This window comes from Emydura macquarii, unplaced genomic scaffold (genome assembly GCF_026122565.2).
Source record: "Emydura macquarii macquarii isolate MOO-44397 ecotype Brisbane River unplaced genomic scaffold, CSIRO-AGI_Emac_v2 contig_320, whole genome shotgun sequence".
Lineage (NCBI taxonomy): Eukaryota > Metazoa > Chordata > Testudines > Chelidae > Emydura > Emydura macquarii.
In genome coordinates, this window is record NW_027130457.1 from 6,204,531 (window position 1) to 6,276,619 (window position 72,089).

Sequence of the window (72,089 nt, forward strand, 5' to 3'; positions counted from 1 at the left end):
GCCAGCTCCAATGTCAAGTGCTGGAAGGTGTCAGTCCTTTAAAATCCATAACTGGGCTTTTCCGCGTGGTTACAAGTTCCTAACTATCTCAGATTCAGAAAGCCCATGAAAAATTCAGTGTTTCCTTTATGTAGTTTAGGCCTTTAATCTTGGCCTCATGTAGCAAGTGAACAGCAGACAATGGCCCATCCCTTAGGGAGTAGTTTTTGCATAACTGGAGGGAGAAACCTCTAGATATTCCCCAGGAAATCCATTTAACACTTTGTTTCAAAAGCCCATTCTTGTCTGGCACAGAGCCATAGACTTTAAGGTCAGTAGGGACCATTGTGCTCATCAATCTGACTTCTGCTCACTGTAGGCCACAGAACCTCACTCCCCGCCCTCACACCCCCCTGTAACAGACCCCCCTAACCGCTGGCCCAGTTACTGAAATCCTCAAATCATGGTTCAAAGATTTCAAGTTACAGAGAATTCACCATTTACACTAGTTAAAACCTGCAAGTGATCCATTCTCCATGTTGCAGAGGAAGGGTCTTTGCCAGTCTGACCCAGGTAAAAATTCCTTCCTGACCCCAGATATGGCCATCAGTTAGACCCCCAGCATGTGGGCAAGACCCACCAGGCAGATACCTGGAAAACAATTATCTGTAGTAACTCAGAGTCCTCTCCATGTAGTGTCCCATCTCCAGCCATTGGGGATTTTTGCTACTGGCACTCGCCGATGGGCCACATTATTAAGTATCTAGTCCTTTGAACACCTAAGTCTCACATCTGTCACATCTCCCCTGGTGAGAAGTTATATACAATCCTGACCCACAATAATGCATAAACCATTCATTTGATACAATGGACCCCAAAGATACTTATACTTAATTCAATACGGTCTCCCAAGGATATGGCAGGAAATTCCTGTATCTGTCACACCCTCAACTCCTCATTTGCATGCTCATTGCCTTTTACAAGACAGAGCTGTGTAGTGCTATTTAGCTAGAGCTGCTAAAAAACAAATTTGAAAATGTTTGACACCTTTTCTATACATTTTTTTTTGTGTGTGCAAAAAACGTATCCAGTCTGCGGAAGAACCCAAACTCTGGGGTCCTTACTTACAAGTCCGTTGCCCAGCAGATAGTCCAGAATAAGCCAAACAACAGATTAGTGAAGTCAAAGTTTATTCTTTACGTAAAGAAGGTGGTCCCTTCAATGTTAGGGGTGACAACTTAACATAAAATTCTAACAGCTTTTATAGCCTCACACAAACAAGTCTTTATACGTCACAGTTTCCATGGTCACACATACTAAAAAAACTACTTATCTAGGAATTTTCTTAGCTCAGTATTTTCAACTTTCCTTATCCAAGCTACAAGGTCTTTCTCTGCATTCCATCCCTGCTGGTGTCTAGGTTCCATAACTATCTTGTTAACCCTTAACATTCTAAGATTTAAACTTCTGCTAGAAAGGCACTTTCAATCTCAGGCTTTTGCAGCCATTTCTATTGATCAGTTCTGATAAGAAACAGAGACCCCACCTTCTTTTCTCTTCCCAAGTCCCTCCTGCTCTATATTTACCAAACAAATATATTCTCTGTCATGACATTTCTCACCCCTTGTAGTAGATGTAGTAAACGGGACTTGCAAATGCTTTTTAAAAACTCGGGTTGTGCCCTTTGGGCTTTTTTGAGCAATGTGAGGACCCGAAACGAGCGCTGTTTTGGGCTGTGTGAGAGTTCCTCCCGCACCCCCTACACGTTTTCTCTTTTTTTATACCATGTCTGCAACAGGAGGGGCTACACTGGGGGTGAGGGGCTAAAACTCTGAATATCATCACAGCTGGACCCGATGCTAGGCGTTTCTGAGCCATGGGCTCAGCCATTGTCTTCCAGGGCAAAAAGAAAGGGTTGTAAGCAAGCTGCTGCTGCAGATGGGAATTAAGTGCAATAGTCCTGCTAGCCAGGCCCGCGCCCCCAGGCCACATCCTTCCTCCCAGCGACAGGAGCGGGTGGTCCCTGTACAAGACTGCAGGGCGTGGGCGGCTCTTGCCCACCAGCCGCCCCCTGGGGTGCATCAGGCCATGCCACGGCCCAGGGCCGCCCAGCAGCTCTCTTGGGGGAGGAGGGGCGCTGTGCTGCGCTGCGCGGCAGCCCGGGCTCCTCCGAGTGCCGGGTTCCCGCCCCGCCCCCGCCTGGCGCTAGCTAAGCCGGCCTCCCGCTCCCGCCCCAGCTTTTGCTGAGCAGCCCCGCCCGCAGCTGGCGCCGCTCCCGGCCCTGGAGACCGAGAGACCCTCCGGGCCGGCAGGGGGCGGCAGCGGCGGCCTCCTCCGTGAGAGTAGCTAGAGGCGCCTCCCTGAGTCCCCGCTGCCCGCCCCCCTTTCCCCGGCGCGTGTCACAGCGTCGCGGCGGCTAGGGGGAGGGGCGGGCCACAGCGTGGGGGCGGGGCGGTCTCTGCGGCTGCCGTAAATTGTCGCTGTCGCAGTTTGGCATCTTCGCGGCGCCACCCCCAGCCCGCAGCCGCGCGCCCCGCAGCAGGTGAGGTCGGTGCCCGCGGCGCTTTCCCTGCTTAGCCGCCGGGGCCGGGGCCGGGGCCGGAAGCCCCTGCCTAGGCTGCGTAGCTCCAGCTGCCCTCAGCCGGGCCCAGCCCTTCGGGTCCGCGGCCCGGGGAGCTACGCAGCCAGGCCGACTTGCCGGGGGCTTTCCACAGGGTGCGTCGTGGGGCTCTTCTCCCTTCCCCCCCCCCCGGCAGACCCCGCCCCGCCCCGCGCACGTGTCCCGGCAGGCGCGCGGAGACACCTGGGGACAGCCCGGGCCGTGGGTCACTGCGGAGGGTAAATGATCGCGGATGGGTTAATTGGCCAGCCGGCCACGAAATTAACCCTGTCAGCCCTGCCTTTCATGCGCTCTGTGCTGCGGTGATCTACTACTGTAGGGCTTACGTTTAAGGAAACGTCCAGACCTCATTCCTGGCTTACTAGGCTTAATCCACTTCATACCTGCATTGTATGTTTCTCCACAGATGAGTAACTTTTTATATTAAATTCAACTCGTATCGTTCGAGGCTGCAGATTTAAAACCTGTTTTATGAGCATCCTTTCGTCTGTGAGAGGCGATGGAAATTGCAGCCTGTGATGTAGGTGGTTTGCAATGTCTCATGGGACTAAATAGTCCAATCTGAGATTTGCATTATCTGGTAGTTATTACACATGTGTGTGTCTTGGTTGGGAGCTGCTTGCTTCCTCCAAGCTCTTTTCTTTTCAAGCTGTAGGAGCCAGTTCCTTTCATGGTTTTTGATGCCCGGATGGAGATGATGGTGCCACTTGTTATGATCACTTGCAAAGGTTTCCCATCGGTCAAAATCCATTCCAAATTCCTTCATCTCTCACTTGCAGAAGTCTTTATAGAGAAGCTTGGGACATCCTGTTTTTGTTCCCTCTGACAGCTCCTCAGATAGTATGAGCTTAGGTATGCATCCATCTTCCAACCTGCCCAGTCATTGCATTCATCTTTACTTAAACAGGGCTGTCACACTTGGTACATTTGCCCTTTGAAGAACTTCTGCATTGGTAACTTTATCTTGTCATTTGATGTTGAGTATATGGCGTAAGCAGTGTAAATGGAAACTGTTTAACCTTTTCTCCTGATGAGCATAAATTGTCCATGTTTCCCCACTGAAGATGCAAGCTTGATACATTAGCATTTTGGTCTTGATGGTAAGCTTTGATGGTAAGTCTCATGCTCTTTTAGTTAGTCTACTAAATGTGGTGCAGTCTTTCCAATACGAACACTTTTCATCCGGTGAGAGGCTGATAGTCACTGTAGAACCTAAATAGCCAAACTTTTAAACTACTTCTAGCTAGTTTGCATTAAGGTGATTAAAGGATCTTGTGGAACTCCCTGTCTTACTACAACTGTTTTCTTAATTCTGATGGTGAAAGCAAATGTCTGACAAGGACTTGAAAGGCGGTCCATGATTTCTTGTAGATGCTCTTCATCGTGGGCTATAAGGGCAGCAGCAGCAGTGAATAGAAGTTCCCTGATGAGCACTTTTTTTACTTTAGTCTTTGCCTTAAGTCGTGAGAGATTGAAGAGTTGCCCATCCGATCTTGTGTGGGGATACATTTCATCTTTTATGGCCTTAAACGCACAGTTCAGGAGTACTGAGAAGGAGATTCCAAAGAGCGTAGGGGCAAGAACACATCCTTCCATTGCTCTACTTTTCATCACAAAGCTGTCCGAAATAGACCCGTCAAACTGGACATTTGCTGTCATGTTGTGAAAGGAACGTTGTATAAGACTTAACAAGGTTGATGGACATCCTATTTTTTATAGTATTGCAAATAGACCTGCTCTGCTGATTGTGTCAAATGCCTTGGTTAGGTCCACAAAGGCAGTATATAATGATACGTTTTGCTCCCTGCACTTTTTCTTGAAATTGACATAGAGAAAATATCACGCATGTCTTGTGTCACCTCATCCTCATTCCAGCATTTAAGTAGTAACGGATAAAGATATGGTAGTAGGCATCCCAACGGAACTTCTTAAGTGCAGGAAAGCCATCTTTTCCAGGAGCCTTGCCACTTGATAGCAAATGAATGGCCTTCCTTAGCTCTTCTACAGTGGGCTCCACATCTAGCTCAGGCATGACTTGTAGACTTGGTATTTGATCCAGTGATTCACTGGTGTTTTTCCTTTTTTGTGCAGATAGCTCTGAATAATGTTCAACCGAACGAGACACTGCTTACTTCTATCTGTAATAATTTTGCCACTTTGTGATTTAAGAGGGGCAACCTTATTGACTGTGGGGCCTAGAACTTTTTTCAGGCCATCATACGTGACTTTGGGATTTCCCGTATCTGCTGCTGTTTGTATTTCTTCACAGAGCTTGGCCTAGTAATGACTTGCACAGTGTCTACTTGCTCACTGTACCTTGGTTTTTGCATGTTGAAGTCTCACTTTGGTACTCTCCATTGGCTTATAGGATTCCATATAGGCTGTGTTCTTAATGTTAATAAAAGATAATAGTTCCATTTAATTTTCTTCAAACCAATCCTTGTTTGATGATCTCTTCCCCCAAAGTGTAGCTAAAGCTTGTTTCATGGATTATAACTCAGTTATACCGTCTTCTGATTTAAAGCCACCAACAAGATAATGTAAAGTGAAGGCAGAAATTGATTTCTCAAACCATTTTTGTCTGGGTATTATAGTTCCTAAGTTATGTAACAAAAGTTCTTATATTATACTAACTTCTGTTTAGTAGCTGGTAGTCTAACGCTAGTCTGTTGATTTGGCCTCATGTTTAAGTAGCAGAAATCGGGTGTAGTAGAGGACCAACAGCAAACAAGTTAATTCTTCCTAAAATTAGATGGAAAAAATCTGTTCCTGGACTCCTAAAGTTCAGCTACATTTAAATTTTTCCCCCTCAACATGCAGACATGAGAGAGAGGGAGACCATAACTTAATTTTTTTAAGGTTAAAATTATGGATGAACGTAAACATCTATAATAGAAGTGCTGCCATAGCAGCATGTGGAAATTAGTCTCTTTTATTTTATACCTTTGAACAGCCTGAGTGATTCCTTTGGTGAGTTAGCAGATGTACATTTTTTTTTTTTTTTTTTTTTTGGTGTTTCTGGATTCTCTTATGTGTAATTTTATTTTTGGAATTGGTCAAAGAGAAGAATCTAGCAACATTCTGGTTTTGCCATATGACTAATAACCAGCTAACAAATACCTAAATAATATATATATATATATATATATATATATATATATATATATATATATATATATATATATATATATAATATGTCATAAACCTCTGTCTAAATTAAAATGCAGTAGGTGCTGCTTAGATGGTTTGTAGTGCTGACATTTTTTCCTTTCAGGTAACACATGCTGCTGAATAGAAACAGGTTCTCATGTCAATTTACAACAGTTAAATGCACACTTGAATTAGAAAGCAGGAAGTGCCGTCAGTCCTGACAAACAAAACATAACTATTTAAGTGAACATAGACATTTCACAGTGAAGAATAATTTATTTTTTCTTTTCAATTATTATGTTATGTATAATAATTTGCTGGTTTATTTTTGTACTGCTTATAAATGACCATTTTTCATGTTTTCTCTTGTGTGTACATGTTTTTTGCCCATTTACAGATAAGAGATACAGCAAAAGCAAATGTTGGCTTCCAAGAGGAAATGTCAATTCTAAAATGTATTTGTCCTCTGGCTAAAATCTGCACCTTTAAGCTCATCCTAGTATTTGCGGGGGGGAGGGTTTAATGTTAATTTCTGCCTGTGGATACACTGGGAGGGATTGCAGTTTTTGTATGTTGTTTGGAACTTGTTTTTGGTTTTTTTTTTTTTTTTTTTTTTCTTCGTACTGTAGGCTTCTTCCCATGGCTTGAATCCATGCTTTCCTTAGATTAGACATATCTATAAACAGGCAGGGTGGGTTTGATATAAATTTGTGACCACCTTCTTCTTTTTAATTGTTACCACCATAGCGTTTAGCAGCCCAACTCATAGACCAGGACAATGTGCTGGGTGCTGTACAAATACAGCACAAAGACAGGCCATACCCCAGAGAGCTTTAATCCCTTATGGTTTGAAAGTGACTCCATCAACATTGCAATAACTCAAATTAAAGAACAGTTAAAGATGATTTTAGGCATTGTTGCTATGTATCTGTGTTACGATACCCAGCAATTTTGGGTCAAGAGGAGGGCCTCGTTATGCTAGGTTCTCGACAAACATACAATAAAATAGAGTCCCTCATTCTCTCTGCGAATGTTGGTTGCTTTATAGTCACATTTTCCTATTTAGCTCTCACCTGTTGCTATTTGGGAGACTCTCACATACAAATTGGGGAAACTGACTGGTCCTAGAGGGTAAAAAGTGTCATTGATTGTATACAAGGCTGAAAACCTACTGAAAACTTTCTCAATCTCTTTCCCATTGTTGTAATCTTAGTAATTTCTTGTGACAATAGAGGGTTTAAAAAAATCAAACCAGAAGTATTTTTTCTTTAAATTGATCGTGTCCCTTTTTTTTAAGACTGAAGGATTGTATCCTACTGACTAGAAACTTCAGGAGTTTGCTTTTGGTGAAAAGGGGAGAGAGCTATAAATGCCTCTCTTTGGAGCAGGGGCCATCCTTTTGCTTTCTGTGTGTGTACTTGGCCTAGCACAACTGGTGTCCCTATCCATGATGAAGGCTTCTAGGTGCTACAATAATACAGATAATAAATAGCTGACTAACTTTATAACTTCATTTCATCCCTTCCAGTGTCTAACACAATATTCTTTATCCACATTTCATAAACTTTACTAACACACCTGCACCAACAGAAATGTGCAATAGATCAGACAGGGAGGGACTTGACACTAGCTTGTTTTTCATGTCTCCCCTCACATTTTGATCCTTTTTTTTGACATTTCTTTTCTTCCTAGTAATGGCTTCTTATACGTGCATGTCTTGCCGTGTGGCTTTTAAGGATGCTGACATTCAGCGTGCCCACTACAAAACTGACTGGCATAGATACAATCTAAAACGGAAAGTTGCCGACATGCCACCTGTCACCGCCGAGAATTTCCAAGAGAGAGTCCTAGCACAGAGAGCAGTGACAGAAGAGCAGAACAAAGTCACTGCCACCTATTGCACAGCTTGCAGCAAGAGGTTCTCAACCTTCAATGCCTATGAGAATCATTTGAAATCCAGGAAGCACCTAGAACTTGAAAAAAAAGCTGTCCAGGCTGTCAGCAAGAAGGTAGAAACCTTAAATGAGAAGAACTTAGAAAAGGGGCTGGCCCAGGAGAGTCTAAACAAAGATGCAATGAATACAGCTATTCAGCAAGCCATCAAGGCCCAGCCATCCTTGTCTCCAAAGAAGATACCATTGCTTCTAAGTGATACAAGCAGCTCTCCACCTTCTCTGCTCTGTGACAAATTACCTCCGGCAGAACGATTAGAAAAACCTCCAAGGCTACAGTGGTTTGAACAGCAGGCAAGGAAGTTGGCGAAACAGGATGCAGAGGATGAGGAGGAAGATGAGGATATGGAAGAAGGTAAGAGAACCAGCAAGTGGTAAAATGGTGGCTCTGGCTAAACAAAGTTGGTGGTTGGTTTTGGGTAGAAGCCCCATGTTGTAATTTCTTTTTTTAAATAACATTTCTCCAGGCAGGAAAACATTCTTTTTGTCAGTTTGTGAGACTTTTTATTTTTAAACACTGTGTAATTTTGTGATGTATATTTTGATATATAATATCTAGTATTTTAAAGCTGCACATTTCTGTATCATGGAAGAACAAAAAAGACATTTTTGTTCCTTGTGATTGCGGACTCCAGTCTGTGGTGGGTAAGAGAGAATCACTAAACGTTGCAGACAGCCAGTCACGCAAAATAGTCTTAACAATTCCATGGGGGGAGGTTTTTTAATAATGAAAGTTCACGTAGAAGAGGATCCCATCCAAAAATATTTGGCATGGAAAGGGAAGAAAGATTAAAATCTAGCAAGGTTTGTGGCTAGCCTCTCATTCATCACTTTTTTCTTTTTAAAGATGAACTGAAGTTTTCTAGTTACGATCATGTCCATCAAAAGCAATGCAGGGAGCGGCACTTCTTAGCCTAATGCTCCATTCTGATACAGCAGATGTATGCTGAAGTAATTCCATTGATGTCAGTGGGGAATCAGGCCCCTTATATGTTAGATGTTACATGTTGTCAGCTGTTGTAGTGTCAACCCGTGTTTCTGTACTCTATTTTAAGCCTTGTCTACACTGCAAAGAGAAGTTGACCTATGTTGCATCAACTTACAGCCAGAGCATTAATTACTGCAGTGGCTGATGTACACAATACCCTCCTTGGGTTGGTGGTGTGCATCCTCGCCAGGAGCACTGACTACATTGATATAAGCCCTACACCTCTCGTTGAGGTGGTTTTATTATGCTGGCATAGCACGGAAGTTACATTGGCAGGAGGAGCATTTCAGTATGAACATCTCCACTGTTTTGTCAACAAACACTGACTTTTTTGTTGACAAAACTCTGTGGTGTAGATCAGGCCTTAGAAGATATGTAAAGAAGAAACCAACATTAAACTACTTTGCATTAATATATATTGTAGCACTACGTCTCAGAGGGTTTCTGAGAGTTCATTTTACCTTTTTAAAGATTTGATCAGGAATGTTTTCTACTGGTGCTGTTTACTCTGTGTATGGTGAAAGGATTAGAGAGTAAGAAAGGATTACGGTCTCTGATATCCTGGGACCAATGCAGCTATAACAGCACTGCAAACAAAGGTGAAAGGATTGTCCGGTCAGGCTTTTGACACTAGAAACAAATATCTGATAGTAAATTTATTAGGTCACTGGTTCAAATCCCATCCAGGTTGATAATTAACAATAGTTACCATCTGAGAACTGCTTAATGACCCATGTAAAAGGAAAAACGAGAGTCCTGTAGCACTTTAAAGACTAACAAATTTCTGCAGGCATAAGCTTTCGTGGGCTGCAACCCACTTTGTCAATGCATGAAATAGAAATCACAGGTGTGTCTGTCTGTCTGTCTAAAAAATAGACACACATCCAAGGGTAAAAAACAACATGGGAAGGGCAAGTGCTAACAAAGTCCATTCAGTTAGAGTAGATGAGGCCTATTCGCAACCATTGATTAAAAGGTGAGAATGTGTGAACAGTGACAATTACTTCTTGTAATGAGATAACCATTCCAAGTCCCTATTCAGTTCGGTTTGGTCAATGTACATGGCAGAGGGACATTGCTGGCACATGATGGCATATATTACATTAGTAGACGTGCAGGTGTATGAGTCTTTATGGTGTGGCTGATGTGCTTCGGACCTGTGATGGTGTCACTAGAGTTGATATGCGGGCAGAGTTGGCAGCGGGGTTTGTTGCAGGGATCGGTTCCTGGTTTATTGTTCTTGTTGTGTGGTGTACGAATTACGCTTGTTTGCATGGGGGAAAAAAAGATGATGTAAATAAACTTAGTGTTTTAATTTGCACCAAAAGGTTGGGAGGATGTAGATTCTGATGAAGTTGGAGAGTCTGAAGATGAGCAGATGGAAAGTGCAATGGATGAAGACAAGAAACCGATAGCTGCTGCTGGTGCAGTACCTCTCACAGACTGCTTGTTTTGTCCTCACCATTCAAGCTCTCTCATGAAAAATGTGGCCCACATGACAAAAGCCCATAGTTTCTTTATTCCAGATATAGAATACCTCGTGGATCTCAGGGGACTGATTACTTACTTGGGTAAGTATGACTCTTCTCCCCCTTCCCCCCCCCCCCCAAAAAACAAACAAACAAACAAACAAACAAAAAACTTTTGTTGCAGTAAAGTCTCTAGGATTTGAGTTATGACCTCAGAGTCACATGGTATTAATGACTTTCATTGAGTCGCGTCTATGACTTAATTTTAGTAGATATAGGAATAATCTAGTGTATCATGCCTCATCTATCTAGTTCAGTATACTATCTCTGACAGTAGCCAGTTTCAGATGCTTCAAGGAAAGGTATAAGAACCCTGCACTGGACAGCTTTTGGATAATCTGCCCCCATATTAGGCCTTAACCTGATCTCTAATAGTTAAAGATTGGTTTAAACTATGCAGCATGAGGTTTATGCACAAAATCTTAAGTTCTAAAATATTTACACTAGTGCCTATATTTTGGACCCATCTCTCCAAGTGAATGATGATGAAAATATTTGCCAGTCTATAACAGTTATGACAAAGCAATTCCTCTGCAAATGGAATGTTTGCTATAATCACGTTAATAATAATTTAATATTAATCTATCCTCCCTAACGCGCTCGATACAGGAAGTGACTTTGGAATGAGCAAGGAAATGCATAAAGAAAACCTTATTTTATAGCATTTGATAGTGAGTTTTTACCCAACGTGCGTGTAATACCTCTGTTCTGTCATTTGAATTATTCTTTAAACACATAGTAAGTTGCTTATCTTGTGACTTGGATCTCCCATCTGCAAGTGGAGATTGATCATTGAATTGCATGTAAACCGAAAATATACTCACCTCTTCCCCCCCCCCCCCTTTCTCCTTTCCCACCCCCCACAGGAGAGAAAATTGGTGTTGGGAAAATCTGCCTGTGGTGCAATGAGAAAGGGAAATCCTTCTACTCAACAGAAGCAGTGCAGGCTCATATGAATGACAAAAGCCACTGCAAGCTCTTCACAGATGGGGATGCTGCCTTGGAATTTGCAGACTTCTATGATTTTAGGTAGGGAAAATTTTCTTCTATGCCACATAGTTGAAAGAATAGAGGAGAAGTGTTCAAACAAAAAAGTGGGTTTTATGTTGTGGACCTTCTATGAACTAGACCTGTTTCCAACATTTACACTTAAGATCCTAGCAGTTCTGGAGAAATCAACTCACCAGTCAGAACCTGTCTTGAGGGCAAAGGTACTATGCACTTCTTAAGGGGGGAAAAAAAAACAGACACACAGACCCCCACCTTAAGCTTTTGCTTTAATAATAATATATCAAGCAACCCTTCCAAGTAAACAAGTGCATAATGGTGTGTTGTTTGTTAGGCTTTTGGTTTTTGGGTTTTTTTTTTTTTTTTTTAAATGAAATGTTAAACCTGTTAGCATACTGTTCCATCCACATGCTGGTTTTCTTTCTGTACGTTCTCCAGTGCTTTATCCAGTTCAGTTCTCAGTGCATCAGCAAAGACCTCTAGGTTTTACAGGAATCTAATGAGCTTCTTATAGCTTTAATATCTATGCTCCATTTTTTTTCAGTGTAGCCGCTTAAAAGGCGGAGGGGAGAACTCTGAATTCTGCTGTCTGCATGGTGGGGTGGTTTTTTGTTTTTTTTTAAATGTTGCAGCAGCCAATAAGAGGATATGGTTTTGGTCTGCTCTTAATCTGCAAGCATGAATTAAAAGTTTTGTTAAACTGTATGCATTTTTATCACAACAATGTCAACTGTGGCGGGCTATACAGCAGAGTTTCCCACAGTGTAGTATTTGGAGCACTCACTAGAGCTAATTGGTCACATGGCTGTGGGCTTTTCAATATAAATTGCATTTGTCTGTTGCAACACTGATGCTGTGTAATTGAATTGGGAGCAGGAGGAGAGATGCTCCATGACAACTGTCTATATTAAAATGTGGTGAAAAAGTTTGGGAACCCTGATATAGGTGGAGCCTATCAATGTTCTGAGATTTAACAGATTTAAAGTATACCTGCTCTATATAGGACAGGTCTGAGATGGAACTGCTGCTTGTGTAATTTAGCTGCTGCTGCTGTTCCACAGGAGCAGTTACCCTGATCATAGGGAAGGGGAGGATGCAGTAATGTCTGGAGAGCTCCCAGCAGTGAAAAATTTAGAATATGATGACGAAAGTATGGAGTTGATCCTCCCTTCAGGTAAGTATAATACTTTTGATATACAGTATTTATCTTCTAATTTGCTGTAGTTTAAATTATTGCTTGCAAAGAGAGAGATTGTCATGTGAAATTCCCTTTCATGTCATGAACCAGTTTGCCATTCACTTGTCCTTCATCTGCTTTGATCTCAAATCCTGTTGTTCCAGTTTTCAAAGACTTATTCCCATTGTTTCCATTTAAAAAATATACTTATTCTATTAACTCAAATTAAAAGACCAACAAGTGTTATACATTTCATCATTCTCCTGCATTGGTGTGTGTGTTTAGGCATCACTTCCTCTTATTTACCGTTGATTAACTTTATGCATTTAAGAATATATGTATTTCATTACAATACATTATATGGAGAATAAGTTTTTCCATGTAGTTCCATGCAGTGTAACCTGGTCATAGGTAACTAATTCTGACAACCTCTAGCCATGATTTATTCATATAATTTCCTTAAACACCACACATTGTTCTTTGTGTATTAATTTCTACACTATAAGTATGATGCTTTGCAACAGTGTATGGTTCCATGCACACAGATCCCTTTGCATATTGGTTAATATCAGTGCATCCCCTGTATCGTGTTGTCATATGCACTGTGAAAACGGGAAAAGAGATCTCTTACTCCAGTCATAGTTATAATAGTCTAGTGTGTATTACCTGAAACAGTAGTAGGTTTAAAAAAAATGCAGTTAGAAGAGTGAATAAATTGATGTGTCCCTTTAAAGGTAATCTTGTGTTTGTACTTTTTTGTTTGTTTTTATGATTTATTACAACTTATGGTGGATAAAGATGGAATGAAAAGCAGCTGTGGTGCAACAAGGGAGGCTGTTTGTTTTTTAAAACCTCAAAAATATCAGGAAAATTGCTTTTTGTATTCTCTTATTTTTGCTGAAGGACTCCTTGAAGGACCAGAGAACCAAAATAGGAGCTTTCTCAGCCTTCCTATGGAAGGGTGGATGTTGAATCTTTAACAAAAAGAGAGCTTTCCCCTTAAGCTACTGAGCAAAAGGGACCCCATCTTAAAAATAACATTGGGAGCAACTAAGCCTAAAATGACTAGAACTGAAAGTTTAGTGGAGAAGCTGTCTCTTCTGTTTCTCTTTGTTTGACTGCATTTTGGGGGAGACTTTCAATGGGAGATCAGTGCCAAACTACCCTTTATTCCTCTTTCTCCTTTGAGTAACAGCCAGTCTCATAGTTTCTCTCATATGGTCAGTTTCGCTTTTTGTATGCTGCAGGTCTTCCACAGAAACATACAGGAGAAACATTTGATGCTTAAAAAAAGTGATTTGTAAAACCACACATTTCCAAAGAGACTGAAGTGCAGGTTTTGTACTTGGAACTACTTTCTAACTATTTACACTGACTGGATTTAACAGGTGTTACAACACATGACTATGGTGTCTAAGAATCTATAAATTTGTGTTTTCATTCTTCTATGAAGACTTTTATGAAAAAAATCCCATTCTCTCTAGGTAATGTCAAACATATACCATACCAAACCAGACCTGATCTTTATGATTTAAAAAAAAAAAACACTTGTTGAGCTGCCTTTCTTTATCACGAAGAAGCAAAAAAAAAAAGTACGAATGTTTTGGTTTATAGTTCTGGTCCCCTTTAACTTTTGTGGATGAAAAACTTTTTGGAAAATACTGGTGCATAAAGGGGAAAACTGATGATTTTCTCACTAGCTGCTCTAGTGACTGTCCAATGATTATACAGTATTACTGTTTCATTGCTAAATTTATCAATGATGGGAAACCATTGGGGCACTATAGTGCTTTTAAATCTTTTATTTTTTATTCTACAATGTGTAAATAGGCAGTCAGTCATTCCCTCTAAAGATTCAAGTGTTTATTAAATGTTACTGTGATAAAGTTGTTTTAATCAGTCACCATTTCAATGCATGGACAGGCTAATACAGCAGCACTCAAAAGTTCATTTTTTCCAGCCATCTATGTTCCTTTCAGTGATGTAGAACTTGTATTTCTAGAGTAGATTTGCTTGGTGTGAAATTAGGTCATCTAGCATATTTGCTAAACTGCCAGTTTAATATTAAAGGCAGGATACTTTTTAAATTATGATCTAATGATCAGACTTGTAGATATTTAGGCTTGTAATTTGAAAGATATGTGCATGGAACAATGGAGCATGTAAAAGCCACTTAGGGAGACTGGAATGATAAAAAATACACTTCCAGGAAAGGTGGATTGATTTAAATGATTGATTTTAGTCTTATGCATTTGCACTCTTCAGTTATTTTTTTCTAAAGAAAGGTTGCTTATTATTTATTGATAACCATTAAAATTATATTTGCAACTAAATATAGCATTTATGCCTAATTTTGTACATTTGTTCTAACCCAGAGGATGCACTGTAGCAATTCACTTATGTAGGCAAGTATATTACTTAATATACATTGATTTGGCTGCTTACGTTTTATGTTTGAAAATGGTGAATGATTGTCGTCTCTTTGGATTAATTTTTTCCTTGGGATTTGTGCTAGTTTGGATGGAAGTTTGAATTCAATTAAAAAGGCACCAAACCTGGAAACCCAGCATTTTAAAAATGAAACTGCCTTCAATGTGCTGGGGAAACGTGTTTTATCAAAATACGTTTTGCATTTAAAACTGATTTATTTGAAGAAAGGAAGTATTCTCAGTAGTTAGTGTATTGAACTGATTTGTTTCTGGCCGCCATGGCCTTCAAGATTTTAGGACTATTATCTCAGCCTATCGCATCTTTCCTGCTTTTTCAAATTTGAATGAACTGCTTATTGAACTGAACTAGTAGAATAAACTGAAATGAAGTGCAGAAAATATTCTCTGCACCTGCAGAAGAGGCTACTGCTTTCAGAAGCCATTTTAGTCTTTAACAAACACGCTAGTTCCAGCTGCTTAGCCAGCGACTGCCACCAGTTCAGTAGTTTGATTTTTCTTTAAAACTTCAGCAGCAAACATGTACTGATTGAGTATTTTAATAGGTTGTAATAATTTCACATTTAAATACATTTAAAAAAAATAAACCTATGTAGTTTAAACTGAAAAAACAATTCTTATTTTTTATCCATCCAGCTTTTACCTCTGTTTAGAAAATTACTAGATCTCGTAGTTGTGATGACAGAAAATAGTTAAATGAGTTGTAGAACCATATGGGCTAAGTCAGAGTACATCCTAACAGAGTACTGTTGAAATAGAAAATCTAAACCACATCACTCTCTAGTCTAGGGCTTTGCTTCCTTGTAGCTGTAATTAACATATGATGTATCTGATCAGTGCTAGTAACAACAAAGTAAAATCAGTATTCACTCATTTGGTGCCATTGGCTTGTCATGTCAGTAAGGATAAGTCTATTTCACCTGAAAATATAAAAGCTGTCATCAAAATTAGATAATTGTTAGCACCATTAGGGTTTGAAATTCGCTATTGACAAACAGGAAAATATTTGTTCCCTTGTCAAAAGTGCTCATTTTTGTGGAATTAAGCGTTTTGGCTGCAGAGTCCATTTTTTTTTCTTTATTATGCCTCTCATTGGGTAATGTTTGCAATTCCCATTTTTTGTTTATGTATCAGCTCCAAAGGGGTTCACAAAGCAGTAACTGAGGATCTCAAGGGAATTTAGAGTTTTGGCCTTCAGTGCTTCAAGCTATTGTGTGGTTAGAGCCCTGGGTCTCCATAGAGGCACATGCAGCAGCCTGCAGGATTGGGGCTATATTTTGCCATGAAATTACTTTTCCTGTTTTCACTACTTAGGATAATCTACCAAACTATCAATTTGTTTTTAAAAAAGGGAGAAAAAAAATGGGTGGGGAGGGAAATAAGACTTATTCCAGAGATGGACTACGGCTTTATCCCTCAAATGTCATGGATACTGTTCATAACTAACAAAAGTTACCCTACCAGTCTTCATGTTCTGGTTTGGCAGTAAAAATATAATTAGACAATCCCTTCTGTACTCCTCAACTGTAAAAAATACGATGTTAATCCACTGCCTGGCAATTTGACCAGTTCTAAGCACAGTTCCATGTAAACATAAATCCTCCATGCATATGATGCTCATCTTGATGTTGGGCCTTATTTTTCTGACTCTGCACAGCTCAGATTGATCATCTCCATTGTTTTGCAAGGAGTAGAGGACCCTACTGAACTTGTATCGTTTTGGCTTTCTAACTGAGATGCTCTAGTTCAGCCAGAAGTTATTGGGCTTGATGCAGGAATTACTAGGTGAAGTTCTTTGGCCTGTATTCTCATAGACTTTAAGGTCAGAAGGGACTATTATGATGATCTAGTCTGACCTCCTGTACAACACAGGCTACAGAACTTCACCCACTCACTCCTGTAATAGACCCCAACCTAAGACTGAGTTATTGAAGTCATTAAATAATGATTTAAAGTTTTCAAGCTTCAGAGAATCCACCAGCAAGGGACCCATGCCCCATGCTGCAGAAGAAGGCGAAAAACCCCCATGGCCTTTGCCAATCTGCCCTGGGGGAAAATTCCTTTCTGACCCCAAATATGGTAATCAGTTAAACCCTGAGCATTTGGGCAAGACTCACCAGCCAGACACCCAGAAAGAATTATCTGTAGTAACTCAGAACCCACCCCATCTAAAGTCCCATCACAGGCCATTGGGGATATTTACTTCTAGTAGTCAAAGATCAGTCAATTGCCAAAGTAGGCTATCCCATCATACCATCCCCTCCATAAACTTATCAAGCCCAGTCTTGAAGCCAGCTAGGTTTTTTTTGCCCCTACTGCTCCCCTTGAAATGCTGTTCCAGAACTTCACTCCCCTGATGGTTGGAAATATTTATCTAATGTAAAGTCTCAACTTCCTGATGGCCAGTTCATATCCATTTGTTCTTGTGTCCACATTGGTGCTGAACTTAAATAATTCCTCTCCTTCCCTGGTATTTATCCCTCTGATGTATTTATAGAGATCAATCATATCTCCCTCAGTCTTCTTTTGCTTAGGCTAAGCAAACCAAGCTCTCTGTCTCCTCTCATAAGGCAGGTTTTCCATTCCTCAGGTCATCCTAGTAGCCCTTCTCTGCACCTGGTCCAGTTTGAATTAATCTTTCTTAAAAATGGGAGACCAGAACTGCGTATGGTATTCCAGATGAGGTCTGACCAACACCTTGTATAACAATGTTAACATCTCCCTATCTCTACTGGAAATACTTCACCTCATTCATCCTAGGACTGCATTAGCTTTTTTCATGGCCACATCACATTGGCGGCTCGTAGTCATACTGTGGTCAACCAATATGATCAGGTCCTTCTCTTCCTCTGTCACTTCCAACTGATGCATCCCAGCTTATAGCAAAAGTTCTTGTTGTTTGTCCCTAAATGCATGACCTTGCACTTTCCACTATTAAATTTCATCCTATTTCTATTACTCCAGTTTACAAAGTTATCCAGATCTTCTTGTATGATATCCCGGTCTTTCTCTGTATTAGCAATACCTTCCAACTTTGCGTCATCCGCAAACTTTATTAGCACACTCCCACTTTTTGTGCCAAGGTCTTAATAAAAATGTTAAATAAGATTGGTCCCAAGACTGATCCCTGAGGAACTCCCCTAGTAACCTCCCTCCAGCCTGACAGGTCATCTTTCAGTATGACCCATTGTAGTCTCCCCTTTAACCAGTTCCTTATCCATCTTTCGATTTTCATATTAATTCCCATATTTTCCAATTTAACTAATTCTTCATGTGGATCCATATCAAATGTCTTACTGAAATCTAGGTAAATTAGATCCACTGCATTCCCTTTGTCTAAAAAATCTTATCTTCTCAAAGGAGGAGATCAGGTTGGTCTGGCATGACCTACCTTTTGTAAAACCATGTTGTATTTTGTCCCAATTACCGTTAACCTCAATGTCCTTAACTACTTTCTCTTTAAAATTTCTTCCAAACCTTGCATACTACTGAGATCAAACTAACAGGCCTGTAATTACCTAGATCACTTTTTTCCCTTTCTTAAAAATAGGAACTATGTTAGCAATTATTCAGTCATCCGGTATCAGCAAGATAAAGAAGTATGGGTTGGATGAATGGACTATAAAATGGATAGAGAACTGGCTAGAGCATAGGGCTCAACGAGTAGTGATCAATGGCTCCATGTCTAGCTGGCAACCGGTCACAAGCGGAGTTCCCCAGGGGTCGGTCCTGGGTCCGGTTTTGTTCAACATCTTTATTAATGATCTGGAGGATGGGGTAGATTGCACCCTCAGCAAGTTTGTGGACGACACTAAGCTGGGGGGGAGTGGTAGATACCCTGCAAGGTAGGGATAGGAGACAGAGTGACCTAAACAAACTGGAGGATTGGGCCAAAAGAAATCTAATGAGGTTCAACAAAGAAAAGTGCAGAGTCCTCCACTTAGGAAGGAAGAATCCCATGCACAGCTATAGACTGGGGACCGATGAGCTGGGCAGCAGCTCTGCAGAAAAGGACCTGGGGGTAACAGTGGATAAAAAGCTGGATATGAGTCAGCAGTGTGCCCTGGTTGTCAAGAAGGTTAATAGCATATTGGGCTGCATTAGGAGGGGCATTGCCAGCAGGTCACGGGAAGTGATTATTCCCCTCTATTCGGCGTTGGTGAGGCCGCATTTAGAATATTGTGTCCAGTTTTGGGCCCCCCACTACAAAAAGGATGTGGACAAGTTGGAGAGAGTCCAGCGGAGGGCAACCAAAATGATTAGGGGGCTGGAGCACAGGACTTATGAGGAGAGGCTGAGGGAACTGGGCTTGTTTAGTCTGCAAAAGAGAAGAGTGAGGGGGGATTTGATAGCGGCCTTTAACTACCTGAAAGGGGGTTCCACGGAGGATGGGGCTAGGCTGTTCTCAGTGGTGGCAGATGACAGGACAAGGAGCAACGGTCTCAAGTTGCAGGGCGGGAGGTCTAGGTTGGACATTAGGAAAAAGTTTTTTACTAGGAGGGTGGTGAAGCACTGGAATGGGTTACCTAGGGAGGTGGTTAGAATCTCCATCCTTAGAGGTTTTTAAGCTGTGGCTTGATAAAGCCCTGGTTGGGATGATATAGTTGAGGTTAGTCCTGCTTTGAGCAGGGGCTTGGACTAGATGACCTCCTGAGGTCCCTTCCAACTCTAATATTTTATGATTCTATAACCTGTGAGTTTACAAATTTATTAAAAACCCTTGCTAATGGGCTCACAATTTCATGTGCCAGTTCCTTTAATATCCTTGGATGGAGATGATCCATGCCCCCCGATTTTGTACTATTAAGCAGTTCGAGTTTGCCTTCTACCTTGAATGTGGTAATTTCTACCTCCATAGTCTCACTCCCATTAGCCCCCCCCCCCCCTCCAAAACCTCCCGCCACTATCTCTAAGATCTTCATTAGCCCCATTAAAAATTGAAGCAAAGTATTTGTTTCGATATTGGGCCATGCCTAGATTATCCTTAACCTCCCCCACATCCTCAGTTTTTAGCAGTCCTGCTTCCTCTTTCTTTGTTTTCTTCCTATTTATATGGCTTATAGAACCTTTTACTATTGGTTTTAATTCCCTTTGCAAGGTCCAACTCGACTTAGCTTTTGGCATTTCTCACTTTGTCTAGAGGTAGCTTTCCTTGCTGATCCTTCCCATCTTCTACTCCTTGTAGGTGTTCTGATTTCTCTTAATCACCTGTCTGAGATGCTTGCTCATCCAGCTGGGTCTACAACTCTTGCCTGTTAATTTTTTCCCTTTCCTTGGGATGTAGGATTCAGATAGTTGCTGCAACTTTGACTTAAAGTAATTCCAAGCCTCCTCTGCCTTTAGAGCCATGAGTTCTTCATTTCAGTCCACTTCCCTAACTAATTCCCTTAATTTATTGAAGTAAGCCCTTTTGAAATCAAAGACCCTAGTCACAGATCTATTTTTGTTTGTCCTTCTATTTAGTTTAAACTGAATTAGCTCATGGTCATTCAAACCAAGGTTGTCCCTCACAACCAGCTCTTCTATGAGGTCCTCGCTACTCACCAATACCAAATCTAAAATGACATCTCCTCTTGTTGGTTCAGCAACTATTTGGTGAAGAAATCTGTCAGCTATTACATCCAGGAAAATCTGAGCCATATTTTTATTACCAGCACTAATCTTCTGAGCTATATCTGAGAAATTTAAATCACCTATAATCACACAGCCCATGAAAGCTTATGCCTGCAGAAATTCAATTTATTTGTCTTTAAAGTGCTACAGAACTCTCGTTGTTTTTACCATAATCACACAGTTCCCAGTAGTATTTACTTTATTAAAAACATTAAGGAGGTCTTTTTCCATACCCAAATCAGTCTGTAACACACCCCAAGCACTATCCCAGGGGAAGCTCTAGTATCTTTCTTCCACAGTGTGTGTGGTTTTTTTGTTTGTTTGTTTGTTTTTTGCCCAGACAGATGCTGTCTTATCAATTCCATCACTTCTAATTTCTTTACAGTCTACTTCATCATTGATGCTACTCCACCACCTTTGCCTTTATTTCTGTCTTTCCTAAACAGCACACATCCATCAATACCTGTACTCCAGCTATGACTACTATTCCACCATGTTTGTTATCCCTATAATAATCTGGTTTTACTTTCTGCACCAGTAGCTCTAGTTCCTCATTTTGTTACCCAGGCTTCTCGCATTGATGTACAAACATCTTAAGTTTTTGCTGTTTGACTTCACTCCAGGGGGATTGATTTAAATCAAGGCAATTTAATCATCATTTAAATCACCAAGAGAAAATCATTTATTTAAATCCAGTTTCCCACTGATACTACTTCACCTATTTCTTAAACAATGGTGCAAATCTGATCACTAAAACATGTTAATTTACAACTCAGTACAGCATTTTACAGCATGTAGGAGGGTGTACTTTGTGTAATTTTTAAATAACTTGATTTTCATTAATTTTAGGAAATAGTACATAAGTCCGTTCCCAGTGTCAAGCTGCAGATGCAGCAGCAGTACATTAGGAATGATGATTAAATCACACACACAAACACAACAGCGCTTATATTTCATTAAACTAAATCTTAAATGTTACATGTTTCACATTTGCAATTACAGCAGTCTCCTGAGTTGCTGGCTGACGGCTGTCCTTTAAACTTTTTTTTTAATTTTCAAATTTTATTAACAGACAAGTCATCACAACACTAATCGTACGCTGTCCTTAAAACTTTTACAGCTAGCTCTCATCTTCCCCACTCCCACCATCATTTTTATTCATAGACTGAGACAGAAATGAGTTTTCCTGCTTTTTCAACTCCCAGTCGATTTCTTAGCTTTGCATGAATAATACAAAATGATAAAAATATTCTCTCCATGCCTGCAGAGTAAGCTACTGCTGTGAAAAGCTGGCTTAGCAACTGAAGGAACTCTGTTCCAAGGTGCCTGGCTAATGATTTCCACCAATTCAGGGGAGTGATTTTTTTTTTTCAAAACATCAGTAAATGTGTACTGTTTAAATGGTTCGGCTTCAGCCCTGAAATTTATTATGACTGGCATAACTGAGGAGTGATTTTGAGATGCCCATGCCATGGCAGCATTGTCTTCTTCAGAAGTTAGGCATCTAGGGATCAAGAATGTTCTCAAGAAAATGAGGTGGAATTAGTGCTTGATCCATTTGCTTCTTTATTGCCTGCAGTTTAACTTCCTGGTGAGGTGTTTCTTTCTTCAGTGTCTCTTGAAGTGCCTTCCAAATTTTGACAGCATCAGCAATTCAGCAACAGTTTCTCTGAAGTTTTGTTTAAGGCTATGGATAGAGGCTTCAGCATACAGAGCATATTCCTCTTTAATCCAATCTTAAATACTTTGGATGAGACACTTCCATTTATTACTGTTTTCTTCAGAGTTTTATGAGAATAGGCCAGTTCTTAATAAATTGTTCAAAACAATCAAGCTCAGAATTCCATCGAACATTTGAGGGAGAATTAGTTTGGATCTTTCTGTTCTCTTCAGTGAAGCTGAAGCAAAATGGTTGTTACAGAAGTATTCTGTGACTTCAACAACGTTTTCTTTTATTCCTGGAGAAGACGTACTTAAGTCTTTGGCTAAAAGATGCATTAAATAGGCACTGCAGTGCCTCCTTCCATTTCTAAGTATTTTCTCATCTTTGCCACATTTGCAGCATTGTCTGTGACAAAACTGCGCACGTGACAGTTGAATTTTTGTTCAGTTTGTTACAGCTTTCACTGCCACTTCTTTTAAATATTCTGTTGTGTGGGCATTTCCCGATCTATCTATTGTTTCTGAAAGATATGCAACCCAGTCTTCTATTGTCACAGAGGCACGTATTACTGGATCATTGTGTACATTGCTCCACCCATTAAGGCTTAAACTGGCAAGTTTCCCCTCAGTATTTCTTGCACACTGTTCAAGTTCCTTCTCCTACAGTGTATCTAGCAACCTTTCATCAGTGTTTGCTCTACCAGGTGTAGTGTGGCCTGGTCGTAAGGACTCAACCATATCAATGAAGAAGTGTTCATTCTTAACAATGCAAAAAGGAGAATTTATGGCACAAATGAACCGAGCAATCTTTTCATCTATGGTGTCTTGTTGGTATTTGCTGGTCCTTACTACAAACTTACCCATGGTGATGTTTTTACTGGATGATTGAAATCTTTTGCTTGCTACTGATACTTTTGTTGTCTAGAATATGTTTAGTTGCAGCACTGCTGCTAAAAATACCAACAGATGACTCTGAAGTTGTTGCAGATAGACAGTCACAGTCAGTCTCTTATGCTTAAATGGAATCCTGAAACAAAATTCAAAAACAATTTTGAGCAGTCGTTCTTCTCAGTTCTCCTTACTTTATTATTCAGTTACTCATTTACATTTTTTTCAGCAAGGATGCAGATCCAGTTCCAAATTACCAAGAAAGCTAAGACTGACTGCACTTAGAGTGTACTTAATTTTGGAGTAAACCCCATATAACTCACTGTATAGGATGGGGTTCCCTTGGGAAAGCTGAGTTAAGCTAAGCTGAAGTAAAATAGGGAATAGACTTATGATATCACCATTATGGTCTGTGGCCATGATCTTTCAAAATAAGAGGCATGTATTCTAATGTAATATAAAATAAGAAAATGACACCCAGTGGCAACTGAAGATTTCTCTTACTGCAGCTTTCTGTACTGTATACTTGGGTGATAGAGTCTAAACCTAGTTAACCAATTAAACAAGCCATAAGGATTAGCTAAAACTTTTTTTTCTAGCAACAGCCAACATAGCAAATAGCTTGAGAATTTACTTGTTAAATCACACTTATGCTAAAAGGCATTGAGTATCTTGAAGAATGATATTGCAAAGTAAATTATTTAAGTTACTAACCAGTTGATCCACATTGTTCTTCAGACATCCACATCTTCATCCACATCATTTTCTCCCAATAAGCAGTTTTCATTATGATGTTTCATTCTTGAAACTAGGATCTGCATCTCCTTCTTGCACTGCTTACACTTGACACATTTTTCCTTTTTTACCTAGAGAAGGAATTTCTTCAAAATATTCCCAGATAGGGTCTCTTATGCCCAGAAGCCATGACCGTTTTTCTGTGGCAAAAGTGTGGGGGAATATAGGAAGCTGTGTGCGTACTGAATAATGTCTTCCCTCTTTCTTTCCAGTCCACTCCACTGTTCCTTTCTACTCTGCCTCTGTCCTTTGTCTCTCTGTCCTTAAGACAGTATACTTACTCCTCTGCCTTGCTTGGCCCACCTCTACCACCACATAAGCACAGAACAACAACAGTCCTATCCAGCCTGTTTCTTTGCATATGTGACTTTAATCTGCTGAGAAACAAACTGAAAGCCCAGAACTTTCAAGAAGCAAGAGCTGGTAGTTAGGCTGGAGGGACTAGAGCCATTAATTCATTTTTATGAGACTGTAAGTATAGGTTTAGCATGTTTTTGTGATGAGATTTAATTGTAACTTATTTTTTTAAATGAGAGAAATTTAGTATTTTTTTTTTAAATTGATTTTTATCTACCCTGCTTCACTCACATGCCTTACACAATTTGTCACAGTCATTCTACTATCAGTATCACCTATTAAACTGATATCTACACCACCCTTCCTTTTAATGTCCATTCTTCTATCCACTGCTATATCCTTTCCTATTTCATTTTCCTCCTGCTCAGTGTTAAAATCAGGCGTGGAGATTACCTGGGCATCTCACAAGCTTCTCCCCCAAAATCCTAGTTTAAAGATCTCTTGCTGAATTGTGCCAACATCCATCCTGGAAGTCTATTTCCTTTCCTTTTTTTTTTTAGACTAGCTGATCACAAAGGTTTCTTCTGGCGTTAAAAAGCTAGCTCAAATCCTTGCAACAGAACTGACAATCAGCCTTTGGCTCCATTTCCTGCCTTCAATTAAATTTTCCTACAGGCTTATAATTCTTAGCCATCCTTTAGTTGAGATGCTGGGCTTTTTCTGCCTTTTCCATCTTCAGCATGTGGCGCACTATAGAAGCGGCTACATTAGTCACTTTCTATCATAATCCTAAAACATCAGACCCTTTTAAAAGGCACTCCTCAACATGATTACTTTCCAGAGGCACTTGGCTGATTAGTTTGCTTCAAAAGCTGCTTCAATGTGCTTGACTTATAACTGTAAAATATTCTCTTGTGTTACAGGTGCCAGGGTTGGTCATCGTTCTTTGATGAGGTACTACAAGCAGCAGTTTGGTCTGTCAAGAGCAGTGGCTGTTGCTAAAAATAAGAAGGCAGTGGGCAGGGTGTTGCAGCAGTACAGAGCCTTGGGCTGGACAAGCAGTACAGGTAGGTGACAAACTTAAATTCTTTAAACTCTCTTTCAAGCCTGTATTCTTGGAGAGGGATGGGTCTCACCGCCTGGCTTCCAGCAGAGCCCAACCATCTATTCAGCTATTTTTAGTGCTGTACCATGAGTCTGAGGCTGTCAGCTCAGGCTCTGAGGCTTGCCGCCACTTGCTCTGTAGGTACACCCTTAGAGCAGTCTCCTTGTACTAGCATTTACGTGGTTGAATTCTGTCTGTACAACTACTGCTTGGGGCTGCCAGAGTCAGTGCTTCACTTCCTGGCAAAGAGCAGAATCACTGTTGCAAGGAAAAACTAAATTTCTGGTAGGTGAAGATGGAGGAGAAGAGCATAGCTCCGTCACTGGTCCATGGCAAAGTTTGACTGTGTCTCCTGCACCGTATCAGACTCCTGTTCTAGTCTTCTTTATTTCTGGCACATAAGCACAATACAGTATAGAGATTTGCTATTCCATTCCAGTTTTGAAATCCCAATTTTTCTGAGGTGGCATACACACAAACTGATCATATTCACTCTGCTTCTTGTAGCAAGAAGTGCATCTGTGTACAAGCCCAAAACTTCCATTATAGTAGGGCAATGTGAAGTTATGAGGGATGAATCTATGCTAACATACAGAATCAATAAAGGAGAGCTTGGCTTTTTAGAACTAAATGTTGTATAGTCTGTTTCTGTCGGCTAAAATGAAATCCTGTTCCCAATTATTACATATTCTCCCTTAATTTGTATTGTATTGTTCTTCTCTTCACTCCTGCACTACTGCATCTATACATGACGTATTCTATGTAGTTTAAATGTTTTGTCTGAACTGTGCTATGCACAAGCCTATTGTGTAAGTGTAAAGTATGGCAGAATACTCCACAGGTGATTGATCTCAGATAGGAATAAAAATATTGTACTGACCACAAAGTAAGGCAGTCATCCTGAATGTGCAAAGTTCGATGGTTAATAGTTTGTCTTTGCCAGAGACGGTTGTCTGGCTTGTCAATGTGTGTGGCACTCTTTACTTTACCTGTCAATGCTAGCGTCTCCTATTCTTGCCATTTAATATGGTACCACGTGACCCTAGCATAAGGTGTTGATTGGCAGTCCCAATCAAAACCGTTCACGTTTTGGACATTTGCAATGAACAATCTCCAAATGAAGAATTATTGGGCAAATAATTTTTTTAAAGGAAAGTAAGATTTGTTTGAAGAGAGAGGCAAAAATTTCAAGCTATTCAATTAATTTAGCTGGCTACAGATCTGAAACACCATTCAGAAAAACTCCCCCCCACCTCCCCAAGTTACTTAGACCTTGATCCTCTCATGAGCTCTGTGCAAGCAAACCCTTGTCCCATGTAGAGCTTATTGAAGGATCAAACCCCTTAGGTCTTGTTTACATGGGGAAGTTGCATCAGAAGAAGGTAAAATGTGAATTTAAACTGATGGTTATAGTGTTATAAGCCCCTTGGACATTTATTCCAGCATGAGGCCTCTTTGCAGCTTAGTTTACATTGCTTGGGAAGAGGTTAAAAGCTAAAATGAAAAAAGCCACTCTTATTCCAGAATAAGTGTCTACACAGAAGGTTATAACAGCATAACTATTATTACTGTGATTATAGTGGTGTAACTGGTAAAACTTGCTTTGTAGGCAAGGGCTTGTAGTTTAAATCACTTTGCAGTCTTGCAAGCTACTAACTTTTCACCCTTGTCCCCTTTACAAAAGGAGCAGCCCTGGCACGAGAACGTGACATGCAGTATCTACAGAGGATGAAGTCTAAATGGATGCTGAAGACGGGAATGAGCAACAATGCTACAAAGCAGATGCATTTCCGGATGCAAGTCAGATTTTGAGCTGTACAGAGTCCTGTGAAGAGCTCTTATATTCTAACTGTTGGCCTATCAAATTGAAGTGTCTTAAATAAAGTATGTGTTATAAGTTAGTCATGTCAGTATAGCATGTGCATTTTACTAGTGTCTATCAGTAGGTTTTGGTTCAACAGCTGACTTTTGAGTGCCTTAACTGAATTACAGAAAAGTGAGAAGATTCTGATTATCCGCCTAAGAGTGCCGAAGTGCTGGAGGGCTGTGCTTCAGCCCTTCTGGATCAGTGTAGAAAATCTTCTTTTGTATGAAGTAAGAGAGCACTTATGGCTACATTCATGAAAGTTACACACTTCCTTTATATCATACACTCTTGTAAAAGGCACATAGAGGGGAGTGCTAAACCCATTCAGTGAGTCAATTAAAGGAGAGCTTCGCAGGATAAGCACATACCTGTCACTTCATGTGCTGGCACATCTGTTCAGTTGATGGTGAAATTTCAGTACCAGTAGTTTGAAGTAATAGTTGACCTAAGAAGAAATGGTTATTTTTTAGCTGAAACCGTAATTCCAGGATTTCAGCTACTGCTTTGTCAAATTCATCATGCTGTGTTCTGTTAGCAAACACAACCGTCTCCTAAAAAACTAACAACATTACAATACAGCTCTTTGGATTTAACAAATGTAATGTATTCAAAACCATAAATTTGTATGCAAGACTTTATTAAAATTAAAGAATATGTTTAAGGTATTGGTAGCACCTCCACTTTCCTTCTGAATTGTTAAAAAGACTGGTGAAAGGTTCTTTTTTAATAAAGAACATAAAAATATCACTGCACAAAACACAGACCATATAATCTTCTCTAGAAAGACATCCTCCTAACCTAGGCTCTGTCTAATAAAACCTCTTTGTTGTAAGTGGCAACAAGGCATGTGTTTTATGGAATCACTCTTCCCTCTCTATATGCTTAATTTAATGTCTGACTTGTCAGAAATCATAAGTATGCTGTTGGTGTCACGCCACAGTTGAGAGAGTTTGCTCTAGGAAGAGTATGTACATGTCTGAGAGGGGAAGAAATATGAATGCATCATGGTGGTGCACAGTATTGCTACATGACTGAAAATGGAGTGAGGTTAAGAGCCAGCCTTTACTCGCAAGTTTAGTCCTGCGCCTCCTACAATACTTTTGTCAAACAAAATTAAACTAAATTTAGATTTTAAAACTGTTCCCTGAGATAATTTCTGTAACAAGGAGCTGGTCCTTCCCTTCAGCTCTGGCTGTTTATTTGCAGTACTCCCAGAATTTATGAAAGGATCAATAAGGCTTGTGAAAAATCTGAAGTTCATCCTTAGGATTGATACATTAATAATCCTTGGCTTCCAAATAAGCCACTACTCTACATATCACTGAAAACTTCTAGAAGCAGTATCAATTTCATGTTAGAAAAATGACATGAATAGTACTCCACCTTGCTATAATTTTTGCTAAAGGAAGCTCACCTACAAGTTAAGAGGGCAGGACAGATGTCACCATTTTCAAAATAATGCATTGCTTGCAATGGGACTGTATCAGAGAAGTGCCAGATCTCATGGTGTTAGGCCCACAGCATGTGTGGTACTCAAAAACCCTTAAATAATCAGCAAGAGCAGGAGAGGATACACCTTTTAGCAGGTCCTTTGGCAATCTGAATTTAAAAAATTAAATTTGACAGTGTTTTATTATCCTAGTGGGAGGATTTTACACAGCTGTCACAGCTATTGTTGGGAACAACTTGAATTCAGAGTCACAGTTGTAAATGCATAGGACCCTGACCAATATTAGGAAAAAGGTACAAGCTAATGCAGAATTGAGCCATGTGATTTTTAATTTACATCTTCCTACACGCTGTGTGGATTTCCCCCAACCTGTTGTCCAGTAATAGGTCAGCTATGGCAGTTTAGAGTCTCACTCCTGCATAACTTATTTATGCTACCCTACATATCACCTTTGAATCTGACCCAATGCATTTATTCTACAAGCTATTAAGGACTTCTCCCACTAAGGTTGCTGATAAGAGCAGATGTGACCATAGTGATCACAACTATTCTGACCTCTTGCATAACCCAAGCTATAGTACTTCAGCCAGTAACTCCGGCACAAACCCATGACTTGTGGTTGAGCTACAGTATTACTTTTGGAAAGACATCCAATCCAGATGTAAGGATTACGGGACAGAGACAGCTTTTGGCAAATTGTTCCAAAGATTATTTTTGCTTTGGAATTTTAACAATACATTTATTTCCAATTTGAATTTATCAAGCTTTGACTTCAGCCATTGGCTCTTATTTCTCTCGCTGTTAGGTTAGAGAGTTCCCTATCAGCAATCTGCTTCTTTCGGAGATACTGCTAGATCATGATCACATCACCTTAGTCGTCTCTCTAGTACACTAACCTAGGTCCTAGTGGGAAGCATGTTTTCCAGTCATCCAATCGTTCTGTGATGTCTCTGAATCCCGTCTAGTTTTTCAATGTGTTTTTGCAAGTGTTGATACCAAAACTGGACTCTCCCTTACAGAAATTTAAGTGCAGTTCATAGGCTAGGTTTAAAGCAGCATTAAAAGGCAATTTTTACACGTGTCGATTTTAAATACAAAAGATAGAGTGAATATTCAAAAATTCATTATGTAGTTCCTGTGTTCTTCATAATCTTACAAAGCACAAACAACACGCATGACAGAAGGAATGGTTAACCAAAATAACTATTTTAGATGACCCACAGCTGTAAAGGTCTTAGGGTTATTCTTCCAAAGCAACATTGGCTCGGGGTGGGGTTTTTTTTAGCCCATATGCTACAGGCAATAGGTTCTTTGTATTTTTTTTTTCCTAAAACTAAACCGACTGCTTGTACCACCAAAGATTTTCAGCCCTCACCTTTAATATGAAAATCATCTGCGAGGACTACAGCTCCCAACCTGCAGCGTTCCATCTGCAGAGTGGTTAAGTATTGGGCTGAAACAGACCAGAAGAAGCCCATTGCTTGTGGAAGCGAGGTACTGGGCACAAGTTTCCTATCTGCATCAGAAATTCCTGGATAATCTGGTAATGAAAGAAAGAAATAGAAGTTAAAAGAATTGTTTGCTGGGAAGCAACATATTGAATCTTACATCACAAATTTAATCTGCTGTTCTTTTCCATAGATTTCAATGCAGTCTAAAGCACCTATCCTCCCCCTGCTTAGTTTCTGGATGTTAACAAGAAAGTTGAAGCCTTTCTGAAAACAGTTTGTACTTAAATTTTAAGTCGCTAACAATGTTTAATAGTATTTTTTTATCCAGTTCAGTTTTTAGACTTGTGACCATTATCACCATAGTACCTACGTACCTGCCACAAATGGAAATGATAAAAATTATGACTGTTTGAAACCTGTACATTTTTTAAAAGAAATTTTGGTATTTAGTCTGTACTGTAGGATAGTTTACAAGTTTTCTTAGTTTGAATAAACACTAATTAGACAAAATTGAACAACATAAATTAACATGGTCAAGTTAGTATTTGAAAATGTAGCTGTAGACACTGTCACTTTAGTAAAAAGGGAACCAGTTTAGTCTAGACTCAGTCTGTCTGAACCTCGACTGGTCTGGGATGGTCAATTTTTAAAAAAATTGTTACCCAAACACACAAACCATGTCGGTTTAAAAATTTGCCATTTCATTCTGGACCTGGTATGCCACAGGCAGCCAGCAGAGGGTGCAGCAACCCCATTATCGTAATTGTTCTCCTTAGTGCCACTAAGAATAAATGGAGCAGGGGCACAGCTGTTTTGTGCCCCAGAGGAAACATTGGAAGGAAGAGAAAATAAGGGTTTAGGAAAAGGTTGAAACTGGACACAAAGTGTTATTTTCAAGCTACTTCAGGGGCAGTCCTTACAGACCTTATAGCAAGTAACACTCCCTTAATGATATGGGATTTTTGCCTCATTGGGGCAGCACGATTGAACACGAGAGATTATCACAAACCACGGATAGTTTGCGTTCATGCGCGCCCACACGCACACCCACACACTAAATCTCATCACTGTGCAGGAGCTGCCATGCAGATGAAGGCTTCATGGCCAATGATACAGATGACCAAAGCTAGTACATGGCAATGAACACTGGTTCAATATCTATTCAGAGTCTATGCATGTTAGGTGTTTAATGTATAATTCCTGATTGTAACTAAGCATGAATCTAAGTATCTGGGGGTACTTTTACATGTGCATTAGTTTAAAACTTCATTAACCCACAGGAAACTGTCTATTTCACAGGGGCTTAAAGCATGGGAAGTAGCTCTTTTCAAAGGCTTTTGGAGATATGCAAGGTAGGAGTTGGGAACGGTGGGGACACTGACCTGAAGGGTGCTCTTCTTCCAGAAACCCTCACTGTTTCCCAGCACAACATTCATGTGACCCACCTTCTACATTCTACATTCATACATTGCCTTGGCACAGGGGTAGGATTAAAAAGAAAGGGTTAGCGGGATGGGAGAACATGTTCAAAGCAGGCAGCAGGAAGCTGCAGAGAGCTGGGATTAAGGCAGAGTGGAGATAGACTGTCCAGCATCAGTGGATATGTTAGAGGGGGAATTTTCCACAGATGGCTGGTGGGAGTGGGGAAGAAGAACCCTGGGGGAAGAGTTAGGGCTTTATTCTGACGGGAGCAAGTGACAGCTGGGGGAAAGGCTTTCAGAAGTGAAGATGGAGGAATAAGTGTCCTATACCTGAGGAACCTAATACAAAAGATGCTAAAGTCAAGAGTAAGAAATTAAAATATTTAGACTGAGGCAAGAGCTCAAGTCATGGAAGACAAAACAGGCAAGAAGGCAAAGAAAAAAAGAGTATGGTTAAGTGGCTATGTTCCAGAGTCTATTCCAGCCCAACAGGTACCCTTCTGAAAATGGAAACTCAACCCTAGAGAGACCAATCAAAAAAGAGCAGAAACTATGGCAAATAAATTTAGGGTGGAGATTAGCAAGGCAAAGGAGGAACAATTAAATAGCCAATGACTTAAAATTTACATTAAGTACAGCAGAAGCAGGAAACTTGTGAGAAAATTGGTGGGGCTGATGGCTTAATAAAGACAATAAAGGCTATTAATAAAGAGCAACTGTAGATAAAGAAATTGCAATTGCACTGAAGTGGTTCTTCAAGGTGTTAGAGATACCTACTCTTTTCTGCTAATAAAAATGAGACATTGCCAGGGGAGGTGCTGGAACAAAGTGACATAAAAGAAGCAAGACACCAGACGTGGATATACACCCAAGTGCTCTGAAGAAGCTCAGCTGGGCCGTTATCAAAAACATGCAATCAGAATCTATGCTGGAGAACTGGAGAATAGCAAATGTAATTTAAAATAGTTCTAGGGGCAATCTGGGAATTATACACCATTAAGCCTTATTTCAGTAGCAGGAGAAGTGGTTAAAAGGACCATCAAAAATAGACTTACTTATGTGAACATAATATGGTAGGGACAAATCACACAGCTTCTGTAAAAGAAAATCATTCCCCTCTTAGCTGTTATAGTTCTTTACATTAATCAACAAAATGGTGGATAAGCATATGTAATTTATTTATATAAAACATTCAAAAAAACCTTTGACAAAATCCCTCACAAGAGGCTTAGAAAACAGCGTGGTCACAAGTCATGTACTGTCAAGAGACAGAAAAAGCATAGGAATAAATTGTTCAGTTTTCCACATGGGAAAGAGTTAACACTAGAGTGCCACAAGGATCTATAGTAGAACTGGTGGTGGTAACTATATTTATTAATGATCTGTAATAAAGGTTGAACAGTGAGGTAGCAAAAGTTGCAGATGACACAAAATTACTTAGGTTAATCAACTGGAGAAAAACTATGAGGAAATTCAAAGGGACTTAACCAAGCTATGAGGAGGTGGACAGGCAGCAGGCTGGTAGATGAAATTCATTAACAAATTTGAAGTAGTGCACATTGAAAAGAACAATTTGAAATACTCCTCCTACACATTGCTGCATTTCAAAACCAACGGTAACCATTCAGGGCAAAGACCTGGTCATCACTGTGAACAATTCAATGTAAACCTCTGCTCAATGCATAACAGTTGCCCTAAATGCAACAAAAACATTCGGAGGTATAAAGAATGGTATAGAAAATAGTGTAGATATAATGCCATTATATGTCGAATATGTATGTCCCCAACTGGAATAGAGTGTATTATGGTCTGATAACCCTGTCTCAAAAAGAGACGTAGCAGGGATAACAAGATCAAAAAGTTATGAAAACAGCAAGGTGATGGGGACTGTTTAGTTTAAATGGAAGATGAGTAATAGCAGGTCACAACAGAAATAGTTAATGGTATTGAGAAGTATAAATCAGACAGCTATTCCTCTTTACCATGTCTAATAATGAAGTGACAAGATACTAATTGAAACAAAGGCATCAAATATAAAACTATATTTAACAAATATCCTCTTTATCCAACACTGCATAATTGACCCATGGAACTGATTACCATAAGCTATCACAGAGGGCAAGAACTGAGCAGGATTTTAAAGAGGTTTATCTGGACAATGAAAACATCCACTCTGTCTCGTGTCTGTGTTAACTAGGGTGACCAGATGTCCAGATATTAGGGGCTTTGTCTTATATACGCAACTCTCTCTCCCCCACTCCATCCCGAAAAAAAGCATTCTAATTTTTCACACTTACTGTCTGGTCACTCCAGTTTAACCTTTTTGCTACAATGAAATAAACGTTACATTTTGTATCACTTCTGCCTCCCATACATTTTTTATCTCTTTATGTAATCTGTAACCCCCACTTCCAGCTTTATCCAACTTTGTGTCACTGTAAATGCCTTAGTAGGCTCACAAAGCTAAATTCACTTCACTTGAAGGGTACTAGAACCAATTTCTCCTATCCCCCACATGAGTACAGCACAAGAGAAGAGTGGGCCACATCCACATATTAGCAAACACTAGAATGCAAAGAGCTCAGCCTACCAAGTAGTGGGACAGATACACAGGGTTGCACATCATGTAAGTCATCCTTGAGGGCTTCAAGAGGTCGTCTGGGTCATTATGTTTCTTAAGTCAAATAGGTTGATCATTTAAAATTAATAGATTCCTAAAAGCTTTAAAAAGAGCAAAGTGCAAAGATCAAAACGCTCCACATTTTATAGTGACTTAGAGGCAAGCAAAACAAATGAGCACTTTAAAAATAGTTTGGAGTTAATGAGTGTTGTCTTTCTTTCTTCACTCTGTCTGCTTAATGAAATCAAACATTAGTTAAAGTATGCCTGGAAAATCCAGATACAGTTTGAGAAATTAGAAGGCATAGTCACTTATCAATTATGTAGCCAGGCAGAGGACTTATATTTAAAACAACAAAAATCAATCAGCAATCACAATGTTAAATATAGAATTGGTGCATCATAAGATAGTACAGCTGCGGGAGGTAATAAGATTTAAGATAGCCCTTCCACTCTGATCCAAATGCTATTTCTTTGTGAACTGGGAAAGAAAAAAAAATAGTAAACATCCTTGATCATATATTCTGTGGCACACAGTGGTCTTAAACTTTCCAGCAAAGATACTCAGTTTTTGCAGTACGTTGACTTCACATTCTGCAACTCTGAACCCCATCCTCACAATTCTGTGCCACCTGAATAGCTGGGTGTATCTGTCTGGTCACACATATAGCTCCGACAGCATCAATAAGCAAAAAGCTTTACTTTTGTGATGCCATTCAGCATGTTACAAAGGCTTAGCTTCAAACACCACAATTTGTTTACAAATCCCAGCCTCTTACTGACGGCCCACAAAAAATAATCCAGTGCACCCCAGAAATCCCTTGGTGAACAGCATAGTAATCTATTTTTCTTTGACACAGGGAAGACCCTTTCCCACTCAGCCTGCTTCCCCAGTTGTGAAAGGTTGAAGGTCGCATGGAAATGAGGGAATGTCTATGTTCTACCTAAGTAATAAAACAAGCAAAGGATCCACATCCAGAGGCCTAGACAATAAGTGGCAAGAGAAGGCCCTGTTTATTCTTCATCACACTGTACATTTTCACTTGCCGCGTAGCACTTGTTAATTTGTTTAGCTAGTCCTTATTATATAAATATCATAGTTAGGTTCCTATGTGGCGCCCCATCACCCTGGTATCTGAACACTTCAGAAACACTAATGTATTTATCCTCACAGCTTAACTCCTGGGAAGTAGGGAAGTACTGTTATCCCCTTTTTGTAGCTGGAAAATTGAGACTCAGAGATGTTAAATGATTTACAAAGGGTCTCACTGAGCCAGGAACTGAACTCAGATCTCCCAAATCACAGTGCAGTTCCTCAAGTATATCACTCTGGCCTGGGCAGCTAAGTGACTCTGCCTATGTCTACACTGATGGCAGCAAATTAGCTGCCGTCAGATCGACTTCTCTGGATTGACTGAGCGGTCAATGAAGACCCGCTCAGTTGATCCAGAAATCAACATATTAAGACCATCTTCTCAAGTGGCATAGCGCTGCGTCGACAGGAATGCGGTTCTTGTTGGCGCAGTGCATTGAAGACAGAGCGCAGAACAGAAGCTGACGGGAGTTACACAAGTTTTTTGCGTAGTTTGCATAACTCTGGTCGACTGCCGCCGAATCTCCGAGGTAAGTGTAGACAAGCCTTCAGAGGTTAGGGGAGAGATCCAAGGCTGAATGGCATGGAAATTCAGTTACCCTCTTACCCATACAGGTGGTCCATCTCACTCTGGATTGAATCACTTTGACAGGCTCCTAAAGCCCAGTATTTTTGAAAATTCTACCCTAGCTGTATTTAAAATAATTGTATCCACTGAAAAATCTTGAAAACAAACTAAATTTAAAAATGTAGCCATTTAGCAAAACAGGTAAGAAAATAAATTCTTTACAAACATGTCTTCTATTGTAATCAATAGGTGCAATCCTGGAAACATATTTTCTCAGGCCATGTAACAGAAACATAGTAAATAAATAAAACATTTAAATGAACAAAATCTTAAACCTATTTACTTCCTAGTTTACAAACCTAGTTGTATACCCATTGGTGGCAGCTGCAGCTATTCAATGATTTGGTATGAAAAGAAAAAAATTAAATTCCCAAATTTTTAGTTAAAAACATTTTACTAGCTCATTAATTGTGATGAAATAATCCTGTTTTGATTAGCCAGATTGTTAAATGTCTGTTGGCAGGAAATTACATCTCATAGCACTGAAGTGTCACCTGAATGCAGTTAGCCCCTTGTCAAGAAGGTATACATTAACACTGCTCCTGCTGCCCACATAGCCGCTTTCTAATCCTGTTTCTCTGTGAAAATTTGAAATATTGGGGGGTGGGTGAAATCATTTGAGAGATACAGAGTTTGATGAATAAATTTAAATAGCAATAGTGGCATTTAAAATGTTTAAGCAGCATTTAAGAGATTTCTGTTTTTTATAGCGATGCATATCATTTTTACAATAAGTTTTACAATAGCTGATGGTCATTTTGACCTTATTTGCATTTCATTCTAGCTATGTGTTTGCCCTCCTAATGAATTCTTCTCTTGTACTCAAGAATCTTCCACCATTTACTGTTCTACAACTTGGAGCCATCAACCTCAGGGGTATTTGAAGCATTAATTCCTGCTGGCTTTCGATGTGATGGGCAGCTCTTGTGAATATCCCCAATTATCTGATCATCTTTTTTTCATCTTCCTCCTCTTTTTCCATTTTCTCAGTCTCATTAATTGCCTTCCAGAATCTCTCAAGGTTATTAGAACAAATCAAGCCAAACCTCTTCTCCTTCTGGGCAGTTGAGGGGAGAAGGGAGAGAGGAAAGAGTTTAAATAGTACAGTGCAAGGAAGATTTATCATTAAAATATTCGTGCTTTAGTATATACTTAAGGATCTGCAGCCTTCTCAATGACTGAAGAGTCCCTATAGATCATGAGAATTTAACACAATGTGTACAGAGACTCTAGCATGGCCATGAACTTTTGGAATATTAAGCAACTAATCACTCAATATATTTTAAAATGAACAACTTCATTATTTTCTCTCTCCAAGGTTATGTGTAATAGATCTGCTTTGCAGTTTATGCTGAACTGTGGCGTTTTAACATTTTCCAATGTAACACAGAAACTATTGGGCTCTGAAATAGGTGCAAACTGTATTAGATTTTGCCTCCTTTTAGCTTTCCTGCTTCTCCTTATTTCTTGGACAATTCACATAAGTTTTCCTATTATAGTGTAGATGGAAAAGCAAGTGATTGGGAATTGAGTTCTGGATTCAATTCCTTGTTGTCAAAGTAATCTTATGTGAACTTACACAATCACATAGGCATCCATGACTGATCATATTGGGCCAGAAGTAGGCAACTAAATCCATAACTGGGCTACTAAATAAGTAGCCTGATTTTCAGATGGGCTGAGTGAGCACTCACACCTCCTATAGGAGTTTAATGGGAGTTGCAAGTGCTCAGCTCCTTTGAAAATCGGACACCTTTTTTAGGAGCCTAACTATGGAGTTACTGTAGGTATCTAAGTTAAGTGCCTGACTATCTGTGATGATTTGGGTCTGAGACCTTGATTTACCATTAGGGTTCTCCCTTTTTATGCCTGTTTAACTCCATGGATTGAAATAATTAAATTCAAAGATAAGTACCTATAACAAATCAATATTTGATCATCAGTCAGTGGCCCAGAACATACTCCCAGGTCTCTCTGACCTTGCATCTAATAAAGCTTCCTTTTTCATATATTTATGGAGGATATTAACTTTTACAAAGATCCAAGGCATTCAGAATAGATTCCAGGTGAGAGTTAAGCCATTGCTTGCTTTTCTATACAAAACCCAATAAAAACTCTCATTTGCAGATAGGTTGGCATTAACTGTGTCTTGATATATTGAACCTAAAGTTTTATACTTCTTTGCAAAATTGCAATAAAAGATGAGGCTTCCTAGATTATACTTTCTCACCTATCTCCATAACCTGAATACTGAATTGACTAGACTAAATTTTAATCAAGAGCAGTTTAAACTAAGCCTTAATGAGAAAGAGGATGGAAATCTGCCTGACTGGTTTTGTCTGCTTCCTTCTAGGCATTCATTGAAGAGCAGAGCAATGGATTAAAAGTTTTAGTGATTTGGGCAGGGATTGTGGAATTCAGTGATAAAAAGGTAGATGCCAAACAAAACATATAAATCCTCTCCCAAATAGGCAGAACATAAACCCTCTTCCAACTAGGCAGGAGTATCTTTATCTCTAGCTGCCCACCATCCCAGGCAAAAGCCAGGTGCAGCAGACAAGCCAGACTGAATTGCTTCAAACCAGGAACTGCAAAACGTCCACTTTTCTTTTTAGTTTTAATTAGGTTAGCTGACTACATTTTTTCAAAGAAACCATACGCTTCCATCACACTCACTCTAAATTCATTTGTGTACTCTGTTTGGGGTGTCTGTCTCTCACAGCATGAAGAGCACTTTCCTGAATGAGAGTGGCACACAGGAGGTACTGTCAATTCCTTCAGGATAGGCATGAGCTAGGTAGGGGTGCCCTCTGTGACTTATATATCTCAGCAATCTGATTTCTGTCGTTACCGAACTCAGGATCACTTGTATATCAGTTTCCCTTCCAGCTCAAAAGTGATCTTCCAAACTCTACACTTATTTTACCAGCTTGTAAGTCTTACAACTTCTGTTCAACAATGGGGGGAAAATACAGTGGAAAGGATGATTTGGGGAATATACAGCAAAATTCAACTTTGATTTTCTGAAATTACCTCATGTCCTTAGTCACGTGTTAAAGACACTGAAAAGGCTCTAGTGACTCTGAATTATATTCCTGTTGCTTCTTTCATTCGGCTAAACAAGTTTCTCTGAACACACCAGTGCTCCAGTGAAGACATTCACTTGCATGAAATATTGCCACCTTGCTGACAGGGCAAGTCAGCTCCTCAGTAATATTAAGACAGATGCTTAGCAGCTGATTAACTGGCAATTAAAATTCAAGAAGATCCACTAATAGTTGCTATTTCTCAAAATGTAATAGACATGGGGTGAGAAATGGAACAATTATAGGAAGAGAGGTCAGTGCCAGAATTCAACATTGCAAAGAGCACTACATTTAACAAATGATGTTGTCATTAAAAATTACTCTCTGTGGAGCTGATTCTGTCCTCAGATTACAGTGACTCCACTGTCTTCAGTGCCTCCAATTTTCACTGGTTTAAATGAGATCAGAATCAGGGGGTGTATGGATACGTAAGTGGGTGAAGAGCGTCCTTAAATAAAAAGCTGTTAGTAATAAATATTCAGTGACGGCCAGAGGTATGCAACTAATATGACAGTTTCTAATACCTAAATGCGTCATATTGAAGAAACTATATTATCCACCCTCACAGACACACATGACACACACGTAAGGGAGACTCTGACTCCTTTATCCAACCCCACCCTCCATGTCTCAGGCACAGAGGTCTGCAAAGAGCTATTGAACTAGTCATGATGTTGCTCCTCTGCAAATGCCAGCTTTTCATTCTTTATCTTCTTTCAGTGCCAACTGTCATCCTGAGTGATTACATTAAAAAATCAATAATGTCACCATTATAAGACCTAGACAGTTCAGTGGTGCATGCTAATTCACCCTGGCTGGCCTTTTAATAAGCTTCAAAATACAAAAGCCTAGCTTATCGGCTTGCAGACCTTTATTAACACTATTTATAAACAGAAATTGTCATCTCACTTGGAGACATTTTCTAAAAGCAATAATGAACTGACTCTGCTCATACTGGAGAAGATGTCCCTGTAAATCAAAGCCTTCCCTTTGCATACCATTAGGGTGATTAAAGTTAGCCTGTAGTACCTTGCAAGTGGATGGAAAATGGGACCAAACAAACAGCATACAGATTAGCAGTAAGAGTGACCATGATCTGTCTGTCTGACAGGAATTATTTGTCTATTGGAATTGTGATAAATTATTGACCCCCTTAACCATATGAAAGTTAGATCTCACAGCTGCTAGGGGTACTGATTAGATGTTTGTAATTTTATTTGTGTTTGTTTCCTTTTAACTATACATGCCATATAACAGGCACAGGATGAAGAGACTGATAATTGTGTATAAAGCGCTAGCTAGCGCTCTGCACATCCATCCTGTTTGCAGCTGTGGGGAAGCGGACACAGGTGTACCACAGATGTACAGCCTGGCTCCTCAAAAGTGTAGTGCCAGAAGAGAAGGGAAGGCAGGAATCTGCCACAGCACTGAGGGAGGGAAGGGCATCTCCCAGTTTTAGGTCCCACTTTCAAGGTGTGGCTTTAGGTTCTGCAGGAAATGCACGCCATCGCATTTGCAAGACTGCAAAAAACTCCCTACCTTTCCCAGGTATATATGGCTTTCGCTGCCTACCGTGAGCCTTGTGGCATTTTAGCAGCAGTTTGCCATGGAAGAGGCACTTAGGAACCCTTTGTTAATGAACAATCATCTCTGGGAAAATTTAAGTGCTATTAGCTGAATGCAAAAATTTGTCATGCTGTATCAAGAGACATGATTGCTGATTTGCGGTACTGAAGTTGTTTTTATTTTCTTTTAAACATAAGAACTACCAGTCACATATTAATTTGTGCCTGGGGAAAAACAGTTATGGACAACCATCCACTGATCACTGAGCAAAGATCACCCACTTAGCTTCCCAGAAGATATGAAGTCAAATAAAATGTAAGGTCTTGGATATGAAAGACTATTAAATACATACCATCCATTAACTGTACTGAGAAACTTTTTGCTCTTCGCCAACCTCCCTCATATGTCCTGGATACTGATAAAATATTAGGCATGTAGGAAAATCAATACATTACTGCAGTTAATCTACTATACAATGTGTTGATACTGCAATATGAATGATATATTTGAACGTCATCTTTTGATCTCTCCTTCGTTCTTTCCTGTTTTAAGTGGGAAAAGTCATATGTCTTTGGCCGGGAGTCTTAGTGGACTAATGCTTGCTGTTGAAACTCAATATTGTTTAGGACTCTATGTAAAGTGAAACATTCATGAAAGAGTTGAACTTATTGCAGAGCCAGGAAGAAACCTTCTTGTATCTTCCTTATGTTGTTACAGAGAGAAACACAGAATTGACATATTGGACAGACCAACCATGTATGATCTAGTGCAATATCCTGTCTCTGACAGTGGCCAATTCTGGATGCTACAGAGGAAGGCATAAAGCATCCAATTGTGTATTAATGTGCCATAAACAGACATTTCTTCACAAGCCCATCAGATGCTCAATTTATACACTGAGGCATAAGAATTAATAGCCCATATAATGTTATGCTTCAAGAGGTAGTGTATCTGTAGCTGCTATTTTCAGACATTTTCATCTCTAGTGGGATGGAGCGGGAAATCTAGGAGGAAGAGACAGTACCACTGTTACAAGTCACGCCACAAAAAACCACCTGAAACTTAAATTTCATATGCTTGGTATTGACTTTAATTGACAGTTTCAGGATTGCTGAGTCTAAAATTAGACTTTCAGACCCAGATCCAAATGGGAAGTGGATAAACTCTATTTACCCCTGACTACATTACTGTTCTGTACCATCTTTGTTTTGGTCTGGGGGTACATGTTGCCATTGCTCCATTTAACCAGCCCACTTCATTTCTGTAAGCAGATGAGCAGAGTAGGACCTGGTCTTGCAGTTCTTTGCTCAGAGATGGGCTGTGGTGTCCCCACCGAACCCTGTTGATTTCACTGGGGTTCCACATAGGCACAGCTGTGAGCCTGTGTCCAGGCACTGCAGGGCTTGTGCCTAGTATTTTTACAGAGTTCAGTACCCTGCCTGGTCTCAGGATCTTTGTGAGGTCCCTGCCACTCCAACATCTACCCTGTGGGCTGATGTCAGGTCCCTGCCTCTAATATGTGAATGCAGGCCATTGTGAGGTCCCTGCCTCTCCTACTTTGGTGCTATGGGCACTTTTGCCTCTATCAGAATTGCCAACTGTAAGCATTTTAAAGTCAGTCACCTCCCCTCACCCCCATTCCTCATTGTTTTCTGTCCTCTTCCCCAAAAACATCCCCCTCGCTGCTGCGTCCACAGTCCCTTTCCCAGCACCTCTACAATCAATTGATCTTCACATGGAGACCAAGGGGTCACCATCTCCTTTGATGGGAGCTTGGCTTCTGCCCTCTGGGAAACAGTAGTAGGTAATGGCTGAGAGAGAACTTTGCTAAAGCAGTCTCATTGTCACCTGCCAAACTTAGGATAAGGCGACCTTCTTGCTGAGGTAGAACTGTGTTAATAAAGTCATGAACCAGGCCTCAAAGTTGTGGGAGTGGTTGAAAGATTTAATGATTTTAAAAGAAATAAATGTGGGGTTGTTTTCATTTGCCTTACAGTTTCAGTGTCTTTAGGGTGCAGTTGGACCACATTATCAAGCTTCTCTGCAACCAAGAAGGCTAGAAATGTCCTTTTCTAAAAAATGAGATCTGAGATTTGCATGCAATCACAGCAGTCCAGGAGCTGGAGCTTTAAGAAACGCAGCAAGAGACTTGCAATAAAATTGCAACAATGCTGAGGGAAGCCTGTTGCTTCAGTCCTATCGACAGCAATTGGCAATGTGGCCATCATAAACCCTGAGAAAAAATGTGCATGTTTATATACAATTACTTGCAAGCTTGTACATAAATGCAAATACAAATTTTCTCTCCCACCTCAACATTTGTTGCCTCCCTTAAGTCTTCCATCTTTCTCCGACACCCTACATCAATTCTCTCATATCAGTACCCTCATATGTAGGCTCCTCTGCTAGCCTTGGCACTGGGCTACTCTTTTTGCAAATCCAGACGTTGCTGGACTTATGCCAAGATCCATCTCCCTTCTTGTGCCAGCTATTCACTGCTCTTTCATGTCACTTCCTCCCGCAATCCCCTCCAAATCTCTCACTGGTAGTTGGAGCAGTTTAGGGTATGGGGGCTGCCTTATTGACTGGCAGTGGCAGGAAGACACAGCCATCAACTCCCACCCACCCTGCCATGAAAAAAAACATTCTGAAACCAAACATTCTCTAGCGCACATTCAATATCCTACATTCCAAAAAGAGAGCCTGATTATCTGGCGTCTCTATTAGGGCAGAGTTATGGTAGTTTCACTGCTATGGTTGCACTTAAATTTGCTATGTCAGTAAGGAATGAGTATTACACAATATATTGCTGGGTAAGAAAATTGAGAGATTAGCAATTAAGACAAAAAGCAATGGGCTAAAGTTAGTGATCTGAATAATTCTGAAATGTTTTTATGTTGTAAAATATAAAAATATATACCTGGAGTTTTAGGTCTAGACTGGTTGTCTCTCTCTTTCTGCAGGAGAACCGAAATTAACTTCTATGGGAATAGGCGTGCATTCTGCTGGTTATCCAGGAGAGCAGTGTATTCTTGCCTCTTGATTAAAATACAATATTGTAAATTAGATCTGAACTCAGAAGTTCAATTGGAAATTGAAATTAGAACTTGGTTTTAGTAGTGGCACTTCAGATGCAACCCTAAAACTGGTAACTGCATTCTTAATTGAACATGGATTTTTAAGCATTTGTAGTAGTGTAATGAGAGTACTCTATGCCTATAAAGGTAAATAGTTAATAGGGAAGGAGCTAGCAGATAGAGCTCATTAATATGCAGAATTACAACAAGAACTTGATGTGGTTGTCCACTGTAAAACAGTTCTTTTGCGCAACTCTTAACACAGAAGGCTTTATTCCTTAAATTCTTTGTTGTGTCAGAACAAAGGAACTTAATCACATTGGCAATGGCTATGAGAAACATTTCACTCCCTATTGTATATCAGAATCCTTGGGATATCTGTGAAAACTATCTACAAAGCCCTAAAGAAGCTCCAAACTACGAAGTGGCTGCACAACTGAACAAAGAAAGGATGGTAATCAGAATGGCTACACTGACAACAATAGATATGGACTGCTTCCTGATTGGTCAGCACTTACAGTTAGCAGATGAAGAAAGGCAAGATACATTTGAAATCTTAGATGCCTTACAAAAATACTGTGTCTAAAACAAATGTTATGAGGTATATTGTCAATACATACGATCAAAATTAAACTGAAATTATAAACCAATATACAACTAGGATACACCAGTTAGTCTCATGCAAATATAGCACATTTACAGATGAATTTAGAGATTGTATAGTTTTATATACCAAAGATAATGAAACTGGAACATGCATACTGCGACAGTCAGGAGTTGGAACTTACTCCGGCTATTGATATATGTCGCAGCAGTGAACAAGCAGAGAAAGTTTTACAAAAATTGAATGCATTAGAAATAATGTAAATTATGCACCACACACAAATAAGGCAATAGGGCCAAGATACCTACCTGGAGACATTCACCCTGAAATGCTAACCCGCATACATTTGTGCTATATTGGTACTGAAGCATGACTATGCAAGGTCCAAGACATGCACAAATATCAGTAGTGAAGTGAAAGATTTACTAATCCTGGATTTTATTATTTCCCTATTACTTTTACACACACACACACACACACACACACACACACACACACGAATTCTGAAGGAAATCAAATACAAAATTGCAGACCTACTAACTGTGGCATGTAACTTATTACTTAAATCAGCCTCTGTACCAGATGATTGGAGGTTAGCTAAACTAATGCTGCTTTTTTAAAAAGGTTTCAAAGGCAATCCTGGCAATTACAGGTCAGCAAGCCTAACTTCATTATCAGGCAAATTGATCGAAACTTTACTAAAAGAACAGAATCATCAGAAACGGATGATCACAATATGCTGGGGAAAAGTCAACATGGCTTTTTTAAAGGAAAATCATGCCTCAGCAATCTATTAGAATTCTTGAAGGGTGTCAACAAGCACATGGAGAAGGATGATCCTGTGCATGTGGACTTTTAGAAAGCCTTTGACGATGTACCGCACCACAGGCTCTGAAGCAAAGTAAGCAGTCATGGGGTAAGAGGGAAGGTCCTCTCATAGATCAATAACTGATTAAAAGACAGGAAAAAAAGGCTAGCAATAAGTGGTTGGTTTTCATAATGAAGGAAGTTAAAGACTGCGGTCCCCCAACGATCTGTCCTGGGAACTGTGCTGTTCAACATACATATAAATGATCAGGAAAAGGGGTGAACAGTGAGGTGGGAAAGTTTGCAGACAATGCAAAATTACTCAAGATTGTTAAGTCCATAACTGACTGCAAAGAGTTACAAAGGCATCTCACTAAACTGGATGACCTCTAAACAACAAAATGGCAGATAAAATTCATTGTTGATAAGTACAAAGTAACGCACATTGGAAAATATATTCCCAACTATGCATACCCAATGATGATATCTAAATTCGCTGTTACCACCCAAGAAGGATCTTGGAGTCATTGTGGATAGTTCTCTGAAAATATTTGCTCAATGTGCAGTGATAATCTAGAAGCTAACAGAATGCTAGGAACCAATAGGAAAACGATAGGTAACAAGACAGAAAATATCATAATTCTATTATATAAATCCACAGTATGTCCACACCTTGAATATTGTGTGCAGTTCTGGTCCACCTATCTCAAAAAGATATATTACAACTGAAAAAAGTACAAAGAAGGGCAACAAAAATTATTAGGGGTATAGAACAGCTTCTATATGAAGAGAGATTAAAAAGACTGGAATTCTTCATTTTATGAAAGAGATGTCTAAGGAGGGATATGATAGATGTCTGTAAAAGCATAGATGGTGTGGAAAAAGTGAATAGGGAAGTGTTATTTACCACTTCACATAAACACAAGAACCAAGAGTCACTCAATTAAATTAACAGACAGCGGGTTTAAAAACATATATAAGCAAGTACTTCTTCATACTATGCAGAGTCAACTTTGGAACTCACTAGGGTATGTTGTGGAGGCCAAAAGTTACTAGGTTTAAAAAAGAACTAGAGAAGTTCATGGAAGATAGCTATTAGCAAGATGGTCAAAGATGCAACCCCATGCTCTGGGTTTCCCTAAACCTCCACCTTCCAGAATCTGGGAATGGATGACAGGGGATGGGTCGCTTGCTATTTGCCCTGTTCCGTTCGTTCCTTCTGAAGTTTCTGGCACTGGCCACTGTCAGAAAACAAGATACTAGGGCTAAATGGACCATTAGTCTGACCCAGTAAGGCCATTCTTATGTTCTTATCATCTGGTAGCACAGCATCAATATTGTTTTAATCCTTCCATTGTTCTGAGCACCCTGGTATCAGACTGCCTTACAAGGAAATAAGACAGGTGGTTGGCAATCCTTTTGTGGAGGAGACTTCCAGCAGTAGAAATGGCATTTGCAGTGTTATGTGGGTTTGTCCATCTAAACTCATTATTGCTTGGCACCTATGCCTTCATGAAACAAACACAAAGATTTCTAAATTGTCTGAATGCCATCCTAACAGATGGTTGGGAGTATGAAGGCAGCCAGAATCCACGTCCGTATGCGAGAGCAATGTTAGCGGAAGGCAACATTCTCGATCTGAATGAACTGCATGTCTGTTCACCCTGAGAGGACTTTCTGTTGCTGAATAGAATTCAGGTACCATTGATACCCAAGCTTTCAGTCATTTAAATGAAGTGAAATAAAAAAAAGTAGGTGTATTTGAGGCATCTGAGTATCTTACGTAACTGCATACATCAGCATGTGTTCTTCTCTTGGTAATGTAAATACTGTTATTTGTTTAGTTATTAGGCACTCGACAAGTGAGAGAGATCAGAAAGTCAAGCAGAATTCTAAGACCCTGCCAGCCTCATCTGAGAGAGGAGCCATGGGGGTGACAGAACTTTATAGTGTAAGATCTCCTGTGTCCCTGTCAGACTCTCTCAGACTAGGAGGCCAAGAAGCAGAGCATCTCTCTGAGCCCCAGGCTTATGTAGCTTGTGCAGCCCTCATGTAGTTCTACTTTAACCAAAACAGTTGTGCAAAATGCCCTACCCCATTTGTGACCAAAAGCAGTCTGGTATTCACACACTGCCTACCACTGTAATACTCTTTGTACAAAATATGCCTTGTGAGCTATCATTTGTAAATTAATAACTTGCTTGTTAATAATATCAGGGTGAAATGTGTGAAACATTATACGTACATTATACTATAACAGTAAAGCATTCCGAGGCACCCAGGGTTACAGAGCAGGCAGTGACACAACCTCTCACTGGTCTGGATGGCACCAAGAACATGACACCATCCCCAAATAAATTCAAGAGATTAATAAGGAGTCCATCTCCAAATGAAAGTTATTTGGAAGCTTTAGATAATGAAGTTAAATCTCAAAGAGGAGGAGGTTGTGACCCAGGGACCTTTTGATACCAATTGGTAGAGGGCAGAAAGGTACAGCCCAGGGTTTTATCAGGATCCCCTGGATCTTATATCTGCATAATACATCACAAAAGGGGGCATGTGATGTCTCTTCTGAGAGCCACCACCACACTGGTCATCATAACCATTGAGTAAAATATATATAGATAATATTTAAGGAGTTATGTATTTATACTGGAAATTTATGTTCTTAAGGTGTGTGAGTTAAAGCAGGTCACCAGGAGGTGACAAACATATTTCTTGCAGACAGGAGATAGCAGACGTTGATCTCACTATCTGGCTATATGTAAACTGAGTATTGTATGCTTTGCATTGTATGCCTATTTACACAATGAGCTAGCTCCTAATCAATATTTGCAAAATCTATAAGAACAACCATCGGTGATGGGAAAAAAGGGGAGTGAATCTTGTTTGTGTGTAAAGGCAATGGATTGTTGGAATATAACAAGGGTGTACCCAGTATCCTTCTCTTAGGACAAAAGTTGACAACATGCATGTCTTACAAAAGGAGGGTCACAACCAACCAGGCTGTACAACACTCAGAGAAAAATTTGAAGCGAGCTAAACTCTTCAGGACCTGAACATACCGTGTTAGATAAGCCTAGGTGCTAGAATGCATATTATGATTTTTATTTTGTCTGTAACCATTTCTTTCCATTAATGGCTTCTTCTCAAGTCACTATCCTTTGTTATATAAACTTATATTTGTTTTCACTATCAACATATCCACGTGCTGTGTATTAAGTGGAGCAATGTTCTTGAGGTGAAACTGATAATCTGGTGTGTACTATGTCTTCAGGAGTAGTGGAGCTGTGAATTCTGTGAATGTCCAGGGGAACTGGCCACTCCGTGGGGATACTTGGAGGACTTGGGAGGTGGAATGTGTGAATTGCTTACCTGAAAAGGCCCAGGGTAGGCTGAGATGGGAGGAGACAGGGAGCTGACCCCAGGCAGACACAGGCCAGGCTTCCTCATGTTAAAGGCAGGTGGTAGTGAGGTGCCTTGCCACCCAGAGGTGAAGAAGGATGGAGCCTGTTTAAATATTCAAACAAGTTTATGTTGATGGATCCCAATCCTGTGATGAAACAGGCACATGGCAGAAGTATATTTTTAAAGCAGAATTAAAAAACCAAAAACAACCACAACACCTCAATAATATAAAGTCATGTTACTTAGAAACAGAATTCAGTGATTCATAACCATATCTGAAATGTGTCCCTGATTGATATACTTATAAACCTCCTACACAGGTAACAGAAAGAGTGAGTCAGTCTATTTGGCATTGACTTCTTTGTCTCTGCTTTTTTGCCCCCTCTCATTTTCTCAACTGAATCAACTGGACTGGAACTCATCCAGGAATTTCTGAGAATGCAGTCTCAGATTGCTTGAATCTATAGAAAGGAAATTAGTCAGATGACTTATGCACCTTAAGGTCAAAACATTAGATTGAGCCTTTGGCAAGGAGCACCACATGTAACACTACATAACAATTCCCACAAATAATAATGCAATTATTAGCCAAAAAGGAGGGCTTATCTAGTGGTGATGGTGGTGGGAGTGCCGCTGTTTTAGAAACATAAGAGGATAATCTTCTGTATTTTAGGCAAGTGCTTGTGCTGCATGTGTGTGTATGCACACAGAGAATACCATCTGGTTGCTATAAAGGAATAGTTCGTGACTCCATATTATTATGTGTCATCTGTAAGTTTGGGATGGACACGTTACTCATGCCTGGCAACGCGCTCAGTGGAAATGGGGATCCTGTGGAAATGATAGTACTATGTAATTCAGGCCTATAGTCCAGATTCTCTGCCTCACCAAGTGAGTTTAGAGCTAGTTACAGCTCCCTGACTCTCACAATGAATCCACACTGCCATGAGCATCAACAGAGTTTATAGCAACTTGGCGATCGCTAACTTTTCCTAGCTGGCTACAGTCCTCAAGGGGTGCCACACATGTTCCAGGTATGCCCTCTTCATCCCTGCTGGCCAGATCCAGCTGTTTCCCAGTCATTTTGTGCTAATCAGGCAGCACAAGGGGGGCAGAATGCAAACAAGTATCTGGCCCTGTATTGTACTATACATATGAACAAAGGGCGGGAGTGAGGTTTCATGTACAATCCTAACTAAGGCATTTCCTGATTTCTGAGTGCACAACTTCGCAACCTTTGTGTTCTCTAAAACAATATTTTTTGTTTAGAATTTATATTTAGTACAAACAAGCATTTTAAGCAGTACTTTTTAAGTACTCAGAGCTTGTTTCCACAAAACTTATTTAAGTGAGACTGTTAAAACCATTAGTGAATCTATACAGACATTCAGAGACTTCTTGCTGCTTGTATACACACGTTAATGGAATACAAGTATGCATGGTAACATTTATATCACAAATGAGATTTTTCAGCATAATATTTCCACTGCTTTTTTCTAATAGATTTTAAATAGAAAAAAGCCAGGGGTTTGGACTAGATGACTTCCTGAGGTCCTTCCAATCCTCATCTTGTATGATTCTATGAAAGCTTCATTAACTCACAGTTAAGGTTGCCCGGTGGTAGCTCATGGCCTTACAGGGTGTCAAGTTCTGCAAAACTCAAACAATTGAAGGCCAGGAAATACAAAGTTAGAGTAAATGGCCCCGCAACCATAACTCTGTCCTTTTTCGCAATGCCCTATAACACCCTTTCCCCAGCCTCTCACAGACTCCCACTCCCACTTTTCACAGTAAATGGACTGGTAAATTGCACTTGCCCTGTGCTCCAATACTGAGCCTACTCCCACAACAGAGTACCACATTTGTAAAATTTAACAACCACTTCATACTCTTTTACAATCTCTTCATACTTGCACACAGGATACTATCTAACCTATAATTACTTTCCGTACCCATCATTAAATCTACAGACTGCTGTCATATCCCCCCTCACTACAGACAATACGCATGGCAACAAGACCCCGAAGCCCTGCTACAGACACAGTCTATGCAATTCTGTATTGAAATGATGCAGAAAGGAATCTCAATGTGCACATGCACCTCATTCCTTTGATAACACACATGGGGTGGTGACTTAGACCCAGATCTCCTCATATCACATTCATAACTTTGTGATGGTCCTCAAACTAACCCCCAGAGCTCATATCACAAGCCAGAGCTATCCCAAGCTGCTTCAGCTTATGCCTCCGACATTCAATACAGCTATACCTAACACAGTGAATGCAGCTGGAGTGCATGAAAATAATTCCCAGTGGCTATTGCCCCCAGCTCCAAGGGGGCAGAGTTAAGGTTCATGGACATTTATCTTAACTCTGTATTTCCTGTTTTTCAGAAGTTTGCATTTTGCTGCAGTTGGCATTCTGGAAGAGCATAAGCTATCACTGGGCAGCCTTAGCTCTGAGTTAATGAAGTTTTTTCCATTTAATATCATATATAAATCGATGTTCCATTTCAAAACTTGTGTATTGTGTTTGCTAGTTCCTTAACAGAGTTTTGATGTTACATAGGCATGGTTGATATAATGAATATCAATGAATAATGAATAAAGACTCTGTTTAAAGGTGCTTATCGAAACTCATCTTGCCCCCAGATTACCTTTGAGGGCTATAATTTTTCATGCTCGATTTTAGCCCAAAAATGAAAATTTGGGATGTGACTTTGATTTAAATTGAAGCTTGTTCCTACCATTCTTATAGTTATCTGAGCTTAGAATAATACAGAGAAAAATATAACAAAGCTGACTTCCATACTGGTTATGATCTAATTCACATACCAGAGTTTTGTAATTTACCATCTGATTGACACATGGAGTTAGAATCTTGAAATTCCATTCTTTCTTTCATAATGGCCTTATGTCATGTTTATCACCTCCATTTGACAGAAGAGAAAGTAATCCAGGTTAAGTGATTCCATCAATGACTTACTATATGGACATGGGCAAGAGTTCTAATTTGGGAGTTCCTGGCTCACAGTCCCACGCTCAATCCAACATATCATATTGCCTTACTTTTTAAGTCTTGGCTCTACTAGAGACAAAGAAGAAAACTTCACACATATAGAAAGCTCTGCATATAATATTTGGCTCTGGAATCCTTTGGCAGGCTTGAAAGAAGAGGAGTAACTGCAAGAATAATTAAATATTTCATGTCAACTAATGCTCAGAGATTTATAATTATTTTTTTAAAGAACAAAATAGATAAAGTCACACTTTTTCCATTGCAGTCAAGCATTTTAAGTAACTGTCTACCAAAATGTCATATGAAGGGTTGGCAGTATTGCATCCACACAAGCACTCGGCTGCTGGCTGCTAATATCAAGTGGAAGTATCATTTTCATTTTGCAAGCCAAATAAAACACCTGAATGCTTATAGCAGCCAGAAAGCAGAACACTTCAAACTGAACACACACACGCATGCACCCACCAAGGAGAGTCTGCACTTTTGCTAACTGATTCCTAACCAAGGATACAATCCTGATTCCATAGAAGTCAGTGGCAAAAATCCCCCATTCACTTCAATAGAATTAGCATCAAACACCACTTTTTTCACTTACATAGGCACATGTTCCATTCAGAAAGGTTTTTCCCAATAGGTGGATAGCACAGCTGTTGTACGCAGACGGTTGTGGGGACATGTGGATGTTTTAATGGACACAAATATGGTCCAGATCCTCAGTTGATATAAAATGTGGTAGCTCCAAGATAGTCAATAGGACTTTGCAGATTTACACCAGTTGGGGTTCTTGCCCATTCACAGGTCCATTAAGACACGCATGGACAGATCTGACAGTGGAGCTAAATAGATATCCTTAGTTGATATAAATCTATCCAAGGATGGATGAACCTCAAGAGATTCAGAAATGTGGTTCATATGTGAACCTGAAAGTTCACCTGCAGATCTGAAGCTTCTCATGACCTGGAAATCAGGCTGGCAAACTTAAAAGTGGAAAGCTTACAAGGTTGCCTCATTTTCCCTCTTTACTGAAAAGTCAAAACTAGAAAGTAATGTTTATATTTCCATATTTCTAGTTCAAGTCCCCATCCAAACTCAAATGTCAGAGGTGGCATCTCTCAGAAATTCCACCCTCAAGAAATATCCAGATTTAAGTAAGGCATGATGAATAAAAAAGCCTATTGAACCTTCAAGATGCCTCTCTAACATAAGGTACTGAAGGAGTTAAAACTGTGGTCCACTAGGCAATCTGTCTTTTATGCTGCCAAACATGAAAACATAAAAATAAAATAGATGTATCAGCACTCTTCTTTAGGAGGTAGAGCTTCCTGATAAAAGAATAAATGCAGGACACAGAGTGTACTTCATACTGAAATATATTCATCATTAGAATTCCATTAATACAGCTAGCCATTAGCAAGAGACATAAATGCAGAGACACTCAAAGAGAGTTGGAAAACAAGAGCAACAGAGATATATACTGTGAAAGGATAAGGAAAGGAAAAAGCTAACTTCAGTAGGCATCACACTGATATTGTCATGTTTCTGCTTTAGTAAGGCTGAGGAGAGCAAGAGTTACTATGCACCAATTACCTTTACAAAGTTTAACCCCTAGAATTCTGCAGTTTCCTAGCCTAATGTGTTTTAGCACATAGTTACATTGTCCAAAAACTTAAAGTGGCATAAAACATGAAAGTCTTGACTTCAAGGCAATGTAGTCTAGGGGATAGGACAGTGGACTGGATTTCAGGAGATCTGAATTAGATTTTCAACTCTGCTACTCATCTATTGTCTAACTTATTTTCATTTGCAAAACAGCAATAACTCTTCATTGCACTTTGTTAACATAACATAACACTTACTTAACTTACTTGCTTAACATTACACTTTGTTAAAGTGCCTGAAGGCCCACAAATAAGTTATTTTCTCTATGTTTTAATTAATGTCTTATGGTGTTCCAAGTACTATTAAAAACAGAGATGGGTCTGAGCATCACAAGCCATCCCAGTTTTATAGGGGCTCAGTAGATCAAAGTCCTGCCAACCCTTCCCTAAGGATTGGCCAGGCCCCTTTGGACAAGAGGTCCTGTCCATTTGCTGGATCAGAAAGAAGCCCATGAGTCAGTTTTAATTTAGGCTATTTAACCAAAAATTCTTTATCTGTTGGTCTCTAGAGAATCTAGGTTGAACAAGTATTTGTTAGCCTCTCTCCAGATGGTGATAGCTCTCTGGAGGTGTTACAGCCTGAGTGAATTTGCCTAACCATTCCTCACTGTTCTTAATTCCTGGAAGGCTGTATCCCCCACTCCCATGGAATTATATACAATCCCATAATAATACATCAACATTTGCATTTTTTAAACAATGAACTCCTAAAATACTTAAACTTAATTCAATAGAATTTGTCTAGGATACTGTCATATCTGTCACAGTAGCATTGTGACTTGAGTTGGGCATCATAAGAAGAGCTTGAAAGCAAGGTTGTTTTGTACTCAGACTGTTGCCAAAAATCCCAATTTAAAAGACTGCCAATTTCAGGTTCAAAGCAAACAACGACTAAAAAGTTTCTTATGTGCAAACAAAACCATGCCCCACATAAGTACAAAAAAATCTCTAACTGTTAGCTCTTCTTATTTGTCAGTGATTGGTTTTGTCAATGATTTCATCAACACAGCTGGTGCTTATGGCTGGATATTTTTCCTGAAGTTAATTTCCTTGGAACTCAAACAAATTGTATACATTTTCTGGGTGATCACACTGTGATGATCATGCCATGTTTATTTTAAGTTTTTCTTTAAAAAGGAATAATTATCTAGTGGATATTTTGAAAGCTATAGAAAAATTAATTTAGGCTCCAGTAGGTCTCAGATTGTTCTACCAGCACTTTTTGCTACTCCAACAGAATGGCTATACCAGCTGCGCGAGCTTATCTCTGTATCTAGGGGCGCCCTGCCCAAGTTCTAGGTTCTCAACTACTCAAGAATAGGGAGCTGCCTCAGGAATAAGAAAGGCTATTGAAGGAAATAAGGATTTACAGTCTTTATTGAGCCCATACGTAGGGCCCACTCAGAGTCCTCATGAAGAGCTAGCACTAGGGTCCCCATCCTCCAGTGGCAGAAAGAAGGAAAGAGGCAGCCAAAACTTATTGCTGGGCTGGCCAGCTAAATAGGAAGGAACTAAGGGATCAAGGGGGGGAAATCAGAGAAGAACACAGGAAGAGAATATGTGTGCACGCATGTGCATACAAACACAGTAGGGACAGGGAGGGGGGAAGGAGAAATTTTGTTGGGCAGGGACATACTTAAAAAGTGACCATATAGTCTAGATGAGTCTTTGTTTTCTAATCCTATCCTGGTGTCACCAAAAGATTAAAACCCAAAAAAGTGTTTTTTACCAGGTTTTTGTAACCTGCACTGAATTGAGATTAATGTCTTTAAAGTTCATTGTATTACAAATGCAAATGTTTATATACTATGTGTGATTGCATGGAACTTCTTTAATAGGAAGATAGGATTAAGGCAATATTAGGAACTTGAAAGGACTTTTTGGAACAATGTGTATCAAGTGGATTTCCTAGGAAATATCTAGGGGGAAGGTGAATGCAAACGACCCACTTCCAATCCATCCTTTTGAAATTACACAATGGGGAGAGAAATCAATTGTCTACTGATTAATCTGAAGTTACCAGGAGCAGGTAAAGACCCCTGAACTGTATTAGGGATGGACAAGACTCTTCATGAGGTTCTGAGCTAAGGCTCTTATGAACTTGTGACCACAAAAGAGATGCCTTTGGAGGGTGTGGTTGAAGGATTCATTTGCCAGAACACAAGTTGGAGACAATTCAGGTGATCTCTGGTAAGATTATTAGCATATGTGTAGATTCTTTTATTGTTTTAAATATGTTTTCTCTGTAACGCTTTTATCCCAGGAATAAAATAGGGTTGCATAGGAAGTGTGTGGGGTAACTTATAACTATGGCAATTACATTCTGAGGTGAAAGGCAAAGCAGGGCTGCTTAGGCAGTCTTATTTTACTGGTGAACTCACAGTATATTCAGGGAGTGCCCTATGAATCTGTTTAGAAGAATGTTGTCTCACTGAAAAGGATTAAGAACCAAGAGACCAGTCAGAATATGAAAAATGTCATTGCTGTGCCACTGTTGACTACAAAGAGACAATGCTGTCGAAAACATACCCTTGAAGGCCACCAGTATGTAAAACATCGAATTAAGCATAAAGCATGGCACTAACAGGGTGCTAATATATTTAATTTTCAAAATGACTTACTATAGGAGACCCAGAGAGTCATGTTCCTCATCCACTTCTTTTGTCTAATAGATGTTCCTCAAGCTTGAGAGTTACTTTCAAGACCTGAAAAGAGCAGGAAGTGATAGAGGAATCTGAAATTTGTTATCTACTGCTCCTCCTTGCATGAGCCTAATATGCAAATAAAATTGACAGTAACATTTCTGGTAGTATTGAGAGCTCTGAAAACATCCAGAAAGCCCCAAAAAATCAGAGAATAATGGAAGTTGATCAAATTGCTTGAGCAATCCCCTTTGTCTCAGAAAGGAAAACTGAAACCATTCTTTTCTAAGATTCACACACAGATATTTGGAAAGAATTTACTTAAACTCCAAAAACAAATCCATAACATGCAGGCCTGCATCGCCAGTGCCAATGCTGCTCCTGTCTCCTCCACCTGTGCCTATATCCTGACAGAGAACCTAACCATGAATGTCTCTACCCAGATCCTGGTGTTGATTTGCAGAGACTGTGGTCTGCATTTCCCACTTACAGAAAGCCACGCTGGGGAGTTCCTACACTGTGAAAGGTTCCTGCTGGTGGAATCTCTCAGGAAGCAGGTGGGAGAGCTACAGGAGGAGGTGGCTAGGCTGAGGAGCATCCGAGCCCATGAGGAATTCCTTGAGAGTATTCATATGGAGACATCCAAGGCTGAGGAAACTATCCAGCTACAGAGGACTGCTGTCACACCACTTGGAGAGAAGGATATGGCTCTGTCACAGGGAGGACACTGGCTGCTGGTTACCTCTGGCAGCAGGCAGTGATCCACCCCTACTCCCAACCCACCCACCATGGAGAACTGTTAAACTTCCCTGGCAATGAGCGACGAGGAATCACCTGCAAAGGCGGAGGAGGAGGAGCCATGTACCCCCAAGCCTGGGCGGATCGCAGCCACCACTTCCAGGAAGAAACGTAGGGTAGTGGTGGTTGGTGACTCTCTTCTGAGGGGGACAGAGGCACCCATCTGTTGCCCTGACATGGCATCCTCGTTGGTATGCTGCCTGCCAGGAGCCCGTATCCGAGGTGTTATGGAGGGATTGTTGATGATCATCCGGCTCTCTGACTACTACCCCATGCTACTCATCCATGTGGGCACAAATGATACTGTAAGGTATGACCCTCAGCAGATCAAAAGTGACTACAGGGCACTAGGAGTGAGGGTGAGGGAGTTGGGAATGCAGGTGGTGTTCTCTTTGATCCCTCCGGTCAAGGGCAGGGGCCCAGTCAGAGACAAATGTATCCTGGAGATAAATGCCTGGCTGCAAGGATGGTGTTGCCAGGAAGGCTTCAGCTCTTTGACAATGGGAAGCTATTCCATGAAGAAGGACTGCTAAACAGAGATGGGGTCCACCTATCGAGGGAGGGGAAGAGCATATTTGGATACAGATTGGCTACTCTAGTGAGGAGGGCTTTAAACTAGGTTCAAAGGGGATAGCTGACCAAAGTCCATAGGTAAGTCAAAAAGACCTGAGAGAAGGGCTGGAATTTGGGGGGAGCATGGACTGCTATAGCAGGCAAAGGGGAGAGACAGGACAAAACCGGAGGGGTGGAAATAAAATCAGTATCTTAGATGTTTGTATACGAATGCAAGAAGTATAGGGAATAAGCAGGAAGAACTTGAGATGCTAATAAATAAACACAACTATGACATGGTTGGCATCAGAGACTTGGTGGGATAATACGCATGACTGGAATATTGGTATAGAAGGGTACAGCTTGCTCAGGAGGGACAGGCAGGGGAAAAAGGGAGGAGGTGTGGCCTTATATATTAAAAATGTATACACTTGGACTGAGGTTAAGATGGAAATAGGAGACAGATTTGTTGAAAATCTCTGGATAAGGATAAAAGGGATAAAAAACTAGGGTGATGTCATGGTAGGGGTATTCTACAGACCACCAAACCAGGCAGAAGAGGTGGATGAGGCTTTTTTTAAACAACTAACAAAATCAACCAAAGCACAGGACTTGGTGGTGATGGGGGACTTCAACTACTCAGATATCTGTTGGAAAAATAACACAGCAGGGCACAGATTATCCAACAAGTTCTTGGAATGAACTGGAAACAATTTTTTATTTCAGAAGATAGTGAAAACTACTAGGGGAGAGGCTGTTCTAGATTTGATTTTGACAAACAGGGAGGAACTGGTTCAGAATTTGAAAGTGGAAGGCAGCTTGGGTGAAGGTGATCACAAAATGATAGAGTTCATAATTCTAAGGAATGATAAGAGGGAGAACAGCAAAATAAAGTTAATGGATTTCAAGAAGGCAGACTTTAGCAAACGCAGGGAGTTGGTAAGTAAGCTCCCATGGGAAGCAAGTTTAAGAGGGAAAATAATTGAAGACAGTTGGCAGTCTTTCAAAGAGACATTATTAAGGGCACAAGAGAAAATTATCCCATTGCATAAGAAAGGTAGGAAGTATGGCAAGAAACCACCCTGGCTTAACCAGGAGATCTTATGTGATCTAAAAGTCAATAAAGAGTCCTACAAAAAGTGGAAACTAGGTCAAATTACAAAGGATGAATATAAACAAATAACGCAAATATGCAGGCACAAAATTAGAAAGGCCAAGGCACAAAATGAGATTAAACTAGCTAGAGACATAAAGAGTAACAAGAAAACATTCTATATATATATTAGAAGCAAGAGGAAAACCAAGGACAGCGTAAGCCCGTTACTCAATGAGGGAAGAAAAACAAATGTGGAAAGGTAGGGATAGGATACAGAGTGACCTAAACAAAATGGAGGATTGGGCCAAAAGAAATCTAATGAGGTTCAACAAGGACAAGTGCAGAGTCCTCCACTTAGGAAGGAAGAATCCCATGCACAGCTATAGACTGGGGACCAATGAGCTAGGCAGCAGCTCTGCAGAAAAGGACCTGGGGGTAACAGTGGATAAAAAGCTGGATATAAGTCAGCAGTGTGCCCTGGTTGTCAAGAAGGCTAATGGCATATTGGGCTGCATTAGGAGGGGCATTGCCAGCAGGTCACGGGAAGTGATTATTCCCCTCTATTCGGCATTGGTGAGGCCGCATTTAGAATATTGTGTCCAGTTTTGGGCCCCCCACTACAAAAAGGACGTGGACAAGTTGGAGAGAGTACAGCGGAGGGCAACCAAAATGATTAGGGGCTGGAGCACAGGATTTATGAGGAGAGGCTAAGGGAACTGGGCTTGTTTAGTCTGCAAAAGAGAAGAATGAGGGGGGGGATTTGATAACAACCTTTAACTACCTGAAAGGGGGTTCCAGGGAGGATGGGGCTAGGCTGTTCTCGGTGGTGGCAGATGACAGGACAAGGAGCAACGGCCTCAAGTTGCAGGGGGGGGAGGTCTAGGTTGGACATTAGGAAAAAGTTTTTCACTAGGAGGGTGGTGAAGCACTGGAATGGGTTATCTAGAGAGGTGGTGGAATCTCCATCTTTAAAGGTTTTTAAGCTGAGGCTTGACAAAGCCCTGGTTGGGATGATATAGCTGAGGTTAGTCCTGCTTTGAGCAGGGAGTTGGACTAGATGACCTCCTGAGGTCCCTTCCAACTCTAATATTCTATGATTCTATGAATGGCAGGGGTTCTAGGTGACTTCTTTGTTTCGGTTTTCACCAAGAAGGTTGGTGTCAATTGGACGTCTAACATAGTGAATGCCAGTGAAAATGAGGCAGGATCAGAAGCTAAAATAGGGAAGAAACAGGTTAAAAATTACTTAGACAAGTTAGATGTCTTCAAGTCACCAGGCTCTGATGGAATGCATCCTAGAATACTCAAGGAGCTGACATCTGAGTCATTAGTGATTATCTTTGAAAAGTCTTGGAAGACAGGAGAGATTCCAAAAGAGTGGAAAAGGGCAAATATAGTGCCCATCTACAAAAAGGGAAATAAGGACAACCCGGGGAATTACAGGCCAGTCAGCTTAACTTCTGTACCCGGAAAGATAATGGAGCAAATAATTAAGCAATCAATTTGCAATCATCTAGAAGATAATAAGGTAATAAGTAACAATCAGCATGGATTTGTCAAGAACAAATCACGTCAAACCAACCTGATATCTTTCTTTGACAGGGTAACAAGCCTTGTGGATGCGGGGGAGGCGGTAGATGTGGTATACCTTGACTTTAGTAAGGCTTTTGATACTGTCCCTCATGACCTTCTCAAACAAACTAGGGAAATATAATCTAGATGGAGCTACTATAAGGTGGATGCAAAACTGGTTGGAAAACCATTCTCAGAGAGTAGTTATCAATGATTCACAGTCATGCTGGAAGGGTATAACAAGTGGGGTTCCTCAGGGATCAGTTCTGAGTCTGGTTCTTTTCAATATTTTCATCAATGATTTAGATAATGGTCTAGAGAGTACACTTATTAAGTTTGCAGACGATACCAAGCTGGGAGCAGTTGCAAGTGCTTTGACAAATAGGATTATAATTCAGAATGATCTGGACAAACTGGAGAATTGGTCTGAGGTAAATAGGATGAAATTCAACAAGGACAAATGCAAAATACTCCACTTAGGAAGAAACAATCAGTTGCACACGTACAAAATGGGAAATGACTGCCTAGGACAGAATACTGCGGAAAGGGACCTGGGGTCATAGTGGACCACAAGCTAAATGTGAGTCAACAGTGTAATGCTGTTGCAAAAAAAGTGAACATGATTCTGGGATGTATTAGCAGGAGTGTTGTAAGTAAGACACAAGTAGTAAATCTTCTGCTCTACTCTGCGCTGATTAGGCCTCATCTGGAGTATTGTGTCCAGTTCTGAGCACCACATTTTGGGAAAGATGTGGAAAAATTGGAGAAAGTCCAGAGAAGAGCAACAAAAATGATTAAAGGTCTAGAAAACATGACCTATGAGGCAAGACTGAAAGAACTGGGTTTTTTTAGCTGGGAGAAGAGAAGATTGAGAGGGGACATGATAACAGCTTTGAAGTATGTAAAAGGTTGTTACAAGGAGGAGGGAGAAAAATTGTCCTTCTTAATCTCTGAGGACAGGACAAGAAGCAATGGGGTTAAATTGCAGAAAGGAAGGTTTAGGTTGGACATTAGGAAAAACTTCCTAACTGTCAGGGCAGTTAATCATTGGAATAAATTGCCTAAGGAGGTTGTGGAATCTCCATCATTGGAGATTTTTAAGAGCAGGTTAGACAAACACCTGTCAGGGATGGTCTAGATATTACTTAGTCCTGCCATGAATGCAGGACTGGACTAGATGACCTCTCAGGGTCCCTTCCAACCCTATGATTCTATGATTTCCTCCTTTTTTTGTTTCAGTTCAACTGCTTATCAGGAAAGGACTAATAAAGAACGTAATAGTCTCCTTGGCTCTAGTTAATTAGTTTATACAGATAATTTAGCCTCTTTCATGTCATGGAAAGCCAAAGTACAACACCTTAATACACGCTGAATAACACCTTACTTCACAGATGGCTCCATTGCTTTGAACAAGAAGGTACTTTTCAGCATGGGTAAGAGTATCAGGACCTGGCCCAGCATGTCAATGAGCAGACTGCTATTTTCTTTAATTTACTTCCCTGCCTTGCAGCCCATGTGTGTGTGCAGCACAAACACACACACATACACACACACCCTTGTCAGAGGGATCAGAATAGTTCACTGCAATTACTCAATGGTTTATTTAAAATGTGAGCTGTGTGATTAATCACAAGTCACATGATATTGTTTGTTCCCTGGTGGGATGAGTGTAGCTCTTCCTTAAGATGAAGGTTTGAAGAAGCCACATGTGCTTTGAATCTCTCAAAGAAGCGTTGTGCACTAGGGACAAATAAGATGTAGTTAAGGAATTTAAAACAATAAATCTTTTCCTTTCTGGGCCACAAAACCCTTGCTCAAGACATCATTCCCAGAAAAAATTGGGCTACTGTAAGGTTTATTGTCAGGGTGTAAAGTTCAAGTTTGACTTGCTCTCCTCATTCAAACCAAGTAGTTGCTCTTGTAGAGTAGCTCCTTTGCAGATGTAGGCATTTATATTATGCCCATTACAGTGGAATCAGGGTGTTATGAGACTCTTACTAATTACTCTTCTCTCCTATCTCAGTCACACATGGGAGGAAGTAGCAACAAGTAAACAGTGGACCTGTCAGGGAAAGAGCAAGTGAACGGATCCTGTAACAGCAGCACCATTAAAGGCAGAAGAAGGTAGCTACTTATAGCAGCCAGAAAATCCTTGGACCAGATCAGATCTATATGATCAAAAATAATTGAGAATGAGTATGAATGATGCCAAGTCTGCTACTCCAGTGAGGGATTAGGAGTGTGTGTCCCTTTTTTCTGCAGTACTGGCTACATCTTGCTCTTATTAGAAGAGCATGATTCTCAACTGCTTCTTTCCATACTTGAGAGGTTTTTTTATTCCTAGGAAGACTAAAATTTAGCTAAACTGTCGGAGAGGGGGTGAAGAAAAAAATACCACACCAACTGAAGTAAAATTATTGGGCTAAATTCTTTCCTCATATTCCAGGGAGCACCACTGAACACATTGACATTGCAGAGGATATTAAAGTTTGGCCCATCATGTCAAATAAGAGAAGGGAAACAGTGCCACAAGCAGGATATCTAAAAGATTGACTAAACCTCCAGATTGAAGAACATGGCTGACAGACAGCTCCACTCCTCAGACATAGTGGAGCTTTTACTACAAGCTTCAATCTCTTCTGTGTATATGAGAGAGAGAGAGTTTGTGATAGCTTTCTCAGGGGTTGGTCCCAGACAAGAGAACAATCTTCCACCACAAACCTCACAACCTTCTGCTCCAAGTGTGCATTTCTTTGATCTTTTCTTCAATAGTATAAATGTATAACAACATATAAACATATAAACACCTACCAAAACCAAAACGCACTTCACTGGGGAGAGGGGCTCAGAGAAAGAACAAACTACACATGGAAGATGTTAGGTACATCACTTAATGCACTACTGCACTTAATAGCACTCAGATACTATGGTAGTGAGGTTGGTATAAGAATTTATAGAATGAAATGCATGTTTCATTTTTGAGAAATAGTTTGATTGCCCCACAAGGTAGATTAAGGAGGATCTGATGCCCATATTCCTCAAAGACAGTGCTTCCTATTTGCACCAGTGAAAACATACCATGTCAGGATGATGTCAGAACTCTAATCAAAGCCCCTCATCACCAGAAATGATTGTGGGGAGGGAGGCGAAGGAGGGAGAGATTTCTTTAGCTCATGGCCTTCAGATGCAGTGAGAGTTATATCCTTCACTCTGGTGTCACAAACAAAGTGAACCTTAATACAGCAGAGGCCAGCCCACACTGCCTACTGGTGCTCTGATCTGACTGGTTAAGTACCATGCACCAATCCCAACACAGAAAATTGTACCTCTCTATAGCATTCAAGTGAAGTCAACAAGACAAGTCTTCAGAGGAAAAAAATCCAAACACACTAAATTCCTATCTCTGTGGTAACTCAAGTATTCAGAATCTCCTACACAAACTGCTCTCTAGACATCCCTAGATGGTGACGTCCTTGGACTTTTTTTCCCACTTCTAGCTTTTCCAGCACTGAAGAACACTTTCACCTCCATGACACTAGATGTTAAGTTTCCTGAATTCCCTGAGGAAGCATCTTTCCATATCTCCTCCCAGCAGAAACGACTGTAGCATGACAATTTGAGAAACCTTAATGAGTTATCAGTTGTTGATTTCAGCTGTTTGGCATGCTGTGTGAAAGCTACAAGAACTGTAGAGGCAACTGAAAGGAGCTCCAGAAAAAAAAAAAAGAGTAGTGGCTATTGATAGGCAATTGCTTTGGAGCCTTGAGTTGAAAGATAACCAAGCTCAAGTATGTGAATTGGAGGGACTGGGAGACACAGTTAATGAAGTGATGGTGCAAACTGCATCTCTCTAACTACTTTATATTGTCTACTAAAAAAAATTGCATTAGAGAGACTATTATAGGATTCCATAAAGCTGTGGCTTAATCGCAGAGAGTAGTTTTGCATAGAGTATATGTCAGCCAGGAAAAAGGTGAGTAGATAGAAAGCTCATAAATACAATTAGAAAAGGCTATATTTTCATTAATCTTGTTGTGGGAAACCATATCATCCCAACACACCAACGCAGGCAGGGCTGGACAGTAAGAGATGATGCTCAATAAACATTTCCACAGCAAATATGGGGCCCAACTTTCAACAATCATTCACATGAGTGACCCTGAGACAGGAAGTTTTCAGACTCAGGCTCATAAAATGGGGGAGAAAGGGGAGAAATGAAGTCATCTAGTTTGACCAGGTATGTGGAGTTATTACAACAGACACACCTGGGAACTTATTTTCAACTGCTTTGCATCTTAGTCGGCTCAGCGTAAGGTTAGATGACTATAGTAAAAGTGTGTCTGCATCTTGTCTTCATGATATCTTCCACCATTGCTACTGCAGATTGGGCTGTCGTGGCAGACAATTGTGGGTACAAATTTTACTAGTATTATTATATTTGGACACTGACACAAAGGTATCTGATAAAAACACAGTGGTGGGCTGTGGATATGTTATTGTTCTGACAGCAAAACTGAAACCAACATGCAAATGAGGCTTTGCAGTGTGGTGGGGGAGGAGTGATCAAACATTTAAAGGGACAGGACATCACATTTCTCCACCCTACTTTATAAAAACTTCCCAACTATACACACACACACACACACACACACATTATCATGTATATGGCTAACATGAAACACTATATAACCAAACTAAAAGTTGTGGGTGGACTATTACAGATTCTGAAGTTGCAAGGGATTTTTCTGCCCTGGAACAGCAACTCACTAAACTAAAGAATTTATAATTTCAGATGCACAACTGATTTCCATACCATCTTGGGATAAACATGATGATGGTGGTGTGACAGTGTCCTGTACAACAGGAACTGTTTGGAGTAAGGAATCAACTGGATCTCGTATCAAAGTTTCTTCCATCAAGTCATCAAAATTAGGAGTTGTAACAGATGGAGGTTTATCAGAGGAACAGAAAGTCCTACTGGAACATTCCCAGACCCCGGTACTTCTTGAGGCTGCAACTAGTCCTTTCCGTGAAATACCACTGGATAATTTTACCATAAAAAACCCCACAAAAACCCCAAACCAAAATAACCGACTAACCTTCCCCCCGCCCCCGAGTTCCCATGCATTTTACAGGTTCTCAAGGTACCCATTTCACTTCATGACCATAGTTGCAAGTCTACACTAAGTCCCCTACTTGAAAAGAAAAATGACATCAAACAATTTGCTTATCTTGAAATATGGCTATGTGAAGCAACAACAGCATGTAGCATGTCCAAAAAGTTATGCAAAGATCACTTAAAGAAACGAGTTGCAGGTAACTCTTGGGTAGTAACATGTAGTGTATTCCAATTGACAAGCAAGAAATTGTCCAATTTCTGCTGATAAGAACTAACAAGTCTATTTTGAGTTAAGACATGCAAAAGTATTTGTACAAAGTATTCCACTGGTCATTTTGTAGCAAGATGGTATGGAGCAGAGCATATGTTCTGAATTCCATTTGAAACTAGAAATCTTTGGAATTCTTCAGAACAGAATTTGAAGTCCATTGTCACTCACCAACTGTAATGGCTCAAATTGGCTCAACAAGATACAAAAATGTCCAATGGTCTTAGTAGCTGTAGTAGAAGTTATTCTGGAAACTTCTGGCCATTTTGAATGGGCATTGGCTACGCCCAAAAACAAAGAACCTTCCAAAGGTCTGGTAAAGTCCACATGACTTTGTGTCCAAGGAATCTGAGGCCATGGCCAAAGGTGTAGACTAGTTGGGCCAGGATCATGCTGAATTTGTTGACATGTAGTACAACACTTCACCTTCTTCTCAATGTCTGTCGATCCCTGGCCACCAGATGTGTCTCGGGGCTATGATGTTCATCCGTACCATGCCAAAATTACCTTTGTGAAGAGCTTCCAAAACCTGAGATTGAAGTGATTTCAAAATTATCACTAGCATTCCTCATAAGATACAACAATGACTCACAGAATTCACATTGATGTGACACAGATGGTGTAAACTGGGGATTCTTATGACCAACAATGTACCTTGTCATACCATTCCTTTCACAAGAGAACGCACATCATCCTTAGTGGTTTCTTTGATGTCTGTGCTAATTGTAGGTAACCTATCCATCAAACTGAGATAAAACATTTTGTCTGAAGTTTCTTTGGGTTGACTGGCACTTAGGCATGGCAGCTGTGACAGCCCATTACCATTGCTGTGCTGAGTCCCTTTACAGAATTGAATATTATAAGAATGAACTGGAAGTAGCAATACCCATCTTTGCATAGGAGCAGCAGCTAATGACAGAATTCCATGTTTTTGTCCAAAAATTGAAAGTAATGAGCAATGTTCTTTCAGCAAGGTAAAATGCCCACCATACAGATAGGTATGGAACTTCCATGTTTCAGCAATAATGCTGAGAGTGTCTCACTCTATTTGAGCAAGTTCTTCTCAGGAGTGGTGACTGTTCATGATGCAAAGGCAATTTGGTTTCTCCAATATTTTGGTTGGCTGTCAAACGTAACAGTAAACTTCACTGCTCCTTTGTCCAAGTTCTTTTTCAAAATCCTCAGAGTGTCTGTCCAGGATTTCTTGAAGATTTTCAAGGTGTTTTTGTGATTATCTTGATTTCAGTCCAATTCACCTTGAGCTTCTCAAGCCAAGATCAATCAAATAACAGTGGATACTTCCTTCAATCACATACTAGAGTAAAATGACTGATTGTCCATCTAGTGGAACTTTCACCTGGAGCATCCCTTTTGGAACTAACTTTTATCCAGTAGAAGTCTTCAAAACTGTGGAGGTTTCTTCCAGAGGAACTTATGACAATGTCTGGTGATAGGCAGATGCAGAAATCAGTAAACTGGCAGCTCCAGTATCTAGCTCCATTCTTGCATGAACTCCCTCAATCAAGAGTGTAACCCAGAGGCCACCTCTGACTCCAGCTTCTGATAACATGTGCAGTGCTAAATGATGGTCAGTGTCACTAAAGCATGTCTGTTTCCACATTATGAATTCCTGACTTCTGTCCTTTGTTAGGTTCAGTCTTCATGGGTGTCTTCTTGGATTGATGGTTACTCTATGTTGCTGGTTGTTGAACTGTGTGACAGGTTATTGTGACATGTATGACGCTGTCTGGATTAGGGGCGACCATTTATAATATTAGTTAATACCAATATGACCAAATTGCAATGATTCTTACAAGAGATGCCACGACAGGTGCCATTGGAAAGGTTGTAATTTATTATGTATGATAATATTGGTTATGAGTATATATTGTCTTTGTACTGTAAATTATGAATATGTGTGATATATCTGTATCTGAAAAATTGTGCTGTGCCACTGAGTTACACCCCCCAGGCAGATTAGTGTCAGCACTGATGACTCATCTCAGATCATCACCTATACAATGAGCCCAGGGAGGAAAGCCAGGGCTGCACCTATGAGTCATCAGGACATGTAGGGACATGGCTGTGGTCAGGGGGACTGCAAGTGCTTTTCCCGGCCCATGTGCTGTGAGCTTGTGATTGAAAGAAGCCACATGGCATAAAATGCATAAAATGCAGCTGCACCATCTCCATTTTGTCTTCATTCCTGCTTCCTACCTCTGGATCAACTCCTATACAACTGAAGTTGTGAAACAAAAGTACCCATCCAGGTGTTGGATGTACACCAAAGAAACTGTACAAGCCTGCAAATTCCACAATTCTGCTAAGAATCTTTGAAGTCAGTTGTAAGTGTCTGATTGCTTTGATCATTTAACATCTCTCATCTTCTTTGTTTCTTTTCTTTTATACTAAGCCTTTAAATTTAGATACTAAACGGTTGGCTGGCAGTGTGGTATTTTGGGTAAGATCCAAACTAATATTGATCTGGTAATGTGGCTGACCCTTTGGGGATCAGGAGAACATTCTGGTAAAGTGAAAAGAGTTTTTAAATAACTCCTCACTTTACTGGGCCTAGTTGCTAATTGGGGGCCAGACACTGAAATGCAGTAAAGAGGGCTGTGTATTTCTTGTTGTAGCTTCTTGATAACTAGTGTGGGGCATCAGGAGCACTGTTTGTGAATGGTTGGTGAATCTAACTTCAGTGTTAGCCACCTGTTTGGGAGAATCTGCTCTCCTTTTTGCAGCTTGCCCTGACCTTGGCATTTTCAGTGGGCTACTCTAGGCATAGACAGTTCACAACATGTCCTTTTCCTGGCACTTCCAGCGAATAAACTGGTGTGACTAGCAATCCTTCTCGGTATGCATAATTTGCGTGCAGTGGCCATATGGAAATTTCTTAAGTTCCCGTGATCCACTGCCTCACTGATCCAGAAGGAGAAATTCTTGGCTCATATTAAAATCCTTCTTGAATGTAAGTGCTGATATAGACAGTAACTTTTTCCAGATCTGGTCACAGAGACAAATTGGGCATGCAGGGCATCACTTTATGCTTGTCCAAACTAGCAATGTTCTGACAACTTCCTTAAAGTAGCAACAAACTGTGTTACTGACTCATCACTTCCCTGATGTCATTGATGGAACTGATATAGTTCTGCTATTATAGATGGGGCAGGAGAAAAATGTTCCTGTATTGCTCCAGTAATTGTGCCATACGTTGCACTTTCAGGTACAGCTGAAGACAGTAGGTCATTCTGCAGTCCATTTGCCTTTGGACCATCACTGTCAGCAAGGTTGATGCTCTTCGTCCAACTGGAATGGAGTTGCAAATTATAAATTGATCAAAACATTTGAGATTCACCACCCATGATTCACATTTTTTTGTCAAATTAATCAATATTTCTCACAAAAGCCATTTATCTGTCCTGTTGGACTTCATGCCTCCTGGATATCATCTCTGCCATGGGGAACTTCTCATTTCCTCCCTTTTTTTTTAAACTGAGCACTATCTGCACTTAATTGGCCTCTTCTGCCTATGTACCTGCACTGCAGAATGTAGAACTCTTCCTTTGGCTCCCACTGCTTGCTATAGACCAGGGGTGGCCAAACTTACTGATCCTCTGAGCTGCATATGATAATCTTCAGAAGTTTGATAGCCACAAGACAAGCACAATCTTGAAGTATTTCCTGGAGTCCCCCCATTCCCCCCTTCTTCACCTACCAGATGGAGGGGAGCGGAGCTCAGGGCTTCTGCCCTGCGGAAGGATGGTGGGGCTAGGAGCTTTTGCCCTGTAGGGAGGGGGGTAAGCACTGACAGGACAGGTGAATGAAGCAAAAAGGAGAATATCATCAGTGGAAGATCAGGTAGAAGAGCTCTCTGCAGCAGTCTAAGGTGCAAACTTATCTTCTCTTAAATCTAAAAAGTGGCAGATGTCAAGGCAAGGTCTTGCCGTAATAATCTGAGAATTGTAGGAGTACCTGAAGGAGCAACCTGCTAAAAATTTGTTCCCTGCCTCCTTTCAAAAGTGCATAGCCTGTCTGATGATTTGAAATTTGAGATCAGCCTTTAGATGAGCAAGGAAATATGTCAAGCAGCAAGGGCTCAAATATTTTATAAAGTTTCCAGCTTAGTTTCATGTCAGGGTTGGTGAGGAAGTGCATCTGTTCCAAAAATCACAAGAAGCAGAGCATTTTTTTTAAATAGCCTGCAGTGAGTTAAATACCTGTTCTGTTTCATATAAAGTTCATTTCCCAATTGTTATGTCTGCCCTACCTGCACTTATGAACTTACCCAGTAACTGTGAGTAGCTTACTTATTTGGAGTCTCTCTTCTGAACTTTTGGGAGATGTAGATCAATTTTTGTCAAATGACAATGTGAATCACCTCAGTAGGGAGTGAACTGACTGTGGAAAAGATTTATTTAACATAACATGTGTATTAGCAATATTAAGTGTTTTTGCTCCTCTTGTCTGTGCTGGGGAAATAATGAAACAATTGACAATATCCCTAAATGAACAAATCAACATGAACTATTTGTTTGTGTTTATACAAGACTTGTGTTAGCTTGGCATTGAAATACACAAAAGAGATCACTAGGGGGCACTGCAACTCCGTGTTGTTCTGTAGAAATTTGGGTGTAATGCCACTTTTAAAAATTGGTGCCAATGGGAGACCTGCAAGGCCCAGAAGCTTGACATCTCACATGCTGGAAGTGCAAGAGATAGTGCTCCTTTCTGGAAAATATCATGGAAAGCTGCACAGGAGCTGAGCATAATAGTTGCACCCTCTATTGACCAAGGGAGCAGAGAAGACCAATACAGGTTGCTGAGCTGCATGGACAGTGATTTCTGCACTCCCTATCACATCTTTTCCTACTTCTTCCCCCTGACCTCACCTCTGTTTGCTCCTTTCATAGAATCATAGAATGTTAGGGTTGGAAGGGACCTCAAGAGGTCATCTAGTCCAAGCCCCTAATGAAAGCAAGACCAACTTGCTTTCCTTTCCCCCCTGCCCTCCCTTCATCCTTAATCTCTGTCCCCTTCTTGTCCCTCCTCACCCTGAATGCCCCCTTGACTTCTTCAGACCCTTCCCCCCCCTAAAACTTTCTATAAACTCAAACCCCAAGGATTTGAACATGAAATATGAACTTAATATAGAAGAAGTATATGTTCAATTGGCTTGTTTGTTCTGTTTTTTGGTACAGTAATTTATAATTTGTGGGAGCAATTAGCTTTCTTCCCTGTTAACAATATGTTTAATATAGGGAAGGGAAACCAAATATTTAGTAGTAAAATAAGAGGGGGAAGAGGCCTGGGAAAAGTAATCACCACAACTCACATCTCACGCAGTGCGCTAAACTTTGCTACAATATTCTAGTGTGTGTATGTGTGGGATATGGGGAGGGGGGGGGGGGCAAACTGAAAAGATTACAAGTTAGGCAATAATACACAGGTGTATCCTTGACATAGCAGGTTAAGAACTGTTATGTTTGTGGAGCAGGTACTCCGTTTCCAATGTAGTTACTACTCTGTAGTATGGGAGAAATACGATGACTGTTAAAAGTAATGATAATTTAAATAATCAATATTGGCAGAGCCTGTATGGTGCATCTCCCAGGCCCACCCCCTCCAGAACTTGCAAGTGGTTTAGTTTTGTAAAGTGTTTGATAATTGTTTCCTTTCATTGTGTTCTCCTATGTGGGGAGGTGATATGCCCATTATGTGTTATGTTTTTGCTTTAACTTGTCTTTGTGTGCTCTTCTATCCCTCTCTCCAGAGCTCTCTCTTCCCTGGAAATCTGGCACATGGTAAACTTCTGGTAAAGTAATCCCTCCCCACCCCCCACAATAAAAAAAATCAGTGAAATAAACATCTGAAACTTGCATCCACATACTCCCCTCTTCATTGGTTATTGTGTGGGGAGTAGGATGGGATGTAATAGAGCAAATTATATAAACATTCCATTACCTATATTTGTAATGTAAAGGGTTTCACTATTTCAATTAAATTTAAAAAATATTTACTCAATAAACAAATCAAAGGCATAATGCTTTTGCTGGACTGTCAACAAGGCTGCTAACTTAGAATGTGATTGGCAGGAAAAGCAGTATCTTGCTGCTTCTCATCCAAATCCAGAGTTGCAGCTATCCATAAGGCACTGAAAGCAAGAGTCTCTGAATCAATTTCAGATGATCAGGGCAGATTTTTAAATCCTTAAATCACCATAAATGGATCTGAAATAATCAGTACCAATAGTTATGGGCCCAACCTTAGTGATCCTGAAGCCTTTCAGAGGTCGTTCTTTTACTTTAAAAAAAACCCCAAAACACTAAATTATAGTGGAAACCCCAATATCTCTACTTTGATTGCAGAGGATTTGAATGAGGTGCTTGATCCTTTCATGGACAAATCTCAACCTCAGTGTCATAAGCCAATCAAAATTAGAATGGCTCAAATTGCACATTAAAGGTCTGGGAATATGTGATAGCTGATGGTTTATACATCTGTGACACACTGCACCTCCCTGTACACTCTTATGGTGTGATTGTGTATCATTTATGTTTGCCCTTAGAGTGAAATTGTGTATTGTTTAATGCAAAGTATGTCATGTAAGATGTTTTTGGAATGCTTATGACATACTGAACTTTATTGTTATATTAATGTTTTTCTTGCAACATCATATGTGTGTCATGAGGCTTCACTATATAATGTTCCCAAATGGCTGTTTCATAGCTTGAAGCAGATTCAGGCAAAACCCTCCAAGAACAGAGAGGGAATTCATGCCTCACTAAAGGCATGCATAAAACAAACCAGCTCTTCCAAGAACAATGGACTAGCCTAAGTAGGGATAAGGGGATATCACTGAGTGAGGTATGGAGGGAGCCATACAAGGACATTGTTTGTCACCTGACCCCAAAAAGGGGGGGGGGCAAGAAGCTGGGAGCAAGAAGGTGAGAAGCACAAAGGAACATGGTAAAAAGGAGAGTCAGTTTATTGTTGTCTCTCTCTTCCACCTCCAGCTGCAAACACTGCCACACAACTGAATTACTGATCCGGGGGAGCCTAGCTGAAGGCAGACCAGCC

At 40.3% G+C, this 72,089-nt stretch overlaps 1 protein-coding gene across 1 annotated transcript; it reads left to right on the top strand.

Moving 5' to 3' along the window:
• Nucleotides 1-2,421: 2,421 nt before the first annotated feature.
• Nucleotides 2,422-27,834, top strand: ZNF622 (zinc finger protein 622). The gene is made up of 7 exons (XM_067569845.1): nt 2,422-2,521; nt 7,442-8,056; nt 10,018-10,260; nt 11,085-11,247; nt 12,288-12,400; nt 25,029-25,172; nt 26,895-27,834. The coding sequence occupies exons 2-7, from the start codon at nt 7,444-7,446 to the stop codon at nt 27,020-27,022; spliced, it is 1,404 nt and encodes a 467-aa protein (XP_067425946.1). The 5' UTR covers nt 2,422-2,521; nt 7,442-7,443; the 3' UTR covers nt 27,023-27,834.
• Nucleotides 27,835-72,089: the final 44,255 nt, after the last annotated feature.

Bases quoted from the DNA above. Each gene is read 5' to 3' on its own strand.
- ZNF622 (XM_067569845.1), top strand. From the start codon at position 7,444: ATGGCTTCTTATACGTGCATGTCTTGCCGTGTGGCTTTTAAGGATGCT. The intron at 8,057-10,017 runs GTAAGAGAACCA...TTGCACCAAAAG, and splicing joins AGATGAGGATATGGAAGAAG to GTTGGGAGGATGTAGATTCT. The intron at 12,401-25,028 runs GTAAGTATAATA...CTTGTGTTACAG, and splicing joins GGAGTTGATCCTCCCTTCAG to GTGCCAGGGTTGGTCATCGT.